The 72089-nt window shown below is 37.9% G+C and overlaps 1 pseudogene; it reads left to right on the top strand.

Moving 5' to 3' along the window:
• Nucleotides 1–33823: 33823 nt before the first annotated feature.
• Nucleotides 33824–55225, top strand: LOC100349481 (probable ATP-dependent RNA helicase DDX46; annotated as a pseudogene).
• Nucleotides 55226–72089: the final 16864 nt, after the last annotated feature.

The raw sequence follows: 72089 nt of genomic DNA, 5'->3' as shown, positions 1-72089 counted from the left end.
AAAATAATTTCTTTTTAATTTTACATAAAGATAGGCTTTGATTCCATGCTTGCATGATGTGGCCTTTCACCAGTGCAGGCCCGGGCTGCTGAATGACTGTGCACTTCCATGTGACTTAGCTCTTAAGCTATATCATCAATTTTTGGGTGGAGGGATCTAGGAACCCCACACCTGACTGCCCCTAATGGTGCCCAGACCTTGTGAGGTACTAGGTGTGTTGAAGGTGTTTATAAACACATGAATGGCAAGAAAAATAGAAGGAAGCACATCTAAATGCTCAGAAAGATTTTCTCCCTGTGGTGGGACTAGGATGATCTCACAGATGTAGGAAATTACAATTAAAAATAAATACAAAATTTTACTGGATAAACTATGCATTCCATCCCAAGCCATAGTGGGTGTGTGGCTCCCTGGGCATATTACTTAAAATAATAATCTTATCCGACGAGTTAAAAGCCTTTCATGGCCAAACTCTGCAAATCAAGTATACAGTTGGGAACTCCTAACCTGTCCATTGAATTCCCATTGCTTATTATCTGTATCACAGCATAGACCTTTTAAAACAGGCTCTTTCCACACACCTATTGCATGATATGGATCTGTAACAAAAGCTATAGGAACATGATCATTTCTCTATTTTGGAGATTCTCACCCAGGAGGGTCAAACAAGTCCTGTGGGACTTTCAAATTCCCCTTTCTGAATGCAAATATGTAGTCTTCTATAGATTTTTTGCTCTTCCTAGTTAAATTACTTGAAAAAAGTTACTTCCCTTCCCTGTTCAGCTCACTCCATTTGACACCTCCTCTTCTACTGCACTGAAATTGTTTTTCTGATGGTTTGCATTGATGTCTTTGTGGTAAAAGTCAATGGATGGTTTACAGCCTACATCCTTCCTAACCTCTTAGCTACTTTTCACACAATTGGCCAGTACCTCCTTTCAACACTCCTTTCTTGGCTTCCTTGATTCCATTATCTCCTTATTTTCCTCTACCATCTTGGAAATGCCTTCCCAGACCTTCTGCTTCCCTCTTTTGTCCACCGCAAAGATGTCCTCCTATCTCCACTGTGCCCCCCAGCCTTCAGCATGTAAATCTCCATTCACCTTTCAGCTATCTTTCCTCTGACTGTGGTTTGGTGTTGTTCTCTGGGATCCATTTTCTCCCCTAAATTTAAAGGATTCTGTCAACAGTGGCATCAGTTTGGGGATCAAACAGCCATCATCGACTATTGTTTAAAATCATCTGGTTTCTTTGTTCTCTTTCCAAAATAAGGTCTTGCCTGTCTGTTGTACCCTTAGTGTCTGGAGGAGAACCTGGCACAGCTCAGAGTAAATCAGCATGGTTTTGACTGGAAGTAAACTCCAATTCAAAATGACTTAAACAAAAAGTAAATGTAGTCTATCATGTATCTGGAGATCCAGTGTAGAATACTCCAGTGACTCCAGGATGTTGGCAGGAGCTGAGACTCTTGCAGTCTCACCAACTAGTTGTCCTCTGGGTCATGATTCTAAGGCAGGTGCCATACATGAATGCAACATGACTGTCAGTGGGAAGCCAGGGAAACTACCTGAAGAAATTCCTGGACTTTTATATCTTGGTTCTTCTAGCTAACACTGTAGAAGCACAATAATCTCTTGGCAAGTCATTTTATTTGCACAGTGAAGGAAAGAGGAACACCCATTTGAAGTTGTTTTACTCAGAGGTGATAGATTCTTGGCATAGATTATACACAAAACCATTCAGATTACATATCCTTAATATGATGGCACAGCCCATCAGCCCAGTTTAAGGAAGAAATCTTTGCAGTTTCCCAAGTTATGAATGTTTTTCCATTCCTGTAAGGCAGCTCCTTCTATTAGGCAGGAAGTCAGAAATTGAGCCTATGATTGTATGAGAAAGGCCTGAAGACCAGCACCCACTGCCCCACTGCCAAAGCTCCAGAAGCTCACCATCTTGCACTTCAAAGTCCTGCCCAGACCCTGATAACCTCCCAGGTGGTCCCAGCCCTTACCCCAAGGAAAGCTCCCAGGAAAATTCTCTCTCCTCAGGACCAAAGGGGTTACCTGACCTGATAACATGGGGCAATTAAACTTTCTCAGAGGCCCTAAGGGAAGCCCCCCTTCTCTGCCTGGGCACCAGCAAATCTGGGGAGGAATTTGCTAATTTTCTCCCAGCAAGCCCTCCCACCAGGATTCTCCATCCTTTGTCCTGGAGGAGAGGGGCAGGTGGGTAGACAGACTCCCTTAAACACCTAGGGAGTGCAAACAGACTGCAGCTCAGTCCTCTGCTCTCTGCTGAGCCACCAGCCTGGCCTGCCCAGGTGTATTCTCTCCACTCAACCATGTCACCTCCCTCTCCCCCAGTCTGAGCTATTGGGGGCTCTCTCTGTGTCCCTTCCGTTGTGACGGATGCCCTATCCCTAACAAGCCTTGTCAGTCCACTCTCTGTCTCATGCCTGAATTCTTTCTTGTGTGAAGACAAGAACCCCATGGCTTCCACAGCCTTCCCTCCGGTAACACTTCCAGGAATATATTTTCAAACTTGGCTCCAATCTGCTTTTGGGACAATCCACCCTTGAGTACCTTAAATATTCAAGGTTTTCCTGAGCAGTTCTCTACATCATGTCTTCAATCGAGGAAAAAAAAAAAACAACCTGCAGAAGCACTCTGAAATTCTGGTTTTTTTTTAGACAGTCCTTTTAAATATCTTCAGTGTCTAGTAACTGGTTCAGATTACTCAAGCTCCAAGTAATAACCCATAAACCATTACAGATTACTCAAACTCCAATAACCCATAAACCATTGAAGGGAAGCAGTTTTCTCTTTCTCTGAGTGGAGCCCTCTAGTTGTTTGCAAGTGTCGCTCTCACCCTTCCTGTTGCTCTGTGACCCATGTTTGTCTCCTTCCCCTGGGCTTATCTGCTATTTTTAGCCCACTCTCTGTCCTTTGGATTTGTCGGTCACATTTATCCCAGATTAAGTCCTCAGCATTTTTCTCAAAGCCCTAGCTGGTTCTGTTCTTGAAGGCTCAGCCTGTCAGGTTCCAATATACCAAATCCCTGTAGTTGGCTTGAGTGTAGAATTTCTCCCTTTTTCTTAGACCCACTGTCCTCTTTTTCTGTTTAAATTCTTTGAACCTGTTTTAACTTCCCCAGTTTCCCAGTAATTTCCCCCTGTGGATCACTTATTGTAGAAGGGAGGCATTTGTATTTACATGGTAGAAGACACCCTTGGCTCTCCCAGTCAGGAGAGCTCCACTTGATTTCCATAACTGTGTGTAATTGAAGAGCTCACTCCCTCCATAGACAGAAGTCTCTGAGCTGATGATTAGCTGGCTCTAACTAATTCAAGCTTGCCTGGTGTGTAATATCAGAGATGACTCTTTATGTACAATGTTGGGACAGTAACAGCATCAATTCTTCAGAAAAAACAACACAGTTATTTAGAGCAGGGTGGGCAAGCATTTTCTATTGTGAAAATAAAAGGAATAGCACAACGATAGTGACATCAAACAAACTTTTCAGGCCTGCACCGCAGCTCACTTGGCTAATCCTCTGCCTGCGGTGCCAGCACCCCGGGGTTCTAGTCCCGGTTGGGGTAGATTCTGTCCTGTTGCTCCTCTTCCAGTCCAGCTCTCTGCTGTGGCCCGGGGGGGCAGTGGAGGATGGCCCAGGTCCTTGGGCCCTGCACCCGCTTGGGAGACCAGGAGGAAGCACCTGGCTTCTGGCTTTGGATCAGCGCAAGAGCTGGCTGTGGCGGCCATTTGGGGGGTGAACCAACGGAAAAAGGAAGACCTTTCTCCCTGTCTCTATCTAACTCGATGACTGTCAAAAAAAAAAAAAAAAAAAAAAAAAACTTTTCTAAAGGGAGTCAGGAGGTCATCAAAAGACCAAGTCTTACCCACAGTTCAAGCTGCTGCTTAGGAATGGTAACTTCTATTACCTCACCCTCTGACTGTAGGTAGGCCTCTAGAACAGATAACTGCATTGTGCCTGAAGACTCAAGATACATATCAAGAAGTCTTTTGTTTTGTGCATACTTTCTGTAAATGCATGCATTCTTTTCTTATCTTTTGTCTGTTACCTAACTCCTGTCACATACCACTTTCTCTCAACTCCAAAGAGTTTCCCTACAAAAAACTTTTATTGTCATGCAATAAATCAACACTGTTTGCCCATACAAGCTCCTGCTTTTTCTGCCTTCTTTGGAACACTGCTTCTGAGCCATCTGAACTTTGCATCCCTTGAATCCTAATTCCTAAGACTCCAAAGAAAGTTCTTTTTCCTTTCACAGTTTCAGAGTTTAAACTGTTTGACACTGTAGAGTCAGATAGTAGATAGTTTTGCTTTTTGGGCACTACTCTCTATGTAGCAAATACTCAAGGTGGCCTTTATATTGTGAAAGCAGCCCTACAACAATTCCAAATGAGTAGATGGGTTTGTGTTGCAGTAAAATTTCATTTCACAAAAAGAGTTGGAGAGCCAGATTTTCCCCTTGGGCAGTAACTGTCAATCTGATTTAGATACCAGCGTGTAGATAAAGTACTGAAGTGTCCCTCCAGATAGTTCACAATGTGCACCAGGGGGACGGATGAGAGGGCATGAGTGCTACATGGTGGAAGGTCAGTTTGTCCGGTAGCACATAACCCTAAACATTTTAATATTAAGACAAATCCAGATTCCTTAATGGGCTAGAATACAACATTTATACAACTTTAAATATAAAAATGTGCAAATTTCAGAGGGCTATAGACTTTGTGAAGACAGACTCTTTGGAGTACATCTTTGGTTCTCGTCTGTTAGGGGAATTTTGGTGCAAAGATCGAGAATCACTGGCGTAGAGGCACGGGCATGGCTAATTGCTACATGGAAACCTTGATGTGGTCTCATTTAAGCACAGTGCCTTCAAGTCTCCAGATATGTCTGAAATATGGCTAGTGCTGGTCTCATTTCAATATTTTGAGGCTTATTTGCTTCGTATTCCTCTAGGGTTTCACAAAGTTTCTTTCCCAGTAGTAACAGTGATTAGCCTCTCTCTGTAAGTTCTCAGAAGAATCTAGTTATTTCAGCAGAAAGCCCTGAAGTTTTCTGTTACTGTTTTGCAAAAGGTACTGCAATTGGTATATCTTTTCTCTATTTAAATATGATCTTAAGATGATTCCTATACACATTGAAGTTCATGAAGAGTTGCTCAGAAGTACCCTCCTCATGCCTTTTATAATCTCAGTGGTCACGCTTTTTGTTTCTGGTTACACTGGAAATAACTTTCAGTTTTCACATGCTGCGAGTGTTAATTTTATGTGTCAACTTGGCTAGGCTATAGTGCCAAGAGTCAGGTCAAACATTAGTTGAGATATTGCTGTGCAGGTATTTTATAGATGTGAGTAACATTTACAATGAAATATCTTTAAGCATCGGAGATTAAACTTGATAATATGGGTGTGCCTCATTCAATTAGCTGAAGGCCTTAAGAGCAAACATTGAGAGTTATTGAAGGAAAAGGAATTCTGCATCAAGATTGTAAAACAAAAGCTCTGTTTTGAGTCTTTAGCCTTACATACTCATATTTAAAACTGAGGAATGCAACATCAACTCTTGCTTGAGGGCTTAGTTTGCTGGCCTGTGGTACTAATTTGGGACTGCCCAAGTTCCACAATCCCTATAGCCAATTTATAAAAACAAATCTCTCTGTCTCTTAATGTATGTGTGTGTGCATATACATTCATATGTAAGAACTTTAAAATGTTTATGGAGGAGCTAGCATTGTGGCACAGTGGATTGAGACATCACCTGTAATGCCGGCATCCCATATAGGTCCCAGTTTGAGTCCTAGCTACTCCATTTCTGATCCAGCTCCCTGCTAATGTGCCTGGGAGGACAGCAGAGGATGGCCCAAGTACTTGGGCCTCTGTTACCCATGTGTGAGACCAGAATGAAAGTCCTGGCTTCGGCTTTGGCCTGGCCCAGACTGTCTGTTGTGGTCATTTGAGGAGTAAACCAGTGGATGAAAAATCTTTCTCCCTCTTTCTTTGTACTTCTTCTGAAATAAATCAATCTTAAAAAAAGTTCATGGAATAGTGGAATTAAAAGATAAGCTTATTTGGTGTTTTTTTTTTAAATACATGCAAAGTCCTTTCATAATCTACATTTTCCACCAACTATTTTTAAAGATTTATTTATTTATTTGAAAGGCAGAGTTACAGAGAGGCAGAGGCAGAGAGAGAAGTCTTCCATCTGCTGGTTCACTCCCCAAATGGTTGCAATGGCTGGAGCTGGGCCAATCTGAAGCCAGGAGCCAGGAGCTTCTTCTGGGTTTCCTATGTGGATACAGGGCCCAAGGACTTGGGCCATCTTTTACTGCTTTCCTAGGCCATAGCAGAGAGTTGGATTGGAAGTGGAGCAGCTGGGACTTGAACTGGTGTCCATTTGAGATGCTGGCACTGCAGACGGTGGCTTTACCCGCTAAACCTCAGTGCCTACCCTCCATAAACTTTTTGAAGACTCCTCCCATAGCCTATTGGCTTTGTTTCTCTGGAGAACCCTGACAGATACACAAACCAAACATTCAGCCTTCTATGGATAATTATGTATTTCGATCTTACTGATAGCATTATCCATTCATCTACTCATTAATTCATTAGTTCAATCAATATGTTTTTTAGGGATATCCATCTTATATTAGATAGCATTCTCACAGTGTGGTTACGCAGAGAGAAGTAAACGCTTGGGCAAACTTCCATGCTGGTAAGCCAGGCAGTCTGCAAATCATGGCAACAAACCACCCAGTCAGAGGACAGTAACAGATCTGCAAAAGGAGTATAAAGTTAGCAGTGAGTAGCACTAGCTGGAGATGGTCTGTGTACATTTCCTCAAGGAAGGATTTTGAACATAAAACAGCTTTAATCCCTGCAAACAGTATTACGCAAAGAAGAAAAGTGCTTTAAAATATGCAACAATCTTTGAAAATCCACTGTGTAACATCTTTTATGTATACATATCACAACTAGATGACAACAGTTTTCCTACATAAGAACAAAAAATAACAAATAATGAAAGAATCATATATAAGAAATCATAAGATGATCTGTTCAGTGGAGAGTGAAGGTTTGTCACATTCACCTCTCAAATGTCTTAATCTTAGAATGATTTAATTTCCTTTTCCTTTTCCTTATAGGTTCTGATGATCATGTAAAAAGTCAGAACTCAACATAAGGAATTAGTTTTTCTTTTTCCTACATATCTTTTAAGGAGTCACAAGTTAATTTCCCTTCCTATATTAAATTACATGATAAAATTATAAAACAAAAACATAAGAAATAGGACCAAATGAACTATCGATTTCTTGGATTAAACAGAGTCATTCAACTTTTGAGAACAGCTTTGTCCTTTGAGTACAAGAAAACTACAATTCAGCATGCTATCATTTATCACTGCTTGTCACAAAAATGCCTCAAAGCTGGTCTGTATCAACCATCCCAGATTACCAATGAGAAACCTAAGGCACTAGAAGGTAAAGTGACTTCATTCTATGAGTCAGCAGAGCCCTGGAAGGCCTTGAGGAAATATGAGCTGCAAGTAATTTAGGGTAAGATGGTTCTTAAGTCAGTGAGCGACCTTATGAAGAGGTAAATTTGAAATTAAAAGCTATAATTAACTCTCTAAGCTGGAGCCTGTTTCCTCCTGTTCATTACAGAATAATGAAAACACTCTCATAATTTTAAGAAATAAGTAAAGGAAGGCTGATTAGAAGCGGAACCTCTGTGAGTTGTGCATAATGAATCTGCATTAATCACACAACTGATACTGTGACATGTACAGTTGTGATAGCTGCGCTGAAGCAGTGGGAGCAGAGTCCTGGTGTACATTATGAGTAATACACACATACATTAATACACTTGAGGATAAAGAGACTCTGAGTCACTCCCCAAACTTGGACATATATAAAACACAAAGGGGTTTGCATCCCACATCCTAGTAACTGAGTTCAACTCCTGCTCAATCTGCTACTGACTCCAGCCTCCTGCTAATGCAGATCCTGGGAGGCAATAATGATTAATCAAGTAATTTTGTTCCTGCCACCCTTGTGGAAGGCCTACATATAGTTCCCAGCTTTGGGCTCCCATCTTCGGCTCCTGCCATTGCAGGCATTTGAGGAGTGAACCAACAGAGAGTGGTTTGCTCTCTCTCTCTCTCTCTCTCATATTTTCACATACATACATAAATTAAAAACTAAAACAACAACAAATTAACTTCTATAGTTAGCAGCATCCTGACACATTACTGTTCTGCCAGGAAGTTGCGTTGTTTCCCAGAGCACATCCTTTCCCGTCTGTCTCTTCATCCACAATGAGGGGAGGGAGCTGGATTAGGTCCTCTCCCAGGTCGCTGCAGCTCCTGCATTCTCTGGTAGTACATTTCTAGGAACCATCCCCACTGGACTACCCAGAGCAGCCATCACCTGCAGAGCCATGTTCAGGCAAGCACAATGACCACCAGCTGACCATATTCTGCAGACTCAGCACTCTTTTTCCTCCCTCTTTCCCCACGGTCATAACCTCTCCTTCTCCAGAGATGTTATTCCTCAATTGGGAAGACAGCTCTGAGATTCCCTTCAGTTTATGATAGGTAGACCAAAGTGATATGAAATCTAGCAGAGTTCCAATCCTGTTATCCTCAATTGCTGATGCTATAGTAGCAGTGGTTCTCTGCTTACTAGCTGTATTACCTGAAGCTCTTTCTAAGCCTCAGTTTCTTCATTCATAAAGAGGGTATAATAGTAGTATCTATTCTAGACTTTTCTTTTGTGGATTATACAAATAAGGTAATGCCAAGTCATACTGCTTAAAAGAATAGCTGGCACAAAAGATTGTTTTTCAAGTTAGAACCTTTTACTGTTTTCACATGCTATACTTTATCAGTGTTTAAGGATAAAGGGATATGTTTCCTAAAGTAAAATTTTAGGCATCATCATTGATGAGCAGTAGATTTGGCTTCTCACACTTGAAACACCATTATGTAGGCAGTTACATACTGTGCTTAAATAGCGGATCCAGACCTTAAGTACCCCACCAATTCTCTTTTTAATGGATGAGAAACTTAGGACCTATGCCAGCAACCCACTAAAGACTGGGTCAGGTAAATAGCAGCACGTAGGCACTTTGTACAATTCTGACATTCCATATTTATGCCATACCTGTGAGGCTGAAAAACTAAAATAGAACAGAGAGAAACTTCCAATGTAGGCAATAAGGGAAGTGTAATGGATGCTGATGTAATGCTTGACTGAACCAGAGGAAGCCAGAGCAGTCAAAGTGCCCCAGAGAAACGAGAGGCAACAGGCAGGATCAAAGCCCAAGAGTGAGGATTAAGGTGTGGTCATGCAAACATTAGAGTTCTCTGTTGTATATTTAAAGCCAACTACAACAAGGGGGAGGTAAAAAATTTATCCTGTGAATTCAGACTTTCCAGAAACAATGTTATGTGTCTTACTATGATTTAAATTTTCTACAAAAAGCTTTTTTTTTTGATTGAGGTGGGGGTTGGACATCAACAGCTGCACATTACCTAGAAAAATCAAATGTGAATAATGGAAACATTCCTAACTAGTTGTTTAATCTGAAGACCACACAAAAACTCAAGGCAAGCTGTTACTTAGAAGTAACTGTTGTGTATTTGGTCTGTTTCCAGAAAGAAACCCCTTGTAACATGCAAAGACCCTGAGGTCAAATAGTTCTGCTACTGTCCACGAGGTTGATTCTTCATCTGCAATCCTCTCACTCCCATTTATTTTGCTCTTATCTGAAACTCTAAGAAAGCAAATTGAGGTAAGAGCTTGGCAAGAAAAGTTTAAAATGCTTCATATAGCATCTACAATGCCTGAGTCTTCATTTAATGGAGAACAAATCTAAGATAGTGAGATTATAAGTGTCCAAAGCCACATACTAGTGATTATTCTGTAAAAAGAAGTTGAATTACGTGGCAGATAAATTGAGAATGACTCTAAACGTGTTGCAGGTTATTTTTTCATGCCAGGCACAAAGCTGGGTTTGGAAGGAGAATAAATTAAGATGGTGTGATCTCTCACCTTAAAGTGCTTACAAATTAATGAGGCCAACAGACTACGTCTCCGTCACTGTTGTGAGCAAGGTAGGGACTCAGCATCACTGGCTTCCATTTGTAGAGGTAGACAGCCAAAGAGCAAAGGGGCCAAGGTGACTCAGACAGTGTAAGCAAAAGGGCAGGATGGTGCTAATAAAACCACCGCACCCACTGCCTGCCTGTTCCTTTCCTTCATCTTTCCTGAGTCTGAGGTTTTGCAGGTTGGCAACTGAGAATAAAGGATGATCCAGCGACCCACGGACAAGGCTGACATTACAGAGCTGTCTCCAGATAGCTCATTCCCAAAAGTTTCTGATTCATTCCTTTGGTTTACACATGAGCGTGCATATCTCCGCTTACATCATTTCATACTGATTAGTGCTTCTCTAAAGATAACAGTTAAAATGAAGTTAACAGATTTAAAAGAAATCCAAGTGTTCAGCTAGTTTTGTTGTTTGTTCTAATATCTTGAGAAATTGAACACATACAGAGCCAATTCCTGCTATGCTTGGGCAAACATTTTCTCAATCTTTGAGATGTAGTGATTGCCAACCAAATGTTTTAGATATTAATTCAAACAGCACAGCTCTTGGCTATGTGAGCTTAAGCTTTCAAGGTAGTTATCATGGCTTATGAATTCTTGACTTAAATCCTATAAAATAAAGGACAGTATTATCATTTGCAGGTCTCGGTGTATAAGAAATGTCAGATGAGTCTGGGACTGTAGGGTTAAGTGTTGCATCTTTATGAATCATTGGAGTCGTTGTTTCGTAAGCTAATTCACATTAGCAACTGTGTGCCGATGCTTTGGTGCCAAGCTAAATGGGTTCCAGAATCTCAGCTCTTTTCTTTACCAGCCTCACACAATGATCCTGAAGGAGTGACAGATGCTTCTGTGGTCGGGCTTTGGCATGTACACAGAAGCCCTCAAGCCTGATGAGCTCACTAATTTAAGTTTTAAAGGGTTGGCAAGGAAATGGTAAGATCTTTTGTAGAAAACACTGGATATGAATTGACCTGCTTAAATATGGAATCACAATCCACATCCATGAAGACAGGCATTAGGTTATAGACTTTCCTGAGAGAAACAAGTATTTGAATGAATCACCCATCCTCATTGTAATCTTTCTTTTATTCAAGCAAGACAGGTTAATAGACTGAAAAAGAACTGAGTGCAGTCACAGGCGAATGAGTACTTTTACTAGAACATAAACATTGAAAGTCAAATGCCTGAAACGCTCAGGCTAGAACCATTGATTCCAGAAAGAGCCTGCTAACTCCTGATAACTAATGTGTTTGAGATTGTTTTCAAATCTGCCATGTTTATATAAAATAGCAGAGTTTTCCTACTCCACATGCTCTTTTACCCATATACTCCCACAAATCCGATGAGCAAGTACAGGAAGACTTTGTGCAAAGGAAATAAAGTGACCTTGAAGTAGTTTGGAGGGGCTTGCGAAGCTACAAGAGACAAAGGGCCCTCAGTCCTGAACCCAGTCTAGGCCTCCAGTCCTGGTGGCGCTACTCAGGTAGGGAAAGGGGAGGAATATGCTTATAGTATAGAGCTACCTTTCCAAGTGAATGCTCTGAAGAAATAAATAATAGTAATGATTAGCTACTAACATGATTCAATGTTAAATCATATAGTGTGTGTATGTGTGTGTATAGAACACTGAGGCAACATTTCATGAATAAACAGAAAAAAGAACAGGATAGAAAGTCAAAATATGAATAGAACACCCAGACACACATGGAAAATCAGATATGAGAGGGATTAGCATCTGATAAAGATGGAGTCTCAAACACACACAGGGAAGATAAATAGTTTAATAAATGCTGTTGGGCATCTGGTTGAACATCTGTGAAAAAAATTGGATCTACAACTCACACTGAATTACTAGGACAAATTCCATCTGGATCAAAAATGTGGATGTTGCAAAGAGGGAAACTCAAAGTAATTGAAGAAAAAAAGTGAATTTATAACTGAAAATCAAAAATCATTAAAAATTGTCAGCTAGACTAAATCTAATGTATTCTAAAAACTATGCACAAGACTATAAACAATGTAATAAACAGTTAATATATTAGAAAATTATTTATAAATCATACTAATATATAGAGATTCTAGAAATTTATAAGAAAAAAGCCAATCCAAGAGATAAATGAGTAAGACATAAGCAACACATAGAAAATTAAATACAAAAAGCTCCTATATATACAAAGAGAGATTAAACTTTATAATAATAAAATAAATGCAAATTAAAACTACACTGAAATACAACCATGAATCAGTACAATTTCAACTTAGTAGCACTCTGTTAACCTGACTATGAAGAAGCAGGTTGGTGTGAGTATAAATTATTATAACACTTATAGAAAATATTTCACATTATCTATCAAAATTTCAAATGCATATATAACTTCTTGCATACTGACCAATTCCCCTCATTGACATTTACATCTATTTACCACTACAACACTTTTATGACAGTGCAAGCATCTTTCAATGAGAGGATAGAGACGTTGATATCGTTGTATGACAGAATACAAGTGCAGCTGTTTACAAAAAAGAGGAAATGCTATATAGAGTAATATGGAAAGAGGTCTATCACGTGTTGTTATGCAAGAAAGAGTGCAGTCTAGTATGTGTAACATGCCTTTTCAAAAGTTTGAGAGACACACACTCTCTTGCATATCAGAAAGCTCCCAATTGCTGGTTTACTCCCCAAATGACTACAATGTCTCAGGCTGGGCTGGAGCCAAATTTGGGATCTCAGAGTCCAATTTAGATGTCCCACATGGGTAGCAGGGACCCGACTACTTGAGCCATCTTTGTTGCCTCCCATGGTGTGCATTAGCAGGAAGCTGGAATCAGGAGGAGTCTGAGCCAGGGATCAAGCCTAAGCACTCCATAATGCGGCACAGGTGTCTTAATGTATGTCTTAACCACTTGGCTAAATGCCTGCCCCTAACATGTCTTATTTTGGGTAAATATATGAGAAATAATAATCTGCACCCACTTTTTTTGGTGTATACAAAAAGAAAAAAACCAAACCTCTGGAAGGCTGCCATGAAAAGGATGAAATCCACGAGGCAAAGCAAAAGGAAATAAATCTTCCACCGTAAAAGACTTTCAACTCACCCGTGTGTCTACAGTAACTATATTAGAGACCTGTGTAAGCCTCTGGGGAAGACATGCATGATTTTTCCATACCATGCTGTGACAAACACTGTAAAACTTAATCTAGAGTTTAAAAAAAGAGATCTAAAAGCAATGTGTTATAGTTAATGAATAATAATTTCTTAAATTTCTACATGGGAAATCTCTTTCTAGCATTGGCATCTCTCATGATTGACCATCTCACTCATGGTTCCAACAAGGCTTCCCTTACTTGACGCCCCCATTTAGAAACCATGCAGACACTCAGTAGAATTTAGTGCTCCCACTGCAGAAATGCTGGTGTCCCTGGGAAGTATTTTAGCAGCTGCAAAGGAGTCTCACTTTACAGTCAGACGCTGAGAGAAGGACGAGTGATTTGCTGACTCCCTAATTAACAGACACATGGCAGGCATGCAGGGAAGGGAGGAGAGGGATGCTGGAGGAGATGAGAAAATCCCTCAGTGGCAGCAACAGCCTGGACTGAGGCCAGGATTCCGAGCCTCATAGCTGATGCTCTAAATAGCAGGGAATCATTTCCAATGAAAGAGACAAGAAAAAATGCCTTCTGATGCCTGGAAATGCACAATCAGAAAAAATGATAGCAAATTATAAAGGACAATCAGCAGAGTAGCAAAGAGGGCTGGATTAGTTTTTAATGTATATGAGTGAAACTGATATCTTTGGATTCAATTTTTTTTTTCTGGACTGCAATGTGGGCAGGCAAGATTTTTTTTTAGCTTTTATTTAGTAAATATAAATTTCCAAAGTACAGCTTATAGATTACAACGGCTTTTCCCCCCCCACAACTTCCCTCCCACCTGCAACCCTCCCAACTCCCGCTCCCTCTCCCATTCCATTCACATCAAGATTCATTTTCAATTATCTTTATATACAGAAGATCAATTTAGTATATATTAAGTAAAGATTTCAACAGTTAGGCAAGATTTTTTTTTAAAAAAAGATTTATTTATTTATTTGAAAGGCAGAGCTTACACACAGAGTGAGGCAGAGAGAGAGAGAGAGAGAGAGAGAGAGACAGAGAGAGAGAGAATCAATCTTCCATCTGCTGGTTCACTCCCCAAATGGCCACAATGGCAGGAACTGGGCCAGTCCAAAGCCAGGAGCCACGTGGTGGCTTCCTGGGTCTTCCAAGTGGTGCAGGGCCTCAAGCACTTGGGCCTCCTTTGCTGTTATGCCAAGTGCATCAGCAGAGAGCTGGATCAGAAGCAGAGCAGCCTGGAATCAAACCAGCACCCAATTCCAGCATTGCAGGCAGCAGCTTAACCCATCTAGATTCCTGCTGAACAAGTGGTCTCTACTTTTTATTTATTGAACTATTTATTTAGTGGAGCATTACGTCTTTGACTATAGAGGAAATTAAAAATATGTTATAAAAATTTAAAAAGAAAGAAAGGGAGGAGAAGGAAGGCAGGGAGGGAGGGAGAGAAGGAGAAAGAAGTGTCATTCTATCCTTGGAACTGCACCTATGACAGCTTTACATCTATTCTCTTTATACTAATTTTTTTTTTGACAGGCAGAGTGGACAATGAGAGAGAGAGAGACAAAGAGAAAGGTCTTCCTTTGCCGTTGGTTCACCCTCCAATGGCTGCCGCGGCCGGCGCGCAGCCGGTGCACTGCGCTAATCCGATGGCAGGAGCCAGGTGCTTCTCCTGGTCTCCCATGGGGTGCAGGGCCCAAGGACTTGGGCCATCCTCCTCTGCACTCCCTGGCCACAGCAGAGAACTGGCCTGGAAGAGGAGCAACCGGGACAGAATCCGGCGCCCCAACCAGGACTAGAACCCGGTGTGCCGGCGCCGCAAGGCTGAGGATTAGCCTAGTGAGCCGCGGCGCCAGCCTATACTGATTTTTAAAAATAAATAAAAAATTTTAAAGAAGATAGCTGGCATCCTCCTCAAAGGAGCACTGCTATTCCCAGTTTCCTGATTTGCTCCCCAATGAAAATAGCTGAGGCTCCCAATGGGAGTAACGTGGTGAAGACCACATCAGTTCATCACAGCCTGGGGCTTTATGGGAGTGACAATGCAGCTTGTGTACTGTTTATTTAGTGCCCATGGGAAATGTGCTCATTTTCTCACTTTTGAGATATTTATACACATTTTTTAAAAGATATGATGCCCCCCCCCCCACACCTTGGAACTCCACCTGGAGACTTGGCTTAAGGTTTCCCTGTGGAGCTAGGCCAGCACTCTGAATACATACTTTCATAGTGGCCTTCATGGACACCTTCCCACTCTTCCATTCTCTTTCTGTTGATTGTCACTAAGTCATGATGGCACAGTTTCTCTTTGAACTTACTCTTTCTTCTCCTGTGTGCAATTGTTTCATCATGGCCAAGGTCGTGAAACTCAGATTGATGTTGAAAAAAGGAGGTGGAACTCAAGCTTTTAGAGATACCGTACTGGAAATTCCATGGGAGGAGGGATGCTAGATGCGTAGGTTAAAGTAATTCCAACAATGTTTACCATTATCATTGGCCACTAGTTTATGCACTGATAAGAGAATAGCAGTGACTGAAGTCCTTTAATGACCAAAAATAACATTCTCCTCCACAAATCAAGAAAGTAAGAAACACACCTCAAGTGATTCTTTTTTTGAAGGCTCACTAGAAAAGCTAGTCCACAAAGAGATCAAGATTTAAGATTAGCTACTGTAGATGTTTAGTTAGTGAAGCTGCATTGGCATTTTGTTGGGATGATACTAAATATAAGAACTTCCATTTGTGTGACCCTTAGTATTTTAGATTATTGCCATATAACTTTTCTTGTTTAACCCTTGTAACACTCCTAAGAGATGGCTAGTTATCCCCATTTTAATGATCAAGAAACCAAGGTCCAAAAAGTGGCTGTAAATTGCTAAAATTTACAGATCCAATAACACATGATTTCCCATGTTCTGATACTGCAAACACTTCTTAGTGACTTGGGAGAACAGCAGCAACAGGGATGTGTTTAGTATTCATTATGTGTCAAGCACTGTTAATTGTTTGCATTCTTTGTTTTCTTTAATGCTAGCAATAATTCCATAATGGGATTCCATAATTATTTTCATTGCTGACTTATGGAAAATGATCTAAAATATAATACATTTATATGACAGGAGGTGGGGGTTCATTAATAAAAATTGGCAGGTACAACCAGTTGACAAGATAGTCATATTTCTTTTTTTCTATTAGTTGTTTAAGAATTCATATGCAGTAATTACTAGGAGGTCTATAACTTTACTCTTAGGATATCCATACACAGTCTCTCCCTGAAACTTTTCATGAACCCAAGCAGACAGAAAACTGAAGTGTTTGGCTGCTCTACTCCTGCTATTGCTGCTGTTACTCTATGATTGTGTCTGTTACTATCCTCAGGTGTAATATCTCAGTGTTCCCAAAGCCACAGGGTCCATAGGATAATCATTCTGTCTGGTAGTATAACCTCTTCTGATCCCGATTTTTACAGATGCTGCTGGAAAACTCACATACTTGAGCTATTTAATTTGTACTCACATGCTCAACCTTTGATCCTAAAACAGGACCAACAAGACCGACATGCCTGAGGGCTTGGATCTGCAGGGGCATTGACCTTATCTGCCCACTAGTCAAGAATCAACTCATTGCTGTCAGTCATTGCAAAACAGGCCACGCCTGCCTTCACCCAGAGCAACATTCCCTGTGAGGCCCTTGATGTTCTTTCCAACACTGGGACATCTCCCACTGCCATTCCAACACAGCAGGGATTCTTCCCTGTTGCTAATTCTGAAACCCAAAAGGAGAGGGAAAGAATCTCTACTTCTAAGCAGTTACTTGGTGGTTGAGTAAATTTTCCTACTCTTTCCCCAAGACCAGTGACTCAAAGAGACTCTGCCCATAGTCATGGGCACAATTTTCAAGGTTCCTTGACTTCAAGGGTGAATCTGTCAGTTGAAACACATTTTTTAATCACACCAGTGCTATCTACTCCTCTTAAATATTTCCAGCAAAAGTTTATATTGAGATCTAAACCACATATTTTCTCAAAAAACTAATATAAAACAGAAACAGGTCATCTAAATACTTCCAGAACATCTTAAAAAGTAAACCATCTCTGTGGAAGTCACAACTCATAAATATCTGAATTCTATCACCATACAGTTATGTGATGTTAGAGTTGACGCTGCAGATGGTATGTTTCTTTGGACACATTATGACATGACAAAAATACACAGATACTCCAAAAACAAAAACAAAAAAAGGGAAAAAAGTTCCAAATTACAGAAATCAGGATAGAATCTTTCTTTGGGAAACCATGAGCTGTTTCATGCAACACAAAGTAGATTCCATTACTCTGGGAGGAACTTTGAGCATAAAGAAGCATTGTTTCCCTGGATATATTGCATTGGATACATGTTCTCCTTTGTTCTCTCCCAATTCCTCATTAAAACAAAAGGCATAAATTATAGAGGCAAAGAAATGATAAAGGCTAAGACAGCATCAAAATTTTGGAAACTAGAGTTGGTATTTGGCCCAGAAATAAAGACTGCTTGGGAAGTCTGCGTCCTACATAAGAAACATGATTTGTATCCCAGCTCCTCAACTTCTGATTCAGTTTCTCTTACTACATGCCCTGGGAGGCAGCAGATGGTGGGGTCAAGTATTCCAGTCCCTGATACTCACATGGGAGACCCATGTGGAATCACAGACTCCTGGTTTTGTCCTGGCCCAGCGTTGGTTGTTGTGGGACTTTGGAGGAGTGAACCTGCAGATGGGAACATTCTCTCTCTCTTTCTCCCTTTCAAGCAAAGTGAAAATACTTAAAATATTTTTTAAAGTGTTTTGAAAGCTGGGAAGATTGAAAATGCAGAAGATCCAAGAAAAGCAATTCAATAAACTTGCAGTGAGAAAAGCTGGAAACCTCAAAGTTTCTCATGTTGACAACACCAGGCAGCTTTGGGTGTCTGAGCCTCCTACCCTGGCAGAAGACCGAAAGTTCATTCTCCATAGAGGGTAATGCACAGTTTCCAAACTTGGGAGGCATTAACTACAATTAAGGTGAGGGGAAGCTCTTTGGTTTAAGTGGAACTCAGGCATACTCTATTATTCACCAGTTTCACCCTAGGAACACAACACAACAGGCCCATGTGCACAGCTCCCCAAAAGAAAGTAAATCCCAGGAGACACTAGAAAGCATTTGGGATGCTAACAGTTTACAAATTCTTGTGTGTGATTATGTAGGTATGTTCTCTTTGGGATCAATTGTTGAGCTGTAAAGTTACAATCTGGTCACTTTCTCTCAATCATAAAGTTTACTTTTTAAAAAGTGAGCCAACTAATAAATCTATAGTTTTCATATAACTCATTTTAGGAATGAGTTCCTTTGTGAAACTTTGCATCATTGGAAAGGAAGTATGGGGGATTTAAGTAGGGTAGGGGTGTGGGTTCTCTTGGCCCAGGAACTTCTATTGAGAGAATACATGCACCTAGGCCATGACATTGTCACTGTAGTCACCAACTGTAAGTAGATCATTCTCTGTACACTTTGTCTAGACTTTTTATGGTGCACAAAACATTGTCTTCAGATCTTTTTGGTAAGCTGAGTCCTAGGATATTTCCAAGGTTTAGATCCCCTAGCATACTTACAGCATCTCCCAGATTTTCAATTAAGTGCCAATTACATATTGAAGTGAAGGAATTTTTCAGATGAAGTTACAACCCCACATCAGTTGATCTTACTATATGGAAACTATCCTGTGTGAACTTGACTTAATGAGGCAAGCTCTTTAAAAACAGAGTGGGATTTCTGGCTGGAAAAAACACATGGGCTGCGTATAAGGGGCATGAGTCCAGAAATTGTGGACAATTTTTAGGAGCTGAGAATTGTCCTTGGGTAAGGACTAAAAGGGCGATGGGGGCCTCAGTCCAAGGATCACTAGCAAATGAACTTTCCCAGCAACCACTGAGCTTGCAAGGTGGCAGGGGCACAAGTAATTGGGCCATTTTCAACTGCTTTTCCAGGTGTATTAACAGAGACCTGGATCAGAAGTGAGAGCAGCTGGGACTTGTACCAGTGCTCATAGGGAATATTGCTATCACAGGCGGCACCTTAACTTGCTGGGCCACAAAACTGGCCCCAGAATACTTTTGCTTTACTCTACAAGTTTTTTCACTAGAATTGTTTATTTTATTCATTTGTTTGTTGCACTATATCATATTCTTAATTCAGCACTAAACTCTGCCATTATCTATATCAACTTTCAAGGTCATGAGAGGTGATATTCCACATTTTTGTCAATACTTAATAATTTCTTTTCAAATTTTTAACCATTCCAGTGGATATATAAATGGATGCATTTTACTATCATTTTAATATGCATTTTTAGTTAGTTAGATTTTGCATTTTTCTATTTCTTTATTAGGTATGTAAATATTTTATGACATATTGTTCCATACTTTTGTCCATTTTTATTTGAGTTGTCCTTACTTTAATTAAGAATTTGTAAAATTTTTATTCTTGATGCAAGTCCTAGAGGTTATATGTATTATAAATCTCTTCTACATTCCATCGTCTCACTTCTAATAATATTGTTTCAGAACAATGACAGTTCCTAATATAACTTATTTATGCTTTATAGGACCAAGTATAATTTATAGAGCTCAATACAAAATAAAAAATGTAAAGTATTTTATTCAAATTAGTTAGAATTTCAAGATGATGATATAGAACATCATTAAGCCAAGCATGAGGCCCTTCTACACTCAGGGCTATAATAGACACATGCCAATGAAGTTGGACCTAGTTTTATTTTAGGTGAAGAGATGTTCTAACTCTCTGTTTAAAGGCTCTTTGGCTACTCCAGTGTCATGAAGATATTTTCTCACTATTTTCTGGAAACATCATTCTTTTACCTTTTACCTTCGTATATAAAATCTATCCGGCAATGAGTTTTTAAATTTCTAATTTTTGGGGCCGGCGCCATGGCTCACTAGGCTAATCCTCCACCTGCGGTGCCGGCACTCTGGGTTCTAGTCCCAGTTGGGGCGCTGGGCCTGTCAAAAAAAAAATCAAAAAAAATTTCTAATTTTTGTGGTGAATGAGGTATAATAAGTGTCAAGGTCAACCCAAGTGACCTAGAAGTGTTTAACAAAAGGATCATTTTTCATTCTCTACCAGTCAGCAGTTTCACCTTTGTCATAAATCAAGTATCACATCACATATTTAAAAATTTGCTTTCTTATTTTATTCATTTAATAGTCTGTTAGCTTCTGTGCCACTGCCACACTGCCTCCTTACTGCAACCTCATCGTCTTAATATCTGATACTGTGAGTCCTCCTCGAGATTGTCTTGGCTATTATTTATCCTTTGAATTTCTCAAATTTGGAATCTGCATGTCAATTGCTACTTAAAAATCTGCTTGGATTTTAAAATAGGATTGCATTGAATATATAGATTAATGTGGAAACAATCCTATCTTCATAATATTGATTCTCTTCATCCTCTTTTTTCAATTTCTCAATAATGTTTTATAGTATTTTTTGTTGAAATTTCACACATATTGAATTCATAAGGATTTGTTGAATTTTATTTTTATTTGGTAATTTTTAAACATATAACTGATTGTTGCTATTATATAAAATGCAATTGCCCTCCTCAACACACACAAAATATATTTTTATACAACAAACTTAAACAGTATATTCTTTTTTTTTTTTTTTTTTTAGAAACTGGTGTTTATTTTCTGTCAACCTCATTTCCATTTTTGCTTCAGAGAATGTGAAAGCAGATTAAGATCACTCTGGCTGTTCCTACTCTTCAGTTGCCTTAGCAGTGGGTGCTGCAGATCAGTCTTCAGTGGAAGGCTGATCACTCCAATTTTCAGTGGGGAACTGCTGAGTAGGCATAGATGGTCCTGCATGTCTTTAGACCAGTCTGCAACCTCAGCTTGAGTAGCAGTAGACTTAGGAACTGGGATAGTCCATTCACATTGACATTACTCCTTGGTCACAGATTTTTCATCAGCAGCTTGCTCTTCTTTTTCAATCTCTTCAAGATGTCTTTAGAAGTAGGAATCAGGTATGAACTCTTATGAGTATTCATAGGAGATGGTATCACACATGTGCAGAACTTCCTGGGCCAACCTCCATCACATCAGAAAGGGTTTCCTTTTTGTTGCATGGGATGGCAATCTCTACTCCTATCTTTACTATTCCATCCCTTTTGCTTTCTCTGACTTTAATTTGCTGATTCTACAACTTGAAATACAGTCTTAGATTATTAGTTTTTTCCATCACTCTTTTATAATGTACATTTTTGACATGATGGATGAGTTAGACTATACTGATAAAGAAATATCCTAGAAAGTGAGACAAAAATAGAAATGGAAAATATAGAATGTAACAAGAAAGTTATTGAAGTTTATCACCTGAACCATAAGTCTAGAAATAGAAAACAAAAAGAAAAAGAGAAAAGTGAGGACAATTTCCCAGAATTGAAAAACACTGATTTGTGAATGTAAAAGTCAACAAAATGACCAGCAACAGTTGATGAAGATAAATCCACATTTAGTCAGGTCACAAAGAAAACTCAAAGAATTTATGGTAGAGAGAAAATGTGATAAGCTGAAAGATAGCAGAACTGGAGGAATGTTTGAATAATTAAAAAGCAAATAATTTGACTGGCACCGCAGCTCACTAGGCTAATCCTCCACCTGTGGCACCGGCATCCCAGGTTCTAGTCCCAGTTGGGGCACCGGATTCTGTCCTGGTTGCTCTTCTTCCAGTCCAGCTCTCTGCTGTGGCCCAGGAAGCCAGTGGAGGATGGCCCAAGTGCTTGGACCCTGAACCCGCATGGGAGACCAGGAGGAAGCACCTGGCTCCTGGCTTCAGATCAGCACAGCGCCTGCCGTGGCAGCTGTTTGTGGGGTGAACCAACGGAAAAAAGGTAGACCTTTCTCTCTGTTTCTCTCTCTCTCACTAACTCTGCCTGTCAAAAAAAAAAAAAAAAAAAAGCAAATAATTCATTTGAAGAAAAATGACTGTTGCTAAAACCACATTGGAAACTATAACACAGTAGAATAATATTCTCAATATTCTGATATATGTCAGAATTAGGTGTTAATATAAACATATTATCAGACAGGCAACATACCAAGTGTTTTATTATTTACTATTATATTGATACATCAAATAATTTACATTTGCTGCACTACCACTGGAATATATGTTTTACCAGAAGAGCAAGTAACCCAAGAAAGAGGTAGGCAGCAGAATTATAAAACAGGGTATTCAATAAAAGAGAGGCAAAAGAACCTCTATGACTACAATCAAGGAATATTCCAAAGCAACAGCTGTCAGTAATCTCACACAACAACCACTCCAGAATGGAACAAATCAGAAGGCTCTGTTTAAGGTGACCAAATATTTGATTGTTTTGAGAGTAAATTTACATAACTGGGATGGAGTGAATTTTAGCTTTGCCTTGGTGACAGCTACATAGCAAGCCATTAAAATGACATATGATAATTTCTTAGTGAGTTGGTAATTTGTACAAATAGAAAGTGATGATGATACACTTACACAGTCATACACTTACATAGTCATAATATGAGAAACACTGAATATAGATCCAATAAAAATTACCATATCTTTATTGCATAAGGGTAAGATAAATATTGTGAGGAGGAGTAGACAAGGAAGGCATGAACAAGAGGCAAGTCCCTTTGTTTCATAGTTGGAAGTTTATAAAGAATGAACCAACCTGAGAAAAATTAATAAGGAAAAATATCAGTATTACTTAGAAAAATGGTGGCAAATCTCCAAATAGTTAGATAAAATAATTAGGAATAAATGATTTGAGAGAACAAAAAAGGCAGTAAAGTTGACAAACGCCATGGAATTTTCTATTTCCACACAAATCTTATAGAAAGAAAATTGTAGGAAAACAAGATAGTGTTTTAAAATTTGATAGAAATAAAAACAAATTTTAAAAGTATTAAAAAATTTATAATGTATTCCAAAGCTTTATATCACTTATAAAATAGAAAGTCAATTCAAGATTTATTAAGTAAGGAACATATTCTTCTGAATTAATTTCAAATGTTGTTTGAGTTTTCAAGGAAAAAGAAGTAAATTATAACTCAATTTGAGGCAGACAAAAATAAATTTAAACATCGGATAAAATAGCTGTTAAGTAAATTTCTCTTACTGCAATGATACCACTTGTGGTGCTGAATGTTAAGTGCCAACTTGACTGGACTAAGGCTTGACCAGATAGTTGGTAAAACATTATTTCTCGGTGTATCTGTGAAGTTGCTTCCAATGTTGACATTTGTGGATTGCTCACATGTGCCAGAAAATGTTTTACGTGCTTTTATTCATTAACTTCATTGATCTTTAAAGAGATTGTATGAGATATGTATTATTATTTTTATTTTATTAAGGATGAAACTAAGATGTAAAGAGATTAAATAACTCACCCAATGTCACAAAATTGCCACAAAAAAAGCCAGGTAATCTGATTCAGGATCTATCTTGTTAGGTTTTGGGTGATATTTTGGACCAACATTTCAATAGATAGTAATAGATAGTTTTAAATTATGAAAGCTAATAATTTGATGAATTTATACTATATCAAGTAGTCACTGATTTTTACAAAGTTTGCAATTATATTTTTTCTGCATTTCATGGATATGGTATTTTGACTTCATACTAAAAAGCACTAGTAAGCAATTATGAGAGAAAAAATCAAAATTTAAGCATTTGAATGGTGGAGTTTATCTTGTAGCATTAGGAATATCTGTAGAATTAAAAGGATTTTTCAGATGGAAGATTAAGAGAAAACCATTTTAGCGTATCTATTCTATATGTGCTATACATTTTATCTTTGTTGTTTCCTTTTTCCTTGCAAATGACATCTTTTCCAAAGCTGTCCTTCCTCTGTAGGAATACACCTATGAAGAGCTGATTTTAGAAGTCACAAGACTATGTGTTATTTCTGGAAAATTAGGGGCATTACCTTTCACACTGTGATTAATTGCTGTTCTATAATTAGAGAACTATAATAAAACTATGAAATGTGAAAGGACAAGATTAAATTAATCATAAAGTGTAGGCTAAAAACAAAGTTCCTTATAATTAAATTATTTGAGGAAATGAAATTACAAAAATGTTTCTGTTTTCTAGGCATAACCGAAGAGATGATGAAGTTAGAATGCTCTCTAACTAAAAACTCAAGAGTTTTTGCTTTTTTAAGTGTTATTTCACAAATCAAGTTAAAAAGCTAATGCATTTTTCTTATAGACAACTTTCAAAATGTAAAAGTAACAAAGAAGAATGCGAAACATTTAATTTTTCATTTTATTGCTAACTATAATCATCATTCCAATTGGCATTCATCTTACTCTGGCAGAAAACAAAGCATCAGGCACTTATAACTTCTTTTTTTTTATTTATTTATTTGACAGGTAGAGTTATAGACAGTGAGAGAGAGAGAGACAGAGAGAAAGGTCTTCCTTCTGTTGTTTCACTTTCCAAATGGCTACTACGGCCAGCGCTGCGCCAATCCGAAGCCAGGAGCCAGGTGCTTCTTCCTGGTCTCCCACGCAGGTACAGATGCCCAAGCACTTGGGCCATCCTCCACCACCCTCCTGGGCCACAGCGGAGAGCTGGACTGGAAGAAGAGCAACCAGGACTAGAACCCAGCGCCCATATGAGATGCTGGTGCCACAGGCGGAGGATTAGCCAAGTGAGCCACGGCGCTGGCCCCTATAACTTCTTTTGGAAGAAAAGAAAGGGTTTGCAAGTGTAGAGTTTCTCCAACTATCCTATACCCTTTATCACTTTGTCTTCAGAGAACAGATAGTGGAGTAGGCAGAAGCTGTATATTCCAAACACCCAGATTGACATCATATAGATTCTGAGGCAGCAAAGTGTCTGGCTCATACACTTACTAGAGTTTCCTCTAAATGAATATAAAAGACAATTGAAAGATATTCATGCATGTCTAGCTGAATCCCTTGAATATACCACGTAATCCTATGGTATATGTTATTTTTCAACTTCGAAAAAGAAGACAAAAGTACTTTGCCTATCTATAGTTTGTATAACACACTGTGTATGTGTGTATCTGTGCATGTATGTAACATTTAATAACAACTATAATCTGTATTATATGTGAAAATACTTTACAAAGAAAAGAGAATTGTATAAATTTTGGTAATAATAGATATAAAACAGACTTTTTAAGTTGTATACTATTTTATGAAGAGAAATTAGATATGTAAATTCTTATTCAACAGAACTCATCAAAATTATGAACCAAATAGACCTAACTGATATCTACAGAACTTCTCACCACACAGTAGCAGAGTACACCTCTTCTCAGCAGTGCATGGAAACTTCTCTAGGATAGACCATATAGTAGGCCATAAAGCAAGTCTTAGCAAATTCAAAAAAAATCAAATCATACCCTGTAACTTCTGTGATCATAATGGATTGAAGCTCAAAACCAAAAACTCAAGAATCTTGAGAACATATACAAACACATGAAGACTGAATAACATGCTCCTAAATGAATAGTGGGTCATAGAAGTCGTCAAAAGAGAAATCAAAAAGTTTCTGCAGATGAATGAAGATGAAAATACATCACATCAGTACTTCTGGGATACTGAAAAAGCGGTGTTACTAAGGAAACTAACAATTAGTGCCTACATCAAGAAATTGGAAAGTCACCAAATAAATGAGCTGTCAATTCATCTTGAGGACCCAGAAATAAACAAACCTTACTGTGAATTAGTAGGAATAAATAAATAATTAAAATTAAGGAAGAAATAAACAAAATTGAAACAAAAAATACAAAAGACCAATGAAATAAAGAGCTGGGTTTTTGAAAAAAATAAATTTAAAAAAACAGACACAGCTTGGACCAACTAACCAAAAAAAGAGGAAGAAGACCCAAAATCAACAAACTCAGAGATGAAAAAGGAAATGTAACAACAGATACCACAGAAATAAAAAGAATCATCAGGAATTACTGCAAAGAACTGTAAACCAACAAATTGGGAAATGTAGAAGAAATGGAGATATTTCTGAACATATGCAACCTACCTAAATTGAAACATGAAGACACAAAACACCCAAACAGACCAACAGAATCAATAATAAAGACCCTTCCAACAAAGAAAAGCCCAGATCCTGACGGCTTCACTGATGAATTCTACCACACATTTAAAGAAGAACTAATACCAATCCTTCTCAAACTATTCTAAACAATCAAAAAGGAGGGAATACCCCCAAACTCCTTCTATGAAGCCTGCATCACCTTAATACGTAAGCCAGAAAGACACAACAGAGAAAGAGAACTATTGACCAATTTCCCCGATGAACACAGATGCAAAAATCCTCAGCAAAATACTACCCAATCAAATCCAATGGCACATCAGAAACATTATTCATCCAGACAAGTGGGATTTATCCCTGGTATGCAGGGATGGTTCAGCATCCAAAAATCAGTAACTATGATCTACCACATTAACAAACTGAACACCAAAAACCACATCTTTTTCTTACTAGAGAAAGTTTTTGACAAAATCCAACACTGTTTTATGATGAAAACCTTAAGCAAACATGGTATAGAAGGAACATTCCTCAACATAATCAAAGCAATTCATAACAAAGTCACAGCCAGCATCCTACTGAATGGGGAAAAATTGGAGACATTCCCATTAAAATCTGGAACCGAACACGGATGCTCACTCTCACCATTGCTATTTAATATGGTCCTTGAAGCTTTAGCCAGAACCATCAGGCAAGATAAAGAAGTCAAAGGGATACAAATAGGGAAAGAAGAAGTCAAACTATCTCTATTTGCTGACAATATGATTCTATATAGAGGGAACACAAATGACTCTACAAATAGAATATTGGGCTTCATAAAAGTAGAAGGATATAAAATCAACACAAAAATCAATAGCATTTATATTTACAGTAATGTCAGAGCTGAGAAAGACCTTCTAATATCAATCTCATTCAAAATAGCTACAAAAAATTTAAATACCATGTAATAAACTTAACCAAGGATGTCAAAGATCTCCATGATAAAAATTATAAAACATTAAAGAAAGTAATAGAAAAAGACATAAAAAAGTGGAAAAATCTTCCATTTTCATGGATTGCAAGAATCAACATATTCAAAATGTCCATAATATTGAAAGCAATTTATAGATTCAATGTGATTCCAATCAAAATACCAACACTTTTCTCAGATATAGAAAAAAATGATGCTAAAATTCATATGGAAGCACAAGAGATCCCAAATAGCTAAAGTAATCTTAAGCAATAGAAACAAAGCTGGAGGCATCAGAATACCAGACCTTAAGACATACCACAGGGCAGTTATAATCAAAACAGCCTGGTACTGGCACAAAAACAGATATGAAGATCAGTGGAATAGAATAGAAACCCCAGAAATTAATCCATATATCAAAGATCAACTTATCTTCGACAAAGGAGCAAAACTCACCCCTGGAGCAAAGGCAGTCTCTTCAACAAATGGTGCTGGGAAAACTGGATCTCTGCATGCTGAAGCATGAACCAAGATCCCTACCTTACACCTTGCACAAAAATCCACTCAAAATGGATCAGAGAACTAAATCTATGATGTGATACCATCAAATTACTAGAGAACATTGAGGAAACCCTACAAGACATTGGCATAAGAAAAGCCTTCTTGGAAAAGATCCCCAAAGCACAGGCAATCAAAGCCAAAATTAACAAGCGGGATCACACAAAATTGAGAAGCTTCTGCACTGCAAAAGAAACATTCAACAAAGTGAAGAGGCAACCAACAGAATGGGAGAAAATATTTGCAAACTATGCAATGGACAAATGATTAACTTCCAGAATTTATAAAGCACTCAAGAAACTCAACGACCACAAAACAAACAACCTAGTCAAGAAATGGGCAAAGGACCTGAACAGACATTTTTCAAGAGAGGAAATTCAAATAGCCAATAGAAACATGAAAAATGCTCAGGATCACTAGCCATCAGGGAAATGCAAATGAAAACCACATTGAGATTTCACTTCACCCCTGTTAGAATGGCCCTCATTCAAAAATCAACAAACAACAAATGCTGGCAAGGATATGGGGGAAAAAGTGCCCTAATCCATTTTTGGTAGGGATGTAAACTGGTACATCCACCGTGGAAGACAGTATGGAGATATCTCAGAAAGCTGAATATAGACCTACCATATGACCCAGCCATCTCACTCCTGGGAATATATCCAAAGGAAATGAAATCAGCCTGTGAAAGAGTGATCTGTACCCCCATGTTTATTGAAGGCCTTTCACAATAGCTAAGATGTAGAATCAACACAGATGTTTATCAACTGAGGAATGGAAAAAGAAATTATGGTATATATACACTATGGAATACTAGACAGTGGTAAAAAAAATGAAATCATTTGATTTGCAAGAAAATGGATGCAACTGGAAACCATTTTGCTTAGTGAAATAAGCCAGTCACAAAAAGACAAATACCATATGATCTATCTGATCCGTGGTAACTAATAGAGCACCTAAAATGTAATCCATAGTAGTGAAACTGACAGTTTCCAATACATTGTTTTGAACAGCCTTTTCCTTGACTGTTGAAGAACAATATTTGTTTTTCATTTTTCTTCATACCAATCAGTGAATTCTCTACTTAGTGTAGGGTTAATTTTACGAGTATAAAAATTATCTGAAAAACTGATCTCTGTAAAAAATAAGAATGGGAAAGGAAGAGGGTAGAGAAAGAATGACTGGAGTATGGGTGAGAGGGAAGTAGGGGGGGAGAATCTTCATGTTCCCAAAACTGTATATTTAATTGCATAAAGTTGTATTCCTTAAACAAAATAATAGAATTTTAAAAATTATCTAATGCTATCATTGTCATTGATTTTGTGTTTTTAAAATTTTTTTCTGATACTTTATTTTTATGTTAATATGATATTAATAAAAAGAGAATGCATTCAATGTAGTTCATAGATACAATTCTAAGAATATAATGATATTCACATCTTCTCTCCCACCCTTTCTTTCTTTCTCTCTCTTTCTTCTTTCTTTTTTACTTTTTGAGTTAACATATTTTTAGTTAACTTTACAGAGGCTTAATGCTCCTCTAAATAAAGAGATCTACAAGTAAAATGTAAAAAGGCCATAGTGCAGTAGTGTTATAGGCAGGGTTTATACACATTAAGTAAATATAGAGATGTCCATTTCACCCATATATAGTAAATTTTAAAACTATAGTAGTATTTTTTGTCAGAGTTAGACAGTGAGAGAGAGAGACAGAGAGAAAGGTCTTCCTTCTGTTGGTTCACCCTCCAAATGGCCAGAACTACACCGATCCGAAGTCAGGAGCCAGGTGCTTCCTCTTGGTCTCCCATGCGGGTGCAGGGCCCAAGTACCTGGGCCATCCTCCACTGCCTTCCTGGGCCACAGCAGAGAGCTGGACTGGAAGAGGAGCAACCGGGACTAGAACCTGGCGCCCATAAGGGATGCTGGTGCCACAGGCGGAGGATTAACCAAGTGAGCCACAGCACCAGCCCCAAAACTATAGTAGTATTAAGTTTGAATGGTTTTTCCAAATACAAAGCCCGTTATAGTGTTCTCTGAGGATGTTTTACTCTGGGGCCCTTTTCTGAATTAAACTACTACACTGCTTCTCATGAGAGTGCCATGAAACTGTATGCTTATACAATACTGCAAGCACATATGCATGTACTTCATTGGTACATGAGTTGTAGAATGATAGGCTTTTAAATCTCTCAAAAATCGAGTATAGGTGTTGACTCAGATCAGCTTTACCAAGTAGGCACTGTTTAGCAAAGGGGCACAGAAGGAACAGATGAAATATTCTGCAGACAGGCTGTAGAATTTTGAGAGTAAGATTTTCCCTTCACTAAGGAGGTTAAGAAAGATTATAGAACCAGTCTTTTTAGGTAATAGAATGATCTATGCAAGGAGATATATCAATAATTACCTTGATTAATTTTTTCATTTGACTTTAGCTGTAGACTTAAAAAAAATGAGAGTACTGAGAAATATCTGTTAGCAGAATAGGTGGGATACAATTGATATCTACAATACATAGTACATGGCATAGAAAAACAGAATTTTATTATTTATACAGTTATGACTATAATCATATCTCTTAGTAAATTGAGCAAGGGATTATATTTTTGTGTTCCCAGTATGGTCACAGTCAATTTGTGTTACCTCCTCTTAAATGTCATCCTTCATCCAGATTTTGCAGGCAATTTAATTTCCTTTGTGAATGAACAGAGACAAATTAGAGAATGGATTCCTATACACTTCCTTTGAGTATTTCATCTCTAAATACTAGGGTGATTTCAAGTGTGAAGCCCTGGCTTCTAGTCTTAAGTAATCCTATATGGTGAAAAGTGATATAGGAGAGAACAGTCCTCAGAGGCAAGTGGTTTTGCAAGAGCAACAAACCCATACACACACACATTAATGCACAAGTATAACAAAATACACACAAATGTATTTATATGATATTTGAGAGTAGAAACTCTTAAAATACTGCAGCTTTCATGATTTTTCATGACTTTCTTACATTTCATAGCCTCACAGCATATTTATAAGCAGCTAGTTTAATGAACAAAGAAACCTGTCAATATCTTCATACTATCTAGGATCTGCCTCTAATTTTGTAACTTACCATTTCTGTAGCCTACATCTTTACCTAAAATGTTTATAAATTTGTTTTGAGGACTAAGTAAGATAAAACATTTAAAGTGTTTACTAAGGCATGGTACTTAGTAAATAATCAAAAATATGTTCCCTCTTCCAGTATCATTATTGTCTTGGAAAAAGCCTTGAAACATGCCAATCATTTGCATTCCCTTTGTATGTGGGCATAGAAATGTACCTTCTTGAATCCAAAGACCATTATCTTACCCAATGTTCTAAGGAATCTATTACATCACAGGAAAATAACTTATCATTCCTCCTTTCTCCCTCTGTCCACAGCAGCCATGTCCTTAATAATCCATAAAAGGACTTCAGGATGAGAAAGGCAATGAGGTTTTTAGTGATATGCATTTCATGCAATAGTACTCTGTAATTATTCTGTTACAGTGATTGTAGATCATCTCGTCTCCTTCCAAGAGGTAGAATAAAATGGAGGTATCATTCTCCATATTTACTGACGTAGCCAAAGCACTATTGCCTGTTTTCTATACCCCTTGATCCCAAATTTTCCTAGAGCTGTTCTATGAGAGCCATGGCATAGTTAGAGCACAACCAGTGTCTTTTCTTCCTCTAAGGTACAGTGTGACATTCAAGAAACAGCTATGTCAGAGGAGCAAGAAGATTTGCTGTTCATTTGTAATTGAAATCATAGCTTCTCTTACCTCCTAAAAAATAAATTCAGCCCCAAAATTTTCCTAATCAAATACAGAAACTCTTGTAATAAGCATAGTACTGAAAGATTTTAATTACCAATTAATTCATAAAAGGTAAACACAGTTTTTAAATCTGTTGGTGGTTTTCAAAAGAAATATATTTTATTCAATAGTCAACAGAGTCTGTTATTTAACAGAATTAATGTCATGGTCTCACTGAGACTGCTCAGTAACATGCATTTTCCCAAAAATATTCTAATTAAAAAGAAAAAGAAAGATGATTCCCCATTTGGGGGGAATGAGGTTTAAGTAAATTTTTTTTAAAATGCCATCAGTATTTCTTTTCTTAATTGTTATATGTTATTTAAAGGAATATTTAAAGGAATATTTAAAGGAATATTGCATGCTTGAATTTAAAAATTTGAGTAATTTTCCATATGTTTATTTTATAAGCAAATATATAAACATACACATGCATATTAAATTCCTTAATTTTTACATTGACTACAAATAACAAAAATCTATGAGGCTATTTGAGAAAGTTTATAGAAAGTGAATTTCAAAGATAAGTTTATTTTGATGCAAAATGTTTTGAAATCATTGAATATTCTCATAATACAGATGCTTAATTGACTTTTTGAAAGCAACCTCATTATTTCAGAGGCAGAAGGGAGAGAAGGAGAGAGGAAAAAGAGAGAGAGAACAGGGTCTATCAATAAGGAAAATAATAGATAGTGTTAATTTTCTTTGTTGAAAACCTTCCCAATGTAAAATATTAAAGATATTAAATTAGGTGAAAAAGTATTTACCTTTGAATTAAGTTACAAAATATATACGGGGGCTGGTGTTGTGGCATAATGGGTAAAGCCGCCACCTGCAGTGCTGGTATCCCATATGGGCACCGGTTTGAGTCCCAGCTGCTCCACTTCTGATCCAGCTCTCTGCTATGGCCTGGGAAAGCAGTAGAATATGGCTCAAGTCCTTGGGCTCCTGCACCTGCGTGGGAGACCTGGAGGAAGCTCCTGGCTCCCGGCTTCAGATCGACACAGCTCAGGCCATTGCAGCCATCTGGGGAATGAACCACCTGATGGAAGACCTCTCTCTCTCTCTCTCTCTCTCTTTCTCTTTGCCTCTGACTCTGCCTCTCTGTAACTCTGCCTTTCAAATAAATAACTAAATCTTAAAAAAATGCATAGGTCACAGAATTATGTCTATAATTAAATATAAACTTCTCAGCATTTTCTTTTGAGTTTTTGTAGGCCTAGTTTTTTTAATGTACAAATGTATTTCAATGTTTCTGGTTTTGACTAATACTAAATTGATTATAAAAAGTGAAAGGTAAACTAGGGCCAGAAATCCCATCCTCCAGTCCTGACAATGCAAGGAAGAAGTCTGAGAATAGATGTATGTCTCAAAGATAAGATGATAGAAAAAGTTCTAATGAGAAGAAAAAAAGACAGAGATGACAAGAATCAGAAAGAAAAAGATGCTGCAACTTTGACCAGAATAAACTACAAGAAGAAATAATATAGTGAAAATAATGGAGAGAAGAGCAACATAAAAAGGTCATGGAAAACATACCAGAACTGGAAAGGAAACTGAAATAAGGAAACGAGGGCAAAATGAAGTATACAAGATGATGAAGAAGAAGCTTATCCCACAGAACAAGACAATAAGGAAATGGAAGAGTTAAATCATTAGGTGCTTACAGGAAGAAGCAAAAGAGGAATTTAAAAAAAATTAAACTTAAGAGGAGTAAAATGTGATGGAGGAAATGAAAAAAAGTCTGGACTGATAGTCATAAAAGGTGTCACCTCTGGAGTGGGAGTTGTGGCACAACAGGCTAAGCCACTGCTTGGGATGCCCACATCCCATACTCAAGTACTAGTTCCAGTCCCAGAAGCTCTGCTTCCCATTCCACTCCCTGATAAATACACCTGGGCTGCAGCAGGTGAGAGCCCAAGCACTTGGGCCACTGTGAGAGACCCAGATGAAGTTTCCAGTTTCTATCTTCCACTCGGCTGAGATTTGGCCATTGCTGCCTTTTCAGAAAGTGAACCAGTCTATGGAAGATCTCTTTCATTCTCTCTCTCTCTCTCTCTCTCTCTCTCTCCCCCTGCAGCTCTGTCCTTAAAATAAATAAATACATATTTTTTTAAAAAAAGCTATCACTAGTATGACAATCATCAAAGAATTTGTGGATGCTGATAAGAAAGGTGGGATGGTGGAGAATGACTACAATGTCATGGAGTGTTCTTCAGAGGAAGATGTTGACAAAATGGAAGAAGCTCTTAGAACCATTTGATCATAGAGAAACTGAATATGACTCATTCAGAAAAACATAAACATTGAATTCTGAAGTTCCAGAACTGGTAAAGTGTCTCAAGAAGAGGTTTGTGTATTTCAACTAGAAATGGAGGGTATTACAATCAAAGGAAAAAGTTACCCCAAACCAGTTCATTTTTGGGCCCAATGTGGAATTGTCATGAAGATCTTAAATTCCATCAAAATGCATGGCTATGAAAAGACCATACCATTTCAAACCCAAGGAATTCTTGCTATAATAACAGGATGAGACTTGACTGACATTACTAAAACAGGAAATGGAAAGACTATTACTTTTTTGCTGCCAATGATTAGACACAATGTGAATCAGAAGTCATCAGAAGAAGGAGAAGGTCCAATAGTTAGGATTTCAACTTGAGAAAAGGCTTCACAAACTACTAAAGAATGTCCAAAGTTTTCCAAGACCTTGGGACTCACAGTGCTGCGTGTTTATGGAGAAACTGAAATCAGTCCTGACCTGAAAAAAAGTGCTAAAATTACTGTTTTGCATACCTGTTGAAGGATTGACATGCTAGCAACTAAAAGTAGTCCAGTCACAAATCTTTGAAGGGTGAAAATGAAATAGATTGTTGTAGATGAAGCAGATAGAATGTTTGATATGAGTTTCGTATAACAGGTAATGTACATCATGGTTAGTGACAGCCCTGATTGTCAGAGAATTTTGCTTTCAGCTACTTTCCTCAGAGATATGGGGGCTTTTGTTCACAGAATCCAGAATAAACCCCTAGAAGCCAGATTGAGAGTAAGAATGTGATTTGCTTGGATGTGGAACAGGCAATTGTGATTGAAGAAGAAAAGAAATTCTTGAAGTTGCTTAGGTTTCTGGACAATGATCAAGAGGCAGGATATGCTGTTATATTTGTAGACAAGCAGGGACATGCTGATGGTCTTCTGAAAGACTTAACGAGAACATATTATCTTTGCATGCCTCTCCATGGAGGCATTGCTAATATGACAGAGATACATCATAAATGACTTTAAGGATGGAACCTTATAGTTTTCATGGTCCCCTCTGTTGCTTCTTGAGGTTTAGATGTGAAACTTCCAAATCTTATGGTAAATTACACTTAACCCCACCATTATGAAGATTATGTGTACTAAACAGCATGGACTGAAAGAGCAAGCATCAAAGGTTATGCCTATACTTTTATCACAGAAGATCAGTATGGCTTTACTGGTGACATCATTAAATCTTTTGAATTGTCAGTACTACAGTGCCTTCTCATCTCACGAAACTGTGGAGCAATTTCAAGTACCAACAGAAAGTTCAGGCAAAAATAATTTAAAAGTGTAATAGATACTGTGGTAAGGGATTCAAGTTTGAAGAAACAGAACAAGCTTTGGCTTACAAGAGGAAGAAGTTAAAAAACATGGCTCTTGGTCTACAAAATGCAAGTGCTGATGATGCTGCAGTCTATAGAGTGAATTAACAGCATACTTAGTTCACAAGAGAGTAAAGGATATGGCTGCTGCTGGAACACCCACTTTTCTGGCTCCAGCTGCAGAAATACTCAGAAATTACAAAGAGACTGACTCTTAAAAACAAGGGTCAGAAGAATCAGGTATCCCGTAGATGTGATGCAGCAGGCACCAATGAAATTCTCAGAGTTGGCATTGTTCTGGCTTCCACTGTGTCTGCAAAACCCACTGCAGAGCAACGTGCTGAAAAGATTGACTGTAAATTCAATTATGTGCCTCTATAGACACAAGAACTAGAGAGACAGGATAGTAACAGAGTGAATCTTTATTTATTTATTTATTTTGACAGGCAGAGTGGACAGTGAGAGAGAGACAGAGAGAAAGGTCTTCCTTTGCCGTTGGTTCACCCTCCAATGGCCGCTGTGGCCGGCGCGCTGCAGCCGGTGCACCACGCTAATCTGAAGGCAGGAGCCAGGTGCTTATCCTAGTCTCCCATGGGGTGCAGGGCCCAAGCACTTGGGCCATCCTCCACTGCACTCCCTGGCCACAGCAGAGAGCTGGCCTGGAAGAGGGGCAACCGGGACAGAATCCAGAGCCCCGACCGGGACTAGAACCCGGTGTGCCGGCACCACAAGGTGGAGGATTAGCCAAGTGAGCCACGGGGCCAGCCCAGAGTGAATCTTTTAAGAGATAGGCAAAAGAATAAGAGATCAGTAACTTCCCGCACACTGCCAGGTGGAAAGTCACCTCTAAAGAAGCTCTGCAGAGAATCCGTGAGCAAATTGAAGCCACAGTTACAATCAGAGGATATTACTTCGTTCTTGGCAAAGAACTCAGGAAGGAGAGCAGAAAGTCAACTTGGCAATTGAAAGTGTTCAAGTCATCACTTCTAAAAGTATCAGTCTCACTTCTACAGACTGTCTTTTAGGTGCTCTATCACTTATGTCAGGGAGAATATATGGTATTTGTTTTGGACTGGCTTATTTCACTAAGTATGATTTGAAGTATGATTGAAGAGATCTTTCACATCCTTGGTTAAATTTGTTCCAAGGTATTTGATTTTTTTTTTGTAGCTATGAGTGATTGGGATTGATCTTGAAGTTTGTTCTCAGCCATGGTATTGTCTTTGTATACAAAGGCTGTTGATTTTTGTGTATTGATTTTATATCCTGCTACTTTCTGATAGTCTCTTAGTAGAATCTATTGGATGCCTTATATATAGAATCATGTCATCTGCAAAGGATAGTTTTACTGCCTCCTTCCCAATCTGTATCCTTTTATTTATTTTTCATGCCTAATGGCTCTGGCTAAAACTTCCAGGAATATACTGAATAGCAGTTGTGAGGGTGGGCATCCTTGTCTGGTTCCATGTCTCAGTGGGAATGCTTCCAACTTTTCCCTGTTCAATAGGATACTGGCCATGGGTTTGTCATAGGTTGTCTTGATTGTGTTGAGGAATATTCTTGTGTACCCAATTTGCTTAGGGTTTTCATCGTGGAAGGTTATTGTATTTTATCAAATGCTTTCTCTGCATCTATTGAGATAACCATATAGTCTTTGTTCAGCAGTTTGTTAATGTGATGTATCACATTGATTGATTTGCAAATGTTGAAATATCCCTGCATACCAGGGATAAATCCCACTTGGTCTGGATGAATAATCTTCTGATATGCTGTTGGACTCGACTGACAAGAATTTTGTTGAGGGTTTTTGCATCTGTGTTCATTGGGGAAAATTGGTCTGTAGTTCTCTTTTCTGTTGTATCTTTTTTAGTTTTAGGAATTAAGGTGATGCTGGCTTCATAGAAAGAATTTGGGAGGATTCCTTCCTTTTCAATTGTTTTGAATAGCTTGAGAAGCATTGGAGTTAGTTCTTTCAAAGTCTGGTAGAATTTGGCAATGAAACCATCTTGTCTTAGACTTTTATTTATTGGGAATGTCTTTATTACTAATTAAATTTCCATCTTGGTTGTGGGTCTCTTTAGGTTTTCTATGTATTCATGGCTCTATTTAGGTAGATTGTATGTGTCCAGGAATCTATCCATTTCTTCTAGTTTTCCCAGTTTGTTGGCATAGAGCTCTTTGTAGTAATTTTTGATGATTTTATTTCTGTAGTGTCTTTTGTTACATTTCCTTCATCATCTCTAATTTTAATGTTGGTCTTCTCTCTCCTTTTTTGGCCAGTTGGGCCAATGGTGTGTCAATTTTGTTTATTTTTTCAAAAAACCAGTTCTTCATTTTGCTGATCTTTTGTTTTTTATTTTGGATTCAATTTTGCTGATTTTTTCCCTAATTTTAATTATTTATTTTCTACTACCCGTTTTAGGTTTAGTTTGCTGTTGGTTTTCCAGATCCTTAGATGCATTAATAGCTCATTTATTTGGTGCCTTTCCAATCTCTTGATGTAGGCACCAATTGCTATAAACTTTTCTGTTACACTACTTTTGCTGTATCCCATAAGTTTTGATATGTTGTATTGTCATCTTCATTTGTTTCCAGAAATTTTTTAATTTCTCTTTTGATTTCTTCAAAATGCTTCATTCAGGAGCATGTTGTTCAGTCTTCATGTGTTTGCAGCTTCATTTCTTTGTGGTGTGAGAACCTGCATAGTATGATTTTGATTTTTTGAATTTGCTTTTTGAAACTTGCTTTATGGCCTAGCATGTGGTCAGTCCTACAGAAAGAGCCATGCACTGGTGAGAAGAATGTGTGTTTTTGCAATGAAAAGTTCAATAAATATCTGTTAGCTCCTTTTGGTCTATAGTGTCAATTAACTCTTTTGTTTCCTTGCTGATTTTTTTGTCTGGTTGATCTGTCCATTGTTAAAGTTGGGGTATTGAAGTTCCCCATTTCTATTGTATTTGAGTCTATGTCTCCCTTTAAATCCCTTATCATTTCTTTTAAATAGGTGCCCTGTAATTAGGTGCATATACATTTATAGTAGTTACATCTTCCAGTTGAATTGATCCCTTAATCATTACTTAGTGCCCCTCTTTGTCTCTTTTAACAGTTTTTGTGATAAAGCCTATTTTGTCTGATATTAGAATGGCTACACCAGCTCTTTTTTGTTTCTGTTGACATTGGATATCTTTTTCCATCCTTTCACTTTCAGTCTGTGTGCATCTTGTTGGTTAGATGTATTTCTTCTAGGCAGCAAACAGGTGTGTTTTGTTTTTTAATCCATTCAGCCAATCTGGGTTTTTTAACTAGAGAATTGAGGCCATTTACATTCAAGGTGAATGTTGATAAGCAACAACTTTCCCCTGCCATTTTTCCATAAATATCCTATTTTTCACTTTGTATTTCTTTTTTTTTTTTTTTTTTTTTTTTTTTTTTTTTGACAGGCAGAGTGGACAGTGAGAGAGAGAGAGAGACAGAGAGAAAGGTCTTCCTTTTTGCTGTTGGTTCACCCTCCAATGGCCGCCACGGCTGGCATACCGCGCTGATCTGGTGGCAGGAGCCAGGTACTTCTCCTGGTCTCCCATGCGGGTGCAGGGCCCAAGCACTTGGGCCATCCTCCACTGCACTCCCCGGCCACAACAGAGAGCTGGCCTGGAAGAGGGGCAACCGGGACAGAATCCGGCGCCCCGACCGGGACTAGAACCCGGTGTGCCGGCACCGCAAGGCGGAGGATTAGCCTAGTGAGCCACGTCGCCGGCCTCACTTTGTATTTCTTTTGTACCTTTGCTAGGAGATTTTCTTCCTTTACCCTCTTTTGTAGTAATGACCATGTTTCTATGTTTCTGTGTGCAGCATATCTTTAAGCATCTTTTGTAAGGCTGTACAAATGGTGACAAATTCTTTCAATTTCCATTTATTATGCAAGGTCTTTATTATGGAAGCTCTCATTCATAATTGAGAGCTTTGCAAGGTGCAGTATTCTGGATTGACAGTTGTTTTTTTTTTTTTCTTTTAAGACTTCTTGAATATATCTTGCCATTCTCTCCTAGCCTGTAGGGTTTTTGATGAGAAGTCCTCTTTGAGTCTAACTGGAGATCCTCTGAAAATAATCTGGAATTTCTCTTGTGCATATTTTAGAATCTTTTCTTTATGTTTTACTGTGGAGAGCTTGACCACAATGTGTTGTGGTGAAGATCTTTCCTGATCATGCTTATTTGGAGTTCTATGTACTTCCTGTACTTGGATGTCCCTTTCTTTCTCCAAATTAGGGAAAGTTTCTGTTATTACTTCACTGAAAAGACCTATTAATTCCATCTCCCTTTTCATACCTTTAGGAGCTCCTAGAACCCATTTGGTCATTTGCTAGTATTCTTTAGATTCCCAACAGTGATTCTAGTTTTGTAATTTCTTTTTGTTGTTGGTCTGACTGTATAATTTCCTGTGATTTGTCTTCTAAGTCAGATGCTCTTTCTTCACTGATTCTGTGGTTAAGATTTTCCACTGCATTTTTTATTTGATCTATTGAATTCTTCATTTTCAAGATTTCATTTTGCTTTCTCTTTAAGATCTCAATTTCATGAGAGAAATTTTCTTTCATGTAATGTATGGATTTCCCTTGTTAGTGCATTTGCTTCTGATTTCTTCTAAGTAATCCTATGTTCAATTTTTTGAATTTCATTTCTGGCGTTTCTTTAGACTCTTCATCTTCACAATCTAGTATTGAAATGTTGTAGTCTTTTAGGGGCATCATATTGTGTTCCTCACACAATTGTTGTTTCTTGAATTTGTGCATTTATTATTCAGCATTTGTGGTGATACTTATTGGTTTGTTCTTTGTTTTTGTGCTGTGACGGCTTTTATGTTTGGACTATGTGTGTGTCCCTTATTGATATCTACAGAACATTTCATGTTACAGCTGAAGAATACACATTCTTTTTTAAAAAAAGAAAGATTTTATTTTATTTATTTAGGAGATAGAGTTATAGACAGTGAGGGGGAAACACAGAGAGAAAGGTCTTCCTTCCATTGTTTCACTCCCTAAATGGCTGCTGTAGCCAGTGCTGCACCTATCTGAAGCCAGGAGCCAGGTGCTTCTTCCTGGTCTCCCACGTGGGTGCAGGCGCCCAAGCACTTGGGCCATCCTCCACTGCACTCCCGGGGCACAGCAGAGACCTGGATCAGAAGAGGAGGATTGTTCAGGAGACTGAACAACATGTTCCTGGATGAACAGTGGGTCATAGAATAAATCAAAAAAGAAATAAAAAAAATTCCTGGAAATGAATGAAGATGACAACATAGTATATCAATACCTATGGGATCCAGCAAAAGTCTGGGCTTTCATGTGGAGACAAATCAGAAAAGGCTGATTCTTCCAAACCGTGAACAAGAATAAATGATTCACTTCTGTTTATACCATGTAGACTTGAAAAGCTTGACTCACACATTAAGACCTGTCAGATGAGTCTAAATTTTATCTTTGGAGACATGAAATATGTCCCATTGCAAGAGAAAACTGATTGTAACAGAGAATTGGGACAGGGGAAGGAAGGCTGATTTGCTGCTCGTCAGTTTTGACGGGTCAGGGTACAAGTGAAGAATACCACAATTTGCATGATCAGAGTCAGTGAACTCATAAGGCCTCCATAGCCTTGGCAGCCCATGACAAGAGCCTAGGGTGATTACTGATGCCATAAACAAGAGTGTCAGTTGTTAAGTCAACAACAGGAATCACTGTGTACTTACTCCTCATGTAGGATTTCTGTCCTTAAGGTGCTGTACATTGTGATTTAATGCTATAACTAGTACTCAAACAGTATTTTTCACTTTGTGTTTCTATGTGGGTGCAAACCGTTGAAAGCTTTACTTAATATATGCTAAATTGATCTTCTGTATATAAAGAGAATTGAAAATGAATCTTGATGTGAATGGAAGGGGAGAGGGAGCGGGAGAGGGGAGGGTTGCGGGTGGGAGGGAAGTTATGGGGGGGGGGGAGCCATTGTAATCCATAAGCTGTACTTTGGAAATTTGTATTCATTAAACAAAAGATAAAAAAAGAATATCACAATTTGCATAACTGCTACAATCTGCAGCTGCCCTTGGAACTTTAGCAGCAGATGCCTGGCAGTGCTAAATTCAGGAAGCCTCAATTTAAGTATTTCAAGTTACATATCTATCACTCTTATCTGGAGGCAAAAAACTATACATAATTACTCAAATTCTTAAGGAAAAATTTAAGAAAATAAAGCAAAGAAAATCAACAAGGCAATGCTGTTGAAGAAGAATGTGTCACAATTAATTAGCAATTCTGTTAATAATTATTGGATGCCAGAATCCAGTTAATTCCTCTCATTCTTTAGAAACATTTCCTTGATTTCTTCATGCCCTTGCTTTGTACATTGAACTGTAAGACATTGTGATGCTTTGATAGTCTTTCCAAATAAAGATCTGGTGACCACTGACCTTTCTGGAGGGTGCACCATCAGCACTGTGCTGCCCAGACCGACGTGCTTAGATACCAGGGCCAAAGTGGCCATTTGTGCTTATTTTAGTTTATCAAGAGCATTTGTGGTGTCTCCTCAATCCATAGCCTATTGATATTTCGGGGTTTGCAATACAATGCCTATAAAAGTAAGAATTACTTCATCACACAGTCTCTGAATTCTTTAGGCACAACTTCTTTTAAATATCTAACACACTGTCCTGTTTTTGCCAAGGACGCCATCTTGCCCCTGGCACTCAGTACTGATCCAGTCTGACAGAAGAACAGGCTAAAAATAGCAGCAAGAAAGACATCCAGGGCTCCCCCGATGCTCTGAGGATACTTTTGCACTTTTCTTCTTCCTTTTTTTTGAATGGTGCAATTAAGCTAAAGGGTGGACTTCTGATATATGTAAGAAGGTATACTATACATGAAAAATACACACACAGTATCTATCTATTTATCTTTCTATTTATATATCATCTATCTGATTCATCCTAAGCAATATAAATGCACTTTTCTGGTCTCATATTCTGATTATTTTGCTTGTATTCTTCTCTCAGGCCAGGTACAATCAGAGCTTTTGCTGTACTGGAATTATTCTTTGCTCTGACCACAACTTCACACTTCAAGTACCTGGCATCTGGCAATAATTTAGTAAATGCTTAATACATAAATTAATAAATATATATTGTAATATGAGAGCATAGCTTACACTGCTGTTACAAATGTCTCCAGTGTTTATTTCTTGCTAATGCTTTAATTCCATCAGGATCAACTGTGACTCCATTTATGTGACTTCTGTCATTGGCTATATAAGCCTGACATCAATGGGTTGCAAAAGTATCATCTTTTTCCAGGGAAGGGCCTCAAATACGTATCATAAATATTCACTTTTCTTTAATTCCCACATACAAAACACACTTACCTACATTCCACAGGAAAGAAAGCTGTCAGTCATGGCATTTCCTTCATAGTGAACCCAGGGAGAGATGTTCTAGTTACAATTCAATTACATTACAGACCCAAAGAGTACAAATCACAGAGATATAATACCATGTTTTGCTCTGTGATCAACCAGTGGTTTGCATTGATGCAAAAACTTTTGAAATCAATGCACATGCAAAGACTTCAAAGAATGTGAACCAGGAAAAGCTACGCATGCGTATCAAATTTTTTCACACCAAAAAAAACATCTTTTATTTATTTTTTCCACCAATATTTGAAGAACCCTCATACATATGTGTACACATGAACACACATACTGGATATGGAGTTTACAGAGAGATCTTACATATTTGGAACACAAAATTGTAGGAAAACAAAATATAGATAAAAAATAACTAGTACTGAAACAGTATTTTACACTTTATGTTCTAGGTGGGTGCAAACTGTTGAAATCTTTACTTAATATACACTAAATCAATCTTCTGTATATAAAGATAATTGAAAATGAATCTTGATGTGAATGGAATGGGCGAGGGAGCGGGAGATGGGAGGGAAGTTATGGGGGGGAAAAAGCCATTGTAATCCATAAACTGTACTTTGGAAATTTATATTTACTAGATAAAAGTTTTAAAAAATATAGATAAAATGGTTGCACAATAAAAACAGATGTGTCTCATTCTACCTTCATTTCTTGCTGTCATTTGTTACAAGCAAATGTGATCAAATGGGGGAAGAACCTGGGTCTTCAGATAATTTGTTTTACCAAGGTTGATCAAACTAAAAATATAAACACAGCCTAATGATAATTGGGGAGGAATTTTTAAATATATTTTTCAAAATTCTCCTATTTCTATTATTTTTAGTTTTTTTTTTTTTTAATGAAGGACTACATAGTACCTCGTGGGAGCATGTTCAATAAATGATCTCTTAAATTTAGAACATTTCAGGACTTTTTCACAAAATGATTTTTTTCCTTGAGAAGAAAGCTACAATCCCAACTTTTACATATCAGTCTTTTGCTACCCATGTTACTACTCTAATTAAAGCTATTTAAATGTTTAATTTATGCCTGATCTATTCAGCCACCAACATTTATGGGACATCTATTATGTGCAAGTTTCCACTAGGCATTCAGTAAATATCTTTAACAATGAAAAGATATTAATTCCTAATAAAGATTTCTCCAAAATTGGCTTTCACAAAGGAAAAGACTTAAGATTTAAGAGTAAAATTAGTTATTTACTTATTGAACCAGGGAAACCTTTGACAACTTCAGTTTGGTTAATATTAAACTGATGAGTTAGTTTCCATTCTAGTGTCAAAGTAGCCTGAAAGTCTTACTGGAAATATTTGTTTGGAATGTGTCTTCTTTTAAGCTACCACAAATATCTCAAAAATGCCAAATGTTGCAAAGATTGCAATTCAAGTGACTGCTCTGTTCATCTTTTTATTTTTTATTTTTTTATTTTTTTTTTATTTGAAAGAGTTACAGAGGAGAGGCAGAGAGAGAGAGAGAGAGAGAGAGAGAGAGAGAGATCTTCCATCCATTGTTTCACTCCCGAGATGACCTCAATGGCAGGAGCTGCACTGATCTGAAGCCAGGTGGCAAGAGCTTCTTCTGGATCTCCCACAAGGGTGCAAGGACCCACACACTTGCGCCATCTTCCACTGCTTTCCAAGGCCATCAGAGAGCTGGATGGAAAGCGGAGCAGCCAAGACTCAAACCGGTGCCCATACAGGATGCAGGCACCCCAGGCAGTGGCATTACTTGGTATGCCACAGCACTGGCCCCTTTGTTCATATTCTAATCTAAAATCAGTATTGATCATTGACTTAACTCTTGCATGTCTCTACTTATTAACAAGAAAAACAACATCTTTTTTCATGCTTGGCCTTCCACAGTAAGACCTTCTTTTCTCAAAATTGATTCAAAATACTGAAACTATGCTAATATAACAAAAGCAAGGTTTTTTTTTTCTTTAAATATGTTTTCCTTTTCTCCTAGGGTACGGGACATATGTGTTTTAGATAAGCTTAGTGTTACACATCTGTTTTCACAGAACTAATAGATTGCGTAACAATTCTAAATTTCTCGTCAATACTCTAGATACATTTACCATAACCTGTTCCTACTTCTTTCTATTAGTCTTTAATAGGGCTTCTCTAAGTGCAATCCCAGACCTGAAGTTCAAATTTAAGTGAAATTAACAAATTACAGGGGCTGGTGCTGTGGTGTAGCCACTAAAGCAGTTGCCTGCAGTACCAACATCCCATATGGGCACCGGTTCAAGTCCTGGCTGCTCCAGTTCCAACCCTGTTCTCTGCTATGGCCTGGGAAAAGCAGCAGAAGATGGCCCAAGTCCTTGGGTCCCTGCACCCACATGGGAACAAGCTCCTGGCTCCTGGCTTCGGATTGGTGCAGCTTCAGCCATTGCCGCCAACTGGGGAGTGAACTAGCAGATGGAAGACCTCTCTCTCTCTCTCTGTCTCTCTCTGCTTCTCCTCTCTCTGTGGAACTCTGACTTTCAAGTAACTAAATAAATCTTTTAAAACAAAACAAAAAAGCACAGTAAATCTAGGGTCCTAAAATAAGGAAATAATTTCAGGAAGTAATATAAACTCATCATTAGATATACTCCAGTATGTGGTACTCTTAATTTATATAACACTAGCTTCTAAGTTGTTATAGAAAAGTCATTTTTGTCATTTTATTGCTAACATTGTATCCTAGAGTACAAAAGAAAACCAAATCCATGCATTGTATAAAAAAGGAAAAATACAACATCTGTTGACTTTGTTTGCAGCTATTTTCAAAGTCTCTCAATTTCCATGAGAATTTGCTACAGGTTTTTCTGTGTTCAAAAATCTAGAGGCAGGATTAGAAATTCGAATTAAAAAGGCATACATCCTGTTCTCACATTAGTTTTTGTGGTGGAATGAGGAGGTGAAAAGGTCATGCCAAGATGGCCACTGACAACAGAAACTGCCTGGCAACAGGCCGTGATTGGATGGCTTCGGAAACCACATGACAACAGAGCCTGACTGACAGCAGGCCGTGATTGGATGGCTTTGGAAACTGCCTGGCAACAGGCTGTGATTGGTTAGGGCATAGACCACCCCTTGACTGGATTGGCTGCCTTGGCTACATAAGCAGCTGTTGCAACTGAAATAAAGGAGTCTGCGGGCTACTCGCTTCTGGCCTGCTTTCACCCAACTCCCAGGGTCTGTGTGGGGACTCCATGCCTCTTGCCCCTACCACGCTCCTCCTCTCAGAACGAATCCTCTCAGAAGAAATTAACCTCAACAAGTTTTCACTAAATTTACATATTGCTTAAATCTTCTAGAGTTGTGTGAGCTTTTCCACTAAAAGCTGTCTAGTAGATACGTCCATTGCTATCTAGCAAAATAGTGTGATGGTAGAGAAGAAACCCCTGTATTATTTAGTACAAAAACTGAACACATGCACAGTGCCTGCTAGGAGGCAAATAAATAAACTTCTGGCTGCTAATTTAGCTTTGAAATCTCATTGCAGAAGTTTGGTCAATGTTAGAGATCCTCTTAGAGATTTGAGTGCAAATCATAAAATCCCTGCCCTCAAAAGAAGCGACCTGTACTTCACAAAGCAGGATATGATTATATATAGCTACAATTATTGGGTGCCAATTATCCAGCCAATGCTCAATATACCTTATTTCTAACTGCACAAAAGGTTTCAAAACTCAATGTAAATAATATTATGATTTTATAAATGAAAAAACTGAAGCTCAGAGAAAATAAGTAATTTGATAAGTAGAAACATCTCAAATAGCTAACTCAGTTATCCATTCTCACATATGAGGAACTCAGGCCTGCTGCCCTTGTTCATTGTCCCAGGCGTTTGTGAATTAGAACTGCAGTGTCCAACAAAGTAACCATTAGTTTCACATGTCTAGTAAATATTTGACTTGAAATGTGGCTAGCCCAAATTGAAATTTATTAAAACAAACAGTGAATTTCAAATACTTAATGCCAAAAAGTAAAATATCACATTAATAATTTTTACATTAGTTACATGTTTGAAATATTGAAAAGTACTTTATGTAAATATAAATATGGGGTAGGTATGGTGCCATAGTAGGATAAACTGCTGCCTGTGATGCTGGCATCATGTATGGGCACTGGTTCAAGTCCTGGCTGCTCCACTTCCAATCCAGCTCCCTGATAATGTGCCTGGGAAAGCAGCAGAATTTGGGCCCTGCACCCCTGTGGGAGACCTGGATAAATCTCCTGGCTCCTGGTTTTGGCTTGGTCCAGCTACAGCTATTGTAGCTATTTGGGGAGTGAACCATTAGAAGAAAGATCTCTAACTCTACTTTTCAAATAAATAAAATAAATCTTAAAAAAATAAATATATTAAATATGATACTATTTTGTATCCATCAGATTAAATAAAATATGTGATTAAAGCTAATTTAATTCATATCTTTTTCCCTTTCTTAATTACCTTTGTGTCCAACATTGGTAGTTTAAAGTGTAGATATATTGGATAGTACTGCTTTGGAAAATGGTATAAGTAGTTATCAGTATGTTTCATATTGCTTTTTAGCTTTTTTGCTTATTACTTTTCCTCCCCTAAAAACATGAATGTGATCATTGACCAGATGCATAAAACTTTTATTGGACTCATTAGCAAAGTCTTTTTCCTTGAGCACTTGAATTAGCGGATATGAAATACGTAGAGTGCTCCTGAAAAGCTTTTTGGCTACAATGCAAGTTTATTGAAGCCTGAAGAGAACTTAAGTACTTTTAAACTAGAGCCAATTCTTGTTTTCTGTTTTGTATTATTTCTGTAGTTGCAAATGTATTGGAAAAATCATTTAATGAAAATATTATTACCTTTGTAAATTAGTTGTACGCATGTGTTGACTAATAAGAGAGATGAAGGTTCAAGGCAAGACACCAACCAATCTCTAATTCAATGATAAAAGAGACATTGCAAATTATTGCCATTAAATCTAAGAGCCACCAAGAGTTACCATCTTGGAAAGATACTTAACGAGATCCCCTTCTACATTTCAGTGCAAATCATAAAATCTCTCTGCTCTCAGAAGAAGTCACCTATGCTTCACGTATCAGAATATTATTAACCACAGCTACAATAATTGAGAGCCAACTATCCAATGAGTGCTCCACAAACATTACTTCTGAGTTCTTTGTTTATAGCACATACTCTCTTCATGGCCCTGCCTTCTGTGACTTTCTTAACCTTTAACCTGAAGGGATACAATGAGCCAGCTAAACTCATTCAATATCTCCAAATTAAAAAAAGCTCATCTAAATGATAATTTTAAAAGGAAAAAAAAAAAGAGAAGAAACAAATTCAGCCTAGTTTATATTTTGTAATTTCTATATTAGGATCTATTTGATATTTGCCTTTCTTGAGCTCCCTTCTGGTTTAGTTCATTATTTCCCCAAAATAAACCATCTTAAGTGTCCATTTTGCTTCTCTTCTACTATTAGTAGGGGAAATGATCCAGGTGTGATTTTCATACCAAGATCTAAGAAAAATGCAGCTTTAAAAATCCAAATGCTCATTTAATATGTCAAAGGTGATAGGATTTGATATTTTTCATATTCAGATGTTAAGTATAAATGATACTGGAACTAAACAACTCCTAAACCACACATTGCTATCTCTTTCCATCAAGGAGTAGAAGAAGAGATACCCATATGAATTACAAGTAAACCCTGATGATTTGTCCATATGAACTGTTAAGAAATGTGCGGAGCTCAATATGAGCTCCTAAGATGTGTGCTTTGCAGATTTAGATTTTATTTCTCTTCTTGCCTGCTTGTTTTGAAGACTATCCAACACTCCTTGGAGGAAAAAAAAATATTGCCCAAAGAAAGGGATTTCAAATTATTTTGATTATAGCACTAAGTTTTCTTGACATCTCAACTCCCCCAATTATTTCATCTCATTCATATGAATCAATTAATTCATTTTGAAGATTTCTTCATGGTGTCAACAGAGATAAGTAGATTTTTGTCATGACCTTCATAAAATCAATCACCAAGAACAAAAACAGGGTCTCCAGATCTCTGAAAAGTTTTAATTGGCAAATGTCATATAACTTGCATAAGTGTGCAATATTCATTTAGTTATTCAAATTAATTAATAAATTTAATGATCATGTTGTAGGCATTTTTAAGGACTGAAATATAGTGTCAAGGCTAAATAGAATTAATGATGGAGAACAGATTCCTAATTATCTCTAATTCTCTTTACAGGTAATAAGCTTTGTTCTTTATCTTTAAAATCATGAATGTATTAGTCCCATTAGTATCCCACACATTAGTGTCAATGTTGAATTTGGCAATTAGACACCAACATAACATTGATTTTAATGTAAACATTTTCTTCAAAACTTTCTCTCTGTGACTATTCATTTTAATCTTTAAATAGCTCATGTGCAAATGAAACGCACCTTTAAGAAACCTGTTTCTTGAGCCGGCGCCGTGGCTCAATAGGCTAATCCTCCACCTTGCGGCGCCGGCACACCGGGTTCTAGTCCCGGTCGGGGCACCGAATTCTGTCCCGGTTGCCCCTCTTCCAGGCCAGCTCTCTGCTATGGCCAGGGAGTGCAGTGGAGGATGGCCCAGGTGCTTGGGCCCTGCACCCCATGGGAGACCAGGAAAAGCACCTGGATCCTGGCTCCTGCCATCGGATCAGCGCGGTGCGCCAGCTGCAGCGGCGGCCATTGGAGGGTGAACCAACGGCAAAGGAAGACCTTTCTCTCTCTGTCTCTCTCTCTCACTGTCCACTCTGCCTATCAAAAAAAAAAAAAAAAAAAAGAAACCTGTTTCTTTTGAAGAAAACAAATAAAAATGGACCTCATTCTCTTTAGTGATTGGCTAGAACTCTTGTTCATGGCTCTACAGAGTTAATTTTCCCTTTTTCTAAGGGATAGACATGTAGGTAATCTTAAATTTTTCATTAATAATCAAGGCAATGCATTTCTTTTTACAAATTCTTTCCAACCTGGATTGTTGTATCTAAAATTTGTAATGTTTTAAATAAACATGTACATGTGATATAATATATGTGTGCATTATCTTATATGTATATACACAATAGATGTATGTATGAAGTTCTCAGAAAACTTCATGAAAATGTGAATTATCATTTAATTCCATTCCTCTGTGAACTATTTGGAGTATCCTCATATTCCAAACTAATCTTTAGAAAGATTACATGAGGCAACACCTCACACTTTTTATGTGGAAGTAAGGAAAAAGAATTAAGCATTTATATTGACATTTCTATATAAATTTTATTTGCAAATAGCCAGATATCCCTAGCTAGTTAGGAAAAAGTTTTTATTTATGGAATAATTCCAGTTTAATAAATGTTCAAGTGATGTTAGAATTGCAAATTATCATTTAATGGTCCCTAAGATAATAAATGATTCAGAGAAAAGACACTAACAGATGTAATCATTAAATAATTATTGACAAGGGTCTTTACAAATGAAAAATTAGGTAGTCATGTCTTAAATCCTCTGATTAACCTCAGAGTCTCTAAAAGTGAGAAACCAGAAAACTTCTTGGTGTGAAGGATACAGCACCAACTTTGAAGTATTCTTACCAACAGGTAACCAAAATCTAATGAATACCACTTTCAGGAAATATAAAGAAAAAAGTAAAATTGTGCAATAATTTATCTCATAATTGACATGGTTTTTTTTTGATGTATCAATAACAGACAAAATTGAGAGAGGTAGTTAGAACAGTCTTAGCTAAAGAGACTTGGGGGACTTGAAACACACGCAGAAGACCATGTCTGGTTCCTAATACTGACAAACCAATTAAATATATTTAATTTAAAATCTTTAATATCTGTACATGAATAAATGTGGCATGGGATGATACCAAAGAATTATCATGACATTTGTTAAGGGTTGTTTATGCAGATCCTAGTACTATTCTCTTGCATGTGCATTTGAAATTTTTCATTAAAACTCTTTTAAACAGGAAAGATACTGTAATATTTTACATTTTTGAACTTCACTAAATGAGTGTCCGTTTCTTCTCACCTTCATCTATATTTTAAATTTTATTAATCATTACTATTGTCATGTTAATTTACATTTCTTTAATTATTAATGAGATTGAGCACATGATTAGCCAAGGTTAGAGCCTGACATAAAGCCTATCTCCAATCAATCACCTTTAATATGTACTATCTGACCTTTGCAATCTCTGTTCTCAACAGGCATAAACTTCTTGCCATTTTGAATATTTTCTCCAATAATATGATATTAGTTACTTTCTCTATTCCTCCGCCTATTCTATATATATTTGATTTCAACATGACATCTTTTATCTATATATCTGATATTGGTAAGAATCACTACAAAATCTTTATGCATAGATAACCTTGACTCTAGTTAAATAGTTCTTAATGTTACCTTCTGTAATGATAATTGTAGGACTTAAAAAGAAAACCATTTAGCCAAGTTTATGCACAGATATGAAATCCTGCCAAATCAATACATATTTTTATTTTCATTTTTACTGTAATTGGTTCCACAGACTGTTCATCTTTACTCAGTACTATTGGACAGTAGTATAGATCTTTTATCAATATGTCCTCACACAACTACTTCTTTTTTTTTTTTTTTTTTTTTTTGACAGGCAGAGTTAGACAGTTGTGGGGGACACTGAATCCCCGGAGAGGCCTAGAGGAACTTCCTGAGCCTGCCTCAAATTTGAAAACCTGTCTTTTAAGTTTCAAATCGCTCCTAGCAAACACCCCAGCCCCAGGGCACTTCTGCCTAAGGATCATTAAGGTGGTAGAATAGGAGTGGCTAGGACCCTTTTGCCTCACAACACCCTACCCCTTGCCCGCATCCACTCATCTGCTCTGTACCATCTGCTCTGTACCTCAGCTATATATACACCTCCCTTTTACAATAAAGTGAGACCCTGCTTCCACTGGGCTCCACACTGCGCCTGATTGTCCCCCGGGTTTGGGGAAGGCTGAGTGGTGGGTGGCACGCTTTCCCCTCCTCAGTCAAGGCAAGCTGTGGGCAGCCTGCCTAATTCTCAGGTGGTAGCGAGGAACAGTCACCGCAGACAGTGAGAAAGAGAGACAGAGAGAAAGGCCTGCCTTTTTTCTGTTGATTCAACCCCCAAGTGGCCGCCACGGCCAGAGCATTGTGGCTGGCGCGCTGTGCCGATCCAAAGCCAGGAGCCAGGTACTTCCTCCTGGTCTCCCATGCGGGTGCAGGGCCCAAGGACCTGGGCCATCCTCCACGGCACTCCCGGGCCACAGCAAAGAGCTGAACAGGAAGAGGAGCAACCGGGACAGAATCCAGTGCCCCAACTAGAACCCGGGGTGCCAGCGCTGCAGGCGGAGGATTAGCCTAGTGAGCTGCAGTGCCAGCGTCACACAACTTCCTGACAAAGCAGTCATTAGGGCCATTGAAATGAAGTATCTAAAAGACCCCATCTCTCTGAACCACATAAGACAATCTTTTCAAAGGCCACCTTTCAACACCATAGGACAGCCAACAAGAGAACATCTATAATGAGCTCTATGCCAATATTGCAGCTTGAAGAAAATATAGAAGAAAGAACTTCACCCATGCTACCCACATAAGATTACGGATTACTTCTCTTGAAGGGGGGAATGTTAAGGTAACTAGGTAGACATTAGCCTATGTGTATATCAGTGGCCAAAAAAAATGAGAATTTTTTCAAGAAAATAGAAATTTTATGTGGTTGAATGAGGGAAGAAATGTAGAAGCAAGCCTGACCAGCAATTACATATCTAAAGTATTGCTTGGTGGGTCCCATTCCTCTCCAAGGGGCAACTTGGGAGAATCTTCCCCATCCTTACTGGAGGGGTGGAATATATCCATTATGAAGCTCTGGGAATTCCACTCCTTGGCAGCCCTCCACTCAGTCATATCCCAGAGAGGGAGTGGGGAGGAGAACTGGAGGGTCTATACTCAGGCCATAAAAACTCGTCTGAATACAAACTAGGATGTCAGTTCTTTCCTGGGATGCCTGCATGGTCTGTCAGCATATTTCTCTTCATTACACACAGCAAACATGCTTACTGTTTAAAAATTAAAAAAAGGAAAAAATTAGGTATCTAAGGGACCATAGATAAAGTGAAAGCCCTGTATTGCAATTAATACTATTTTGTTGACAAAGGAACATTTATATTCATATTTAATTGCATCTTGAAATAACTTTCACTTTATAATTCATGTTATAATTCATATTAACCAGTAAATACCTACTCTTCATTAGTGCATGTGTGAAAAAAAATGGGCCTTATCCTTGTTATTCTCACTTTAATAATAATTGCCGAGAAGCAGAGAAAATGTATGATTAGATTAGCTGGTAGTACATCAGGAGTGATTCCTATGAATTATCTAATTCATTAAGTTTAAGTTCTATTATAAAACTATAAATTTTACCTTGTCAAAAAAGAAAATAGGGGCCGGTGCTGTGGCGCAGTGGGTTAATGCCCTGACCTGAAGCACCAGCATCACATATGGGCACCAGTTTAAGACCCAGCTGCTCCACTTCCAATCCAGCTCTCTGCTATGGCCTGGGAAAGCAGAAGATGGCCCAAGTCCTTGGGCCCCTGCATCCATGTGGGAGACCCAGAAGAAGCTCCTGGATCCTGGCTTCAGATCGACACAGCTCTGGCCATTGTGGCCAATTGGGGAGTGAACCATCGGATGGAAGACCTCTCCCTCTCTCTCTCTCTCTGCTTCTCCTCTCTCTCGGTAACTCTGGCTTTCAAATAAATAAATAAATCTTTTTAAAAAAGGGAAAATAATGACAAAGTCTGGAGGAAGTTTCTGCTATTAACTCCTAGTTCTAATAATAATGATCCCATTTTTAATATACTACAGCTTGTATTAGAGAAAATTACAAGGCATGTATCACTCTACTCATTTGTTAGCCTTATTTTTTCCCAGCTCATAGCCTTTAGACATCTATTGGAGCCCTTTATCCATCTCCACCTGGGCTCTCATCAGGGCCATAGCTCTCATTGAAGAGGTGTTTACTGAACTTAAATGACTTTTTAGCAAAATTGACTAATACGGGTATTAAAACTCCACCAACCTGTGAAAGCAATCATTCTCCTCTAAAATCCCCATAACAATGAAGGCAGGTGGGATGTTTCAGAGACTGATTGACAGTCCTATTTACTGCGTAAACTAACATTTGTTCTGACTCATAAGCCACCTTTTGTGTTTTTTCCCAAAATCTCTTAAATATAATTCTTCCCAGATGTCCTGCTAAATTATTTCATTTCATTTAGACTTTATCGTTGCTTTCTTCTTTTTTTTTAAAAAAAAGATTTATTTATTTATTTATTTGAAAATCAGAGTTACACAGAGAAGGAGGAGAGGCAGAAAGAGAGAGAGAGAGAGAGAGAGAGAGAGAGGTCTTCCATCCACTGGTTCATTCCCCAATTGGCCACAACGGCCAGAGCTGTATCAGTCTGAAGCCAGGAGCAATGAGCTTCCTCTGGGTCTCCCATATGGGTGCAGGGGTCCAAGGACTTGAGTCATCTTCCACTGCTTTCCTAGGCCATGACAGAGAGCTGGATCGGAAGTGGAGCAGCTGGGACTCGAACCCAGCACCCACATGGGATGCCTGTACTGCAGGCAGAGGATTAATCTATTGTGCTACAGGGCCGGGCCCCAATTCTTTCTTAATAAACTAAAATTTAGATCCCTTTTTTCCCAATATTAACATGGAGAAGCAATTGATTTCAGGCACAAAATTCTAGTCTTGGTGATGAAGCATGCAATTTGTATAAAATTGGTAAACCATTTATGACTATGCTTTTATTGACTTTCAGCAGTATTAAGCATATAGGAGCTGTCATGGTCTATGTACTTGAATTTAAGATGAATTAGAGTTTAAGATGGTATTGCAGAAACCATCAGTTGTAGAAAAATATGCATTTTCAAAATGTTTCCATATTTGAGGGAGCAACAATTCTCCCAGATTAAAAAAAAAAAAACCTACACATCTGAGATGGATATTGTGGCATAATGGGGATAGCCACGGCCTGCCATGCTGGCATCCCATATGGGCATCAGTTCAAGTTCCGGCTGTTCCACTTCCAATCTAGCTCTCTGCTATGGCCTGGGAAAAGCAGTGGAAGATGGCTCAAGTGCTTGGGCCCCCGCTACCCATGTGGGAGACCTAGATGAAATGTCTGGCCCCTGGCTTCGGCCTGGTTCAGCCACAGCCATTGTGGCCACCTGGGGAGTGAACCAGTGGATGGAAAATTCTCTCTCTGTCTCTCCCTCTCCCTCTCCCTCTGTAACTCTTTCAAATAGATAAATAAATCTTTTTTAAAAACTACGCATTTCATCTTCATTTTTGATAGGGTAACCAATTAAATATGAGTAAATACTATTGGGTGGTGGTCCGAGACTATCTCTTTAAAAAGGGAGCTAACTGAGGTAGAAAGCTTACTTCTTTTCTGTGTTTTTCAAGTTATTATGGCTAGAGCTGCAGTAGTTTCCATTACATTGTAAGCATGAAGCTACCTTGGGGACAGAAGTTGTATATGAAGATTGGCAAAGCAAGGGGTAGAAGGATACTGAGACAATGCTACATTGAAGAATCCCCATAGTATTCTAGGGGTACCCACAAAAGTGCTTTGCCGTAATGGAAAGTACGTCTCTATTTTGGGAAGTTGTTTTAGGTCCTAGCAATTCAACACAGTTCCTAACTAGAAAAAGTTGCCTTAGCAAAATCTATTCTAATAACATACCTAGAATCAGAGTTGCAGTCTTTTGACTGTATAATAATTTTAAGAAGCATAAAATGAGGACACATTTTAGACTCCTGTTACTTACTTATGTATCTTAATGAGATGATTCTGTGGATACCATTTATATTTCCCTCCTGTCCTCATATCTTTGCAAAGAGGCGATAGCTTCTCACCAAAAATGTGATTTTATTATAATGAGCCAGACATTGAAAGATAATGAAAACACAATTCCTATCAATTGGATCGATTTCAGTTGCAAACAATGGAATATAATTACCATTTGCATCAAAATGGTTGCAACTGGAGGACATCATGTTGGGTGAAATAAGCCAGACACAGATGGGTACGATGGGAAGAATCACTATATTCCTAAAGTTGTATTTATGAAAAGCATGAGGTTTGTATTCCTTAAGTAAAAGTTTCTGGGAAAAAAGTTTAAAAAAATAAAAAACAAAAACCAAAAAGAAAGAAATCCCTGTGCACCCATTTTGCTGAAAAAATACAGTGTTTTGTGAAGCTGTTTCAAACATTTACATAACAAATAGTAAAGAATTACATACAACTACAGTTTTAATGATCTGTGACTTTTAAAATTTATGTGGCCAGCATTCTGGTATATCAAACAAGGCCACTACCTTCAATGCCAGCATCCATGATGATGGCTGTTTGTGTTGCAGCTGCTCCACTTTGGATCCAGTTCCCTGCCAATGGACTGGGAAAAGCAGAGGAAGCTGGTCCAAATATTTGGACCCCTGCCACCCACGTGAGATATCCTAATAAAGTTCCTGGTTCCTAGGTTCAGCCTTGCCTAGTGCTAGCCATTTCAGCCATCTTGGGAGTGAACCAGAAGACAAAAGATCTCTATCTCTGTCTCTCCCTCTCTCTCTGTTACTCTGACTTTTGAAATAAATAAATGTCTTTTACAAAAAAAGTCTATGAGTGAAGTTGAAAATATTTTCTTTTGATTATTGTTTGTAATAACGCTTGCTTATATTCCTGCTGAACTATGGTCTTTTAATTTGTTGAACCCTTTATTTAGTAGACCATTAAGCCTTTGACTATAATGTAAATTAAAATATTTTATCATGGGGCCGGCACTGTGGCTTAGTGGGTAAAGCTGCTGGCTGCAGTGCCAGCTTCCCATATGGGCACCGGTTCAAGTCCTGGCTGCTCCAATTCCGATCCAGCTCTCTGCTATGGCCTGGGAAAGCAGCAGAAGATGGCCCAAGTTCTTGGGCCCCTGCACCCCTATAGGACACCTGGTAGAAGCTCCTGGCTCCTGGCTTCAGATCAGTGCAGCTCCGGCCATTGCAGCCGATTAGGGAGTGAACTAGCAGATGGAAGACCTCTCTCTCTCTCTCTCTCTGTGTGTGTGTGTGTGTGTGTAACTCTGACTTTCAAATAAATAAATAAATCTTTTTAAAAAATGTTATCTCAAAAATTTATTGTAACAATCAGAATAAATTATATTACTTTTCCCAATAACTTTGTATATTCATTTTTAAAGATATATTTGATTTTATTTGAAAGGCAGAGTTATATAGGGGGACCGGGTGGAATGAGAAGGCCATGTGAAGATGGCTGCTGACAAGTGAGCATCAGTTACTCAGGAATGGCTTCAGAAACCCCCTGGGAAACCACCTGGCAATGGAACCCGCTTGGCAGCAGGCTGTGATTGGTTAGGGCATAAACCGCCCCTTGACTAGATTGGCTGCCTTGGCTATATAAGCTGATGTACAAACTGAAATAAACGAGTCTGTGGGCTGCTCACCTCTGGCCCGCTTTCACCCAACTCCTGGTGTCTGTGTAGTGACTCTGTGCCTCTTGCCCCCACCATGCTTCTCTTCTCAGAACAAATTCACAGCAACAGGGGGAGAGAGAGAGAGAGAGAGAGAGAGAGAGAGAGAGAGAGAGAGAATCTTCCATCTGCTGGTTTACTCCTCAAATGGCTGCAATGGCTGGAGCTGGGCCAGATTGAAGCCAGGAGCAGGAGCGTCTTCCAGTTCTCTCGCATGGGTGCAAGGGCCCAAGTTCTTGGGCCATTTTCAACTGCTCTCCCAGGGGCATTAGCAGGGAGATAGTTGGGAAGTAGAGCAGCTGGGACTCCAATAGGCACCCTTGTGAAATTATGGTGCTGCAGACAGCAGCTTAATCTGCTACACCACACTTTATATATTCTGAAGTTTAAATAGGCGAACACTTATACATTTATTGATCTGCATATAGCCACTATCTATTGTTTTTGTTATGTAAAAATCACTTCTCACTTCTGGAATCATACATTCTCTTTCTTTAGGCAATTCATTACATCCTCTGTAATTGGAGTCAATTCTGTGTCCTATGCCAAGCTCTAGCGCCTGAATATAGCTCCGTATGACCAAGCAATCAAATTATTTATTCCTGGTTCTGTAGCAACTGACACAAGCTGGACCAATACAATTCTTCTTAGGATATTTTATAAAAACTATATAGGAATATCATTTCCTTTTGCTGATGGAACATGAGGCTAGCAGTGCTGCTGGCTATCTGTCCCCTCACACAAAAAGCATTTTTTTTTTCTAGAGAATACAGAGTTAGTGACCTGAAAATAGAATTTGAGCTTATTGATTCACTGTGCCTGAATCCACACATGCCCTGTTATGAAAGTTCATGTTTTCTTTTCTGATTTAAACAAGAATAGAATTGAGTTACCTTATCCCAATACAGTCCTAGTTAAAAGAAAATTTGTATTGGGAATGGGATGCTGTAAATGACAAATACAAAAAAGAAGAAATGAACACAACCAAGTTACAACAGAGGTAAAAGATCTTTTATTTCCATTTTGGCAGATGAAAGGTCTTATTAGGCTGAATTTAGATCAACTGACTTAACAGCTACTCGTATCTTTAGAAACAGGCCATGTCACTACTGAAGTTAGGGACATTGGAAAAATATCAGGAAGTTGGAGTGTTAGTCAGAATTTGTGGCATTTAGTAGAGTCCTAAAAATATGTAAATATCGGGGCCAGCGCTGTGGCGTAGCAGGTAAAGCCACCGCCTACTGTGCCAGCATTCCAATATAGGCACTGCTGCTCCACTTCCAATCCAGCTCTCTGCTATGGCCTGGGAAAGCAGTAGAAGATGGCCCAAATCCTTGGGCCCCTGCACTCATATAGGAGACCTGGAAGAAGTTCCTGGCTCCTGGCTTCAGATCGGCACATCTGGGATTAGACTTGGCATCCATTGTGGCCATCTGGAGAGTGAACCAGAGAGGGAAGATCTTCTCTCTCTCTCTCTCTCTCTCTCTCTCTCTCTCTCTCTCTCTCTGCCTATGCCTCTATGTAACTCTGTCTTTCAAATAAAATAAATAAATCTTTTAAAAAGGCTTGTGTTTAGTTAATTTAAAAGGACAGTACACATGTTGCTGTTGTGGTTGTTGTTGTTAGGTATATTAGATGCTATCATGAAACGTTTTAAAATCTTTATGCAATTTTTAATTAAAAGAATTTAGAAGATACTATTGAAATCAAAAGACATACAGCTTAAGTATATATCTACTCATTATGGTGTATATAGTAAAATTTTAAAGTTTCTCTGGTTTAGGAAGTAAAAAGGATGAAAAGCTTTGGAGGAACTATCATCGCATACTGATTGATTTTTAAAATATTTATCATTTTTATGTGTCAATCATTGTGATACATCTATTCTGTAAAAATATATTTATGAAAAAAATGAGTCTGGACCTGCAAAGAGCCAGTAGTCTAGACTATTAAAAGAATAGGATCTGCAACAGCCAGAAATGGATATAGAGATAATTTGCCCATCAGTGTTCAATTGGAGAAAAAATAATTCATATTAACTGGTTTAAGCAGAACAGAATATTGACATATGATTTTAAAATTACCAAATACTAATATACAATGAATGTTATCAATGTTCAGTTGCAAGAAAAATAGTGTTTTATATAAAAAAATGACTTTTCAAAATGTTAAATAGCTTTCAGAATTATCAATAGGCTAAACTGGGAAGCAATGGCACCAGAATCAAACCTTCATGATGACAATAACGAACCTGCCACAATAGTGTAATGCTGTAGACAAGAAAGTACTATAATCAGGAAGCTACTTCTGCTAACGGCTCCCGACCATGTACTACCTGCTGCCTTCCAGCCTAGAAAAATGTCCTGCCTGTCAATGAAGCACACAAGACCTCGTACCATACTAAAGCTACACCTAAAAACCAGAAGACTCGAAATGCAGAAGAAGCAGAAGCAGGGTGTGGATCTGACCATCTACACCTAAATTATATGCAGAACCCTAGCTGCAAGGGCTCCTTGCAGTGCCTGAGTTCAAGTCCTGGCTTTGCTCTCCATGAAGCCTCGGAAGAAGCAGGTAATAACCCAAGTAATTGGGCCCCTGCCACCCATTTGGGAGTCCTGGCTTGAGTTCTTAGCGCCTGGCTTTGGTGGGACCCAGTTCTGGCTGTTGTAGGCATTTGAGGAATATCTAGTAGATGGGAGATTACCCACTTCCTCTCCCCCTCTGCTTTTCAGAAAATAAACAGGTATTTTAAAATGCAATTTTAATTTTCAGTCTGTGCTTTACAGGAAGGCTTATTGGAAAGAGGTTGGACTTTGGGCTGGATACTGAATGTCAATTCACCACATGCATGACAGAGAGCACCACGACTCATCTGCAATGTGGGAGGACAATATCCTGCTTTAAAAAGATCATGCTTCAGAAAGCTTCTTGTTCTTTAGGAGATGTCTGCAGATCTGCTTTGGGTTACTGATGCTTTTAAAAGCCACAATGACAGCTTCCTCTTTCCTTGTAGAGTTTTTAAAATTATTTATTGTTTAGTAACTGCAATATTCACTCAAGTAAATGTAAGATTTTTTTAAGATTTATTTACTTATTTGAAAGGCAGAGTTACAGAGAGGCAGAGGCAGAGAGAAAGAGGCCTTCCATCTGCTGGTTCACTCCTCAAGAGGCTGCAACAGCCAGAGCTGCGCCAATCTGAACCAAGAGCCAGGAGCTTCTTCCGGGTCTCCCACACTGATGTCAGGGCCCAAGGACTTGGGCCATCTTCTACTGCTTTCCCAGGCCATCAGCAGGGAGCTGGATCAGAAGTGGAGCAGCTGGGACTTGAACCAGTGTCCATATGAGATGCTGGCACTTCAGGAGGTGGCTTTACCCACTTTGCCACAGTGCTGGCCCCATAAACATAAGATTTTAAGGGCCAAATACAGCTGCTAATTTGGTAGTTTTTTACTTCAACTAATCAATTAACATAGACAAAATTCCACTGTGAAAAAGTTTCAAAAGCCTTTAAAAACAATTCACCAACATCATTATGACTACATAAAAGCATTGAAAAGTGAAATGAATTTAGTCTCAACATATGTTGCTTTTGTTTTTCACGATTACATCCTATGTCAACAGTGGTAGATTTTTTTCCTCCATATTAAAATAAATTAAAGAACACCATTGTTTTGCAGAATAGAATTATTCTGCATAAAAAATTTAGCAGCTGACAAATTGTTTATATTAGCATCAAGCCACAGAGGATAATATTCCAAATTTTGTGGTTTTACTGAACTGGCTTTTTTTAGATTTTTTCTTATGTGAGAAAATTACCACTTGAAACCTATCAACAGTCTCATTTGTGAGATGGTGAGATTTCCTTGGGTTTTATTTGTCTAGTGCTAGTCAACCAATGGTCCCTTGAACTAAAAAGAAAGAGGGGAAAGAGGAGGAGGGGGGAGAAACAAGAGGAGGAGGTAGGGAATATGCCTCAACAGTAAAAGAATAATAGATTCTGTTCATATGAAACCCCATAATAAGTAAATCTAAACAAACAGAATGTGGGTTAGTGATTTTGTGGGCTGAGGAGGAAGCAGTAGTTGAAGGGAAGTGATATGTGACTGCTGACGGGTATATTTTTTAAAGGGGTATTGAAAATAAGCTGAGGGGCCGGCACTGTGGCTCACTTGGTTAATCCTCCACCTGCGGTGCCGGCATCCCATATGGGCTCTGGATTCTAGTCCCAGTTGCACCTCTTCAGGTCCAGCTCTCTGCTGTGGCCTGGGAAGGCAGTGGAGAATGGCCCAAGTGCTTGGACCCCTGCACCCACATGAAGACCAGGAGGAAGCTCCTGGCTCCTGGCTTCAGATAGGCGTAGTTCCAGCTTTAGTGGCCATTTGAGGGGTGAACCAACGGAAGGAAGATCTTTCTCTCTGTCTCTCTCTCTCTCACTGTCTAACTCTATCTGTCAAATAAATTTAAAAAAATAATAATAAGCTAAAATTGATTGTGGTGATAGTTGCACTACCCTGAATATCCTAGAAAGAACTGAATTGTACTTTAAATGGGTAAATAGAATGATATGTGAACTAAACTCTTCAAATTTTTTATAAAATTTGTTAAGGTAATAAGTAATACAGATTTTTTATAATTGAAGGAAGGAAGTGAATTTTATTTCACAGGGAAAACAAAATTTCATGTGATACTGTGTCTAGAACAGTTTTAAAATTTAAAAATTCTGATTATTATTTTACTTTGTGCTTTTGTCTAGTCAATAAAACTTTTTGGCTTATAAAAGATAATAGAATAATTTTGGGCTTCAAAAGGATCTAGCATATAAATGTTGGTGAAAAGTGAAATTATATATATATATATATTTCACAAATAACTATTTGAACAAGTTGCCTGATTCTGTGAGAAAATAGAAAACGTTTCAAAAGGAGATGTGCGGATCTCAAAGCCTTCCTTGAAGTTTCAGAGCAGTTGGAGCACAATTGATGAAGTGGTATAACCATGATAGAGATAGTTGGTATACATTGTTAGCAGGAGCCCAAGGGAGAAACTCATTCAAGAAAGGGTCTTTCTGGACTGAGAACCTGAGTCCAATTAATGGCTAGGCTCTAGATGTTGGAAAGAAGTACTGAGACAACGATGTGACCATCCTCAATTCAGCCTGCCTTGAATAAAATTACTCTCTGCTTCAAACACAGGAGTTGAGCACTGAAAGCAATCACACTTGGGGATTTCAATCCACCTTGGAATAGAATATCATGGTTCAAATATTATGTTGGAGATGAAGATTCCTGTGTAATTTAGAGAAAATATTGCAGTCTGAGAAAGCAAACTTTGGCTAGTGGATTGACCATACATTTTGTCTTTTGAAACTATAGAATCAGGTGCTTTGATCTACGTAAGCACATTGGAAAGAGAAACTATGCAAGTGTATTCCTCAAAGAGTCATCTGAGTAATGCCCTAGACTACTTAAATCCAATTTTCAAGAGGTGTAGATTTAAATTCATTTATCAAACACAGCTAAAGTTAAAATCCACTGAGTTAGATCTTCACAAAGACAGCATCATACATGTCTTTTCTCTAATCTCAAATCTTTTTCAGGTGCTAAATAAATTGTGGTCTTTGTCAATAAATTTGTATTAAGAATATATATATATATTTCAATTATATATTTCAATTATTCTTCTGTTCAAGATTGAAATAATGCATTAACATGTATCCTATGTCCTCAAGTAAAGTGACAACCAGACCACAATCTCTGGCCCCTGAGGAACCAAGTAGATCTCTTTGTCCTACTTCCAGCACCAGATGGAACCATAAGCTCTTGGCCTCTCTCAAATAGACTTCATCAGCTATTAAAAAAAGACAGTCAACTGACATAAAGATTAGCCCTAAATTTTTCTCGTGGTAAATATAACCAACTTCTCATGAGATTTCCCGTATTTCCTGTTTCAGGCAAGTTTGGAACAATTTGAACTCCGATGACCCTGGCATCCCAGTGAATCTTCATTTTGTCTTAATTCAGAGAACTCAGAAAGACAAACAATCAAAAATTCTTACTCACACTTGTTTCAACCTAAGGACATATGGAAACTAAATTTCTTTATCCAAAAGGAATTCACAGATTTTTGCTAAGTAACTGAATTATATTAATTATGTTTAGGATTTCAAAAGAGACAAAAAATTGCTCCTGGTGCTTTTGATTTGGAGGCTATTGTTTGCCACTGATTTTAAAATGTATTTTTAAAAGCACCATTATGTTTCACTGAGGACAGTTTCCCTGGTTGCCATAGAGATATTCAAAATGTGTGTAGGTGCAATCAAAGAGAGTGATTGCATTAATAGGTGGTTTAGCATTTCTGTTGAATATGAAGGCTGCCCAATATTTTAAAATAATTGAGCTATTTTCTAAGTCCTCTTTCCTTAATGGGTACATTTAACATCAGATGTCTCTTTTATGAAATGAGTAATAAAGCCCATTCTTCTTGAAGTTTAAAACAATTTCAAAGATTCTGAAAGTTATTCGGCTCACAATTTGCTTTTATAAGGATCATATGAAATTACTTCAGGCAGTTACTCAGAAAACACTTTTTAAATAACTATATTTGGTGCCATGTAAGGAAGAGTAATGAAGATGTGATGTTTGAGTAGACACAAAATGGGTAGATACTTGTCCCCAACAAGCTTACATCATTTTCAATCTACTGATGGACTCTAGCTATTGATTCTATTTGGAAGTTATTTTCCAGTATGGTAACAACCAAAGTCAATAGATACATACTCTATGAAATATGGAGTAAATATTAGTTGAAGTGTCTCTAAAAGAAGACCCAAGTGTCTATTCTATGCTAATCAACTGTGAGAGGGATAGCCATTCTCAGATTAATAGCAATATATAGCTCAACTTTGGGAAATACTTCACAACACCAGAGGGATAATGAAAATATCCCTTTCTTGTATGTGAATTATTTTCCTCTGTATTAGTACTTGATTACCTTAATTCCTTTCAATTATCAATTCAATCAGAATGCATAAAATTTTTTTGAAGATTTATTTCACTTATTTGAGAGGCATAATTCTGGAGAGTGAGAGGAAGAGACACAGAGAGAGAGAGAGAGAGACATCTTCCATCTGCTGATTCACTCCCCAGTGGCCACAATGGCAGGGCTGAACCAGGCCAAAGCCATCATTGAGCAGCTTCATCCGGGTCTCTCACGTGGGTGCAGAGACCCAAACATTTGGGCCATCTTCCACTGCTTTCCCAGGCACATTAGCGGGGAGCTGGATTGGAAGTGGAGCAGTTCATACTCAAACCAGTGCCCACAAAGGATGCCAGCATCAGGCATTGACTTTACTCATTGCTCCACAATGTCAGCCCCAAAACATATGAAATTTAAAATAACTCAGCCTAGGCATGCACCAGTTATTTATCACATTTACATTTTCCTGCCTCGATGAATTTGAGGTTTAATAGATATAAATTTAATAATAATTTAATAATCTGTAGATTTAATAATCTGACAGCTTTACATGGGCAATAAATTGATCATCTGTACCTGTTCATTATCACACAAGTTCATGTTAAAGGTGTGGTTGGAGGTATGAACCTTCCAAGTGTGTTGAATGAATGTTGATGACATTTCCACTGTTGTTTAGTTGTTGAAGACAATCTTTTAGTGCTCTGGGTTAAGCAGTTAGTTACAAAGCGTGCTCAAGGAGGATTAAGACTAGCACATACAACTTGTTGACTGGAATTTGTGAAGCAGAATACTAGAGAAGAAAGAGCTGCACAGAGAAAGATCTTGAAAAACCTCCACAAAAACTGCCTTAATTCTTTGACTGAATAATAAATTCTACCTGTAAGATAAGACCCTTCAGGCTCTGGCGCAGAAAACTATCAGGGACCTGTGAAGTAAATGTAGATTCTGAAGGACGTAGAGTGTTGGGAAACACCAGAGTTTTGAGCAGTAGAATGGGAAAAGACTTCAAGTAAACATCCTAGACGTCCAGTTGAGGTTGTAGGAAACTTCGCTTTGGGGTAAAGTCTACTCCATAGTAAGAGTCAGTAAAATTTTTCTATAGAGGCCCATATAGTAAATATTTTTGCTTTGCAGTACCTGTCACAACTACTTGACCCTGCTATGGTAGAGTGTAGCCATGAGAAATATATGAAGAAATGAACACATGTGTATTCCAAAAAAAAAAAAAAAGTGATAACACTCAATGAGCCAGATTTTAGATATAGCATAACACTGATTCCTGCTGTAGATTCTTAGACAAAGCTGTATAGCAAGACTTACGATGTCAATATGTTCCATCGGTAAATTAATGTCTACAACATCTAAATTCAACACTATTTGAAGGTAATAAAATCTAATTTTATTAACAATTTCCTACACACACAAAAAAAGTACTGAACTTGTAAAGAAACTTAAAAATATGACCCATACCCAAGACAAAAGAATCAATAGAAAGAGGCCCAGAGATAACAAATATATTAGAATTAAGAGATAAAAATTTTAAAATCGGTATTATGACTGTTCAATAATTCCAAGAAGCATGTTGTGGAATAAGTAAATAAGAAAGTTTCAATTGAGAAATAAAAATTATTACAAATACAAATTCCAGGGACTGACAATGTGGCACAGCAGATTATGGAGCTGCCTACAACACCAGCATCCGATATGAGCAACAGTTTGAGCCCTGGATGCTCTACTTCTGGTCCCACTCCCTGCTAATTTGTCTAGAAAAGCAGTGGAGCTTGCCCAGGTACTTGGGATCTTACCTCACTCAGGTGGAGTTCCAGCTTCCTGACTTCAACCTGGGCATGGGGAATGAGCCAGCAGATGGAAGATTTCTCTCTCTCTTTCTCTCTCTCTCTCTCTCTCTGTTTTCTGTAACTTTGATTTTCAAATAAATAAATAAATATTTTCTTAAAAATTTAAATTCTAGAACTAAAAATTGCAGTAATGCCAAATTTAAATTTCACAGTATATTCACAGATGAAAAGTTCAGTGTCTTGATATTAGCATTGCAAGAGCTATCTAAACCAATGTAAAGAGAGAAAAATAAGGAAATTGAATAGTCAGCCACTGTGACCTGTGGAAAATATCAAGTGGTCTAAATACCTGTGATGGAATACCAAGGAAGAACAAGTTTTGATTAACAATGACCAAAATGTCTTCCTATTTTATTGAAAAAGTCAACAAATACATCCAAGAAGTACTACAAATCAAATAAGAATATCATAAGAATACCACATATGCTCACATCAACCCTAATTATTGGAAATGAAAGATAAAGTGAAAAAAAATTGTAAAGTTATTAGAGTGGAAAAAAGACATAAAATATAGGGGATCAAGGATAAAAATTGCTACATACTTCTTTTCAGAAATAATGTAATTCTAAATCTAGTGTAAAGATTTCTTTAAAGTGCTGAAAAGTTGGAAGTAACTGTTAATTTTCAATTAAATAATCAGTGAAAATATCTTTAGGATGTAAAAGTTTAAAAAAAGCGTTTTTAGACAAACAAAAGCTGAAAGAAATTGTCAACAGATTTGTAGTACAAGAAATGTTTTTCAAGAAAATATTCAGATTGAAGGAAAATGAAATTAGCCACAGACTCAGAATTATACAGTGAGATGAAGGATGCCAGAAATGGTAAATATTTAGGCAATGCAATTGTCTTGTGTATTAATTTTTAATATAATTTTACTTATTGTAAAAATAGTAATGTATTGTGAGGTCTGTAACAAAAATATTAGTACAGTAGCACAAATCATGAGCAAGGGTTAATATAAAAATGTTGTAAAGTTCTGATCTTTAATAGGGGTGACATGGTACCAGAATATGATAAATTATAATATATAAAAGACACATTTTATAATTTATGGTGCGAACACTAAAAGTACTGCTAAAATGCCAATAGAGGGGCCAGTGTTCTGGCATAGCAGGTAAAACCACTGCCTTCAGTGCCAGCATGCTTCACAGGCACCAATTGGCGGCCAGGCTGCTTCACTTCTAATTCAGATCCCTGCTATGGCCTGGTAAAGCAGTAGAAGATGGCCCAAGTGCTTGGGCCCCTGCACCCACATGGGAGACCCAGAAGAAGCTCCTGACTCATGGCTTAAACCTGGCTGGCTATTGTGGCCATTTAGGGAGTGAACCACAGATAGAAAATCTTTCTCTCTCTCTGACTCTTCCTCTCTCTGTGTAGCTCTGACTTTCAAAATAAATAAATAAAACTTAAAAAAAGAAGCCAATCAATGATATAAAATGAAAGTATAAGCAAACCTCATAAAAGCAGTAAAAAATGATAAATAAAGCACAGATGGAACAGAGAACAGCAAGATTGTAGACTTAACTCCAAACTTGCCAATAATATTAAATAACCCAAGAAAAAGGCACAAAAATACAGATAGGTTAGAAGCAAATTTATTATACATTCATATGTATATATTATATGTAAACATAAACTAAAAGAAAGCTGATTGGCTACAATACTACCTGACAAAATAGACTTACAGATTAGAATTACTAAAGAGAAAAAGGACGATTTATGAATGACAAAAGGGCCAGTGCATCAGAGAGGTATACTAATCTTTAGTGTGTATGTTGCTAATAATGGACCTTCAAAGGATATAAAACAAAAACTTAATAACATTGAATAGATTAACAAACAAATTCAGAATTGCAGTTGAAAATTTTGACCCTACTTGTTCAATGATTAATAGATTACGGTAACAAAAATTGGATAGGATAGATATTTGAACAATACTGTCAGCTAACCTGACCTCATTAACATTTATCAAAAATGTACAACAATGCAAAATATACACTGGGGTATATCATATTTAACTCATAAAACAGATCCCAATAAATATAAAATAAAGAAAATCATTCAGAATGTATTTTTTCTGTGACAGAATGAAGAAATTAATAATTAAAAGGTACTTTGTAAGTACTCAAATAATTAGAAATCAAATGACTATTGGTCAATGAAATCACAAAAAAATATAAAAATGCTCTGAATGAAATGATAATGAAAATACAACATGTTAAAAACTGATGAGATTAAAGCAGTATTTAAAGGATATTGGTGGCTTTAAATGATAATATGAGAAAAAAATGTCTAAAATCTATAACCTTTCTTTCTACCTTAAGAATCTTTTAAAAAGCCAAACCAGGGTGCAGGCATTGTGTTGTAGCAGATCATGCCACTGCCTGCAATCCAGACATCCTATATTGGTGCCAGTTTAAGTCCTGGCAGCTCTACTTCCCATGTAGCTCCCTGCTAATGGCCTGGGAAGGCAACAGAAGATGGTCCAAGTGCTTGGGCCCCTGCCACCAATGTGAGAGACTCCTGGATGAAAAGTCCTGGATCCTGACTTCAGCCTGACCCAGCCGTAGCCCTTGTGACCATTTGGGGAGTGAACCAGCAGATGGAAAATCCCTCGCTCTTTTTTCTCTCTCTCTCCATAACTCTGCTTTTCAAAAAAATAAAATCAAAATCTTTAGGAAAATAAATAAAAATATAAAGCCAAACAAATTAAACCCAAAATAAGTTTGAAAAAGAGAAAGTAAAGACAAAGCATAAATCAATGAGATAGAAAATGGAAAAGTTAACAAAGTCTTAAACAATTTTTTTAGAAAAAGGAAGTTGAAAAGTTTTTGATTTTTATATCTGACTTTAAATATCTATGTTAAGTTAATGTGAGCTAAATAAATATTTCACAACTATATTTTTCTCACATCAGTGTCTTGTGTTTTGTTACTAAGAACAAACTTACCAAAATTTTAACCGAGATTTTATAATTAGAACTTATTCAAGTTTATTCCTATAATGTTATTCTCAGTAAATTAATTCATATGCATGTTCCTGAAAGGAAGGAAAAGTTGACATCTGAAGCTATACTTTGAGAAAATTGTCTTCCCATTAGAATCTGTCCGAAATTTAAACACCACTTCATAAGCTTATTAAGGTGGATGAGAGGGGAGTTAAGAATCAGTGAAGCAGTCCAGCTAACAAATTCCCTGGGTTAGAACGTGACTGTTTGTTAAAACAAAATTACTTGGAATAAAATCACAGAGCAGTGGTCACAGAACATGATCAAAGGATTGAAAAAACTGAAAGGTCTGCTGACATTCATACCCATTCCTGGGTGAGGATCCACTAGATTCCAGGCCCAAGCTTGTACAAGGTCTTCTGAAAGTAAACTCTGCCCTTTAGAGAAATGCTTTGTCTCATATGTGACTCTGAAAATTTCAGGTAGTGATTTTATAAATGATGCCAAGTTCTTTCAGGGTAACATAAGTTAAGCAGAACTACATTTCAAACCAGGAATTTGAGCACTAGTGTCAGTAAGGCTCTCTGGTGTGAGAGGACAAAGTCACTCAAATATCCCTTGGTCCAGTTGTTGGCCATTGTTAAGCTATTGGCTCCAAGAAGGCAAGTACCATATATGTTCATTTTTTAATCCCCAGATCTTGACACATTTCCTGATAGTGTAAAATAAGAATCAAAATGAAGTGAGTGTGGCTAAAAGCTAATTGCAGATCTCTTGCTTCTGTACATATTAGCTTTGCTTGCTAACGGCTAAGGGTGTATCTTGTGAAACTATGTGGGCCCAAATTCCCAGCAACTAGGTTGACCCAAATGTGCCTTTCACCATTATGTACAACCATATCTTGGATCTGTTATTGGGTTTGTTATTGTTAACTGTTATCTTACAACCATATTCTGGTTTTCCTCTTTATTGTTCACTGCATACCAGGGGTCTGGTTCGAAATTGTGAGCCCTAGTGGACTCACAATTACTATATTTTTTTTTTTTTTTTTTTTTTTGACAGGCAGAGTGGACAGTGAGAGAGAGAGACAGAGAGAAAGGTCTTCCTTTGCCGTTGGTTCACCCTCCAATGGCCGCCGCGGCCGGCGCGCTGCGGCCGGCGCACCGCGCTGATCCGATGGCAGGAGCCAGGAGCCAGGTGCTTTTCCTGGTCTCCCATGGGGTGCAGGGCCCAAGCACCTGGGCCATCCTCCACTGCACTCCCTGGCCACAGCAGAGGGCTGGCCTGGAAGAGGGGCAACCGGGACAGAATCTGGCGCCCCGACCGGGACTAGAACCCGGTGTGCCGGCGCCGCTAGGTGGAGGATTAGCCTAGTGAGCCGCGGCGCCGGCCTCACAATTACTATAAAAAGCTATTCCAACGGCAAAGGAAGACCTTTCTCTCTGTCTCTCTCACTGTCCACTCTGCCTGTCAAAAAAAAAAAAAAAAAAAAAAGAAAGAAAAAGAAAAAAAAAAAGCTATGTAACCTGCTGTTGGGGGCCGCACTCTGATAAGGAGTGTTGGTCCCAATTGGTGGCCAGTCTGATCAGTTACCTTGCCTCTCATTTGTCTCTCGTTTGCTTTTCATTTTTAATAAATTCATGTGTGACTGTCACTGTGTTTTGTAACATTTTGTTTTAGCTGACAAGTGGATGCAACAATAGATGATTGATACTAAAACATTGTTGAATGAGTGAATGAATGAAAATTGGTAATGATACAAAAAAAAAGAATTTAAAGGAATAGCAGAATAACAGACCAAAATATTTAAACTGTCCAGGGTCCATGTAGAGAAGGAGCTTGGAAGACATGGAGTTGGAATGATAAAATCAATTGAATGCAAAACTTCAAATACTGGTGGGTTGTCATCCATCTCTGACCCACCCCAAGCCTGGTAAGGCATGAGAAACATACTATTTATTTTAAAGGTATGTTTCTTGATTCCAGGGCCAAGAAAAATATATATTTCAGATGTACTTTCTTTTATTGGACAATGAAATTCATATCTATTTTTTACTTATTTGCCAGGAAACACTAATAATTACTACTGAGTCTCAATTCCAACTGAGTCTCAATTATAAAATAGGTGCTTTTATCTCTCTCATGAGGTATTGGGACACAGAGTGATAATTCAAGAGAACACTATGTGGGCCAGTTACATTTCTCTTAAATATTTCAGAGATCTTTCATAATCCTGATATCCAGAGACAGGAGCAACTTGCCAACTTGCTGGGAATTCCAGCATCCTGGGAGTGTGAAGTAGCACATTATACAATAGTGACTGGCTGAGAACTCAGGAGCTAGATGGCTAGAATTCAAATCCTGGCTTTGTCAATTATTATGTAAATTTGGACATGTCACTTAACATCTCTCTTTGTTTCTTCATCTATAAAAATGGGAATCATATTGACTTTAATTTGTAGGGTTGTTAAACAAATTAATACATATAAAAGGATGTTATTATACATTCGTAGCCTACATAAAACATATAGTCAACATTAACTTTTATAATATTCTTGGTAGTAACTAAGAACAAGCCTTCCCAGGGTTAAGCTTCCTGAATATCATTGTATGTTACTTCCTAACTTACCTTATGAACTCAAACAAATCAGTTTCTCTGAGTTTAAAAATGTTCTCTCTACAGTGAGAATACTAATATTACTCATGTCATTAGGTTTTGTGAGGCTTAAATTCAGTAACTGAGCTGACACTGAAAACGGAATCTGGCACATGATTAATACTCAATAAATAGTAGTCCTTCCTATAATGAGGACGTGCAAACTCTCGAAGTGCTAATAGTCTGGTAGAAGAGAAAGAAAGATGTAACAAATAATTACAATATACAATAAGTGCTGAAAGACATGTGCAACATGCAAGGAGACTATGAGATAGACCCAGTTATGTGGTTCTTTAAGGAAATTATCACCTAAC

The sequence above is a fragment of the Oryctolagus cuniculus genome, chromosome 6 (genome assembly GCF_964237555.1).
Source record: "Oryctolagus cuniculus chromosome 6, mOryCun1.1, whole genome shotgun sequence".
Lineage (NCBI taxonomy): Eukaryota > Metazoa > Chordata > Mammalia > Lagomorpha > Leporidae > Oryctolagus > Oryctolagus cuniculus.
Note: the sequence above shows the minus strand (reverse complement) of the source record. Positions and strands in the feature narration are given on the sequence as shown.